The following is a 61,933-nucleotide window of genomic DNA, read 5'->3' on the forward strand; positions in this document are numbered from 1 at the left end:
CAGATGACATGGGAAACTCATTTTAAAACTAAGTCCCTGCACTATGATAAATAGATTCATTTGTCTCAGGAGGCCAAGTGTTGGTTTCAATAATAATAATAAAAAAAACCCAAACTATCACCACTTATATATGCTATTAAGAGGAATGGCATTTGAATGATTGCTGAGAGCCTTAGAATTCCAGAAAACTCAGGGATTTCTGAGTAATACATGAATAAGAGGTGAAAAACCTACCAGCTCCTTGCTTGATATTCTTTAATAATAAAAAGCCTAGAAGATTCACATTCTCTAGTTCCCTTTTCCTGGATGATTCTTATAATTCTAGTAAGATCCATGGACTGAGAAACCATGAGGACCAAATCATTTGTCATTGTTCTTTCTGCAGGGGACCTTGATAAATCCTGGGTTCCACCCAGGTTCTAACAGCTTTTTTACTCTGAAAGAACTGTAGCCATGGCTTCTGGCTTTTCTGGGGCAGGGAAGGTGACAGTATATTACCTTCCAACTCATGTAACAAGTTTCTATTAAATCTGCCCTATTATGTTGCCATATCAACAACTATTTTGTGCCTGTTTACTTGGGTCCCTGTGTTGGTTTGCTGGTCATTGGTGAATTCTATAGGACTGGGATTCAGGCTAGTCTTCTAACTTAATTTAGAGATTCGTGAATTTGCCCCAGACCCAGATCCTTGACCCATAGCCTCCTGCTAGATCTTTTAATGTCAAGTGCCTTAGAACTTCCCTCTGTGGTCTAATACTTTGGTTTTTTTTCTGACTTTCTCTTCCAACCAAATGGGATTTCCTGATCTCTGAGTCAGGCTTTCTCTGTCTGGCCTGCTCTACCATCTGCCTAGGTTCAGTTTCATTGGTGAACATATTAGGACACAAATGCTTCCTTTGTTTTAATGGTTCTTCCTAAACATTCTTTTTGCTTTACGTATCATCTTACTCCTTCCAATATTTATTTGTTCATTCAGAAACATTTATGGTTTCTATGTTGTGCCAGGCACTGAAACTGGTAGAAAGAAAAAAAAACACGGTTCTTTCTCTGGACAATATCACAATCTAAAGCAATGCTATATATAATCATATTTTACATTTATATAAGATTTTAAAGCTCACAAAGAGCTTTCCCATATATTTCTTAACCATTGTGCTTTCAGCTATAGATTAGTTAACTTTCCACATTCAAGACCACAGCTACTCCAAAGGAGTCAGGAAAACTGACTTTCCCATGATGTAATTCAGATTCCTACTGGAGAGAAACCTTATAAAAGTAATGGATGTGGGAAAGCCTTCCATCAGAATCATAGCTTTTTCAACATGCAAGAATTCTTAGAGGAGAGAATTCTATAAATGTTCCCTTGCCTGAGCAAATTAGCTTCTTGAACCATATTAGCTGTGAATTTTCTACTTAAGGAAACCTTTATTCAGGACAATTTGAGGCTTTAATACTAAATTCATCCTTTTCAAATTGAGAGAATGTGAAATTTATACTTTTGAAATATAAGTTATGTAAGTAGCTTAGTGTGATCAGCCTGTGCAAAGTTTGATGGGATCACATAATTTTATTATGATTTTTCTCTCTTGGTGAAAGCTGATACTTGGTAAACACTCACTATGATCAATGACATGTAGCTTCATTTGTGACATGAAAACAAGTGCAAAAATCCTGTTTTTATGAACTTAGTAAATTGAATTCAGTAGGACATTTTAAAAAAATCAAAATTAATTCTTGCAAAGATGCTTCAATGGTAGCAATTTATTGGGGATATTCCAGTAAATTAAACAAGGAATAGCAGGTGATTATATAAAGGAAGCTGAAAAAAGTGATCAAATATAAAATTCATTCATACAAGAAAGGCGGGGGGAAGCCTCTTAGGAACTAGAAAAATAAGGAAATTCCCTTAACTTGAAATAGGCTGTTAGCAACTGTCTTAAGCCTCTATCATATTTAATGGGGAAATTTTAGACCTAATTTTGTTTAAAACAGCAATGCCAAATTTCATGCTATTGGGCTGGGGATGTGGCTCAAGCAGTAGCGCACTCGCCAGGCATGCGTGCGTCCCGGGTTTGATCCTCAGCACCACATACAAAGATGTTGTGTGCGCCAAAAACTAAAAAAAAAAAATATATATATATATATATAAATTCTCTCTCTCTCTCTCTAAAAATAAAAATAAAAACATCTTAACTTAAAAAAAAATTCATGCTATTATAAAACATTGTCCTGATGGCCCTTGCCAACAAAATGTGGCAAAAGAAATGAAGTATAGCTACTGGAGAGGAAAAGACAGAGATGGCAGGTTGATATGATTGTCTACCTTGACAATATAATATAATCAACTCCCATTCTATTACAAGTTATTATCAAAGAACTTGAGCCTAAACTCACATATAAAAAACAAAACAATCACTTTCCCATCCACCATCAATAATCACTATATATGAGTTGATTATAGAAAGTGGTCTGATAAGGATTTTCAAGCCACGTGGCAGAAAATTACTTTGTGCTTCAATTATTTCATAAATATGCTTTATTTTTTATTACATTTCCTGTGAAGAGTAATAAAAAGAGTGGATCTTATTTATCTTTGAAGCATCTCTGGAAATTAAAGATCAAGATAGTGAATAAAATAAGCTATAGAAGGCTAAAATTTGCCAACATTTTTATTGTGTTCTGGTTAAATATTTTGAAAAGATAAATATTAAAGGCTAAAAGGAAAAAAAGAAAGGCTAATTATTTTATTCCAGTAATGCCATAGATTGCTTTGGCATAATCATCCACAATTTGCTTTCTTATTTTACTAAAACATATATCATTCTAATGTTTAGATTGAACACCAGTTTTTGTGACTGCAGGAGCGCATAAAATTCTGTTTAGTTATTAGATGTGTCAATTAATTCTTTACACAATGCATATGGTTGGAACATATTTGTTGATTGATTGGAACAATGTCTTTAGGTTAATGTATAGAATGAACACACAAAGATTATTTTACTGTCAATATGATTATGAAAGGAATGGAGATTGACACCCCTCCCCATATCCATGAGATGCCTTGCAGTAACTCTGCATCCTAAAGCGTCCTCTCAGTTGCTTATGTGGATGGCTTCACATGGTGATAGCTTGGTTGAAAACTTCTAAAGTTCTATTTCACATTTACCTCATTTGTTCCATACAGGTATTTTTCAGATACTCTGAAATACAGATGTCTTAAATACTTAACTACTAAATTGAACATGAACAAATACTGAAATACACCTAGCAACAGGATGGCTTTAAAAATTTCAAGAGCGCTTCTCAGTATTAAATGGAAAGTAATCCTGTAACCCACATGCTGTGAATCTTCTAGTTTGTTTTCTTGAGATCATACACACAGGGAGTATTTGTTTTCAAATATCTTTCTCCATTCTTGCCTTCAAGCTATCCAATAGCTTGGGTTATTTCCTCAGCAATTTATCAGCTCCTCAGAACCCTAGCAAACCCCTCCCCAGTTCTCATCTTAAAGTGATAGAAAAAGCTAATTTTTACCACATGTATTTTCTGCCTTAATCACTGGATAGCTTGTTTTTCAGCAAACAGGTTTTGTAGCCCTTTTGTTATATAGAATCCTGTGGGACACATTTGCGGTACAGAGCATAGCTCTGCCAACTCAGGCTTCTAGGAATCTTACTGCTTTCCTTTCAGTCCTCTACTACAAAGTATTTTCCAACATAGTGCATAAGGGACCACTCTTGCAATTTCCACTTAAATTTTCAACAAACATTTAAAATAAGAAATCCCAAAACAGAGTTCTTGATTTACATCCTCACCAATATCCTAGCAGTCATCCTTGATTCCTCTCTGTCTTTTAAGCCATATTCAGTCACCAGGAAATCTTGTCCCCAAAATATACATATGACCTGGCCTCTTCTCACCAACTCTACTGCTGGGCCAGCCTCTGCTGTAACCTGGGCCCTATTCCTACTGGCCTCATGTCCATAGTCTTTCAAAAATGTAAATTTGGCATGCTGCATTGCCTACTCAAAACCCTCTTATGGCTTTCCATCCAACACAGAACAAAATTCAAAGCCTCATTTTGGAAACCTAGCCTTTATTTTGTCTCTTTTCCCTGGATTCCTTCTTTTCTGCTTTCTCCTTACTTATTCTGTTTCAATGCCACTCTTTGCCTAGATTCCAACTGAGGGAATACAACAACATACTTATGTGTCCCTGGGCCTCTGTTCTTGCTATTCCTTGTCTGCAGTTCTCTTCTTCCAAATATCCACATGGCTCATTTCCTTATTCAAATATCACTTCTTCTAAGAGAATTCTCTTGGGCTCCCTATCTAAAATGGAACAACCTATTATTATTATCTTATTTTTCCTACCCCTAGGTCACGACTTTATCTATTAATCATTCTTCCTCCTCACTAGACTGGAAGCTTTCTGAAACTAGAGATCTCGTCTATCATATTCACCAAAATATCCCCAGTACTTAGGACTTGAAACTTGGCAGCATTCAATAATGCTAGTTAAAAATGAATGAGTCACACACTTAAAATGAGTAAGTTTATGTTATATAAATCCTACGTAAATAAAGCTTTCTTTTTTAAAAAATTCAGAACCCTACTTTTAAAAATTGTGGGGAAAATGCATTAATTTAGTGGACGAATGAATTATAACATTACTAGGTTATACTCCAGAAAACAAAATTTACAACTAGCCTTCATTTTGATGTGCAGAAAACAATGCTTCTGGTTGTGTTTTACTCAGATTTTTTCGCTGCTGTAACTAAAAAACCTGACCAAACAATTGTAAAGGAGGAAAAGTTTCTTTGGGAGCTCATGGTTTCAGAGGTCTCCATCCATAGACATCTGGCTCTATTCCTCAGGGCTCAAGGTGAGGCAGAACATCATGGCAGAAGAGTGTGGCAGAGGGAAGCAGCTCACATGATGATCAAAAGTAGTAAGAGAAAGACTCCGCTCATCAAATACAAAATACATACACAAAAGGCACACCCCCAATGACCCACCTTCTCCAGCCATGCCCTACCTGCCTTCAGCCACCATTCAGTTAATACCATCACAGGATTAATTGACTGATTGGATTAAGACTGTTAGAATTTGATCATCTCTCCCGAAACCTTCTTGCATTGTCTCACACATGAGCTTGTGGACGACACCTCACATCCAAACTTGTTATAACAAGTTGCAATGTCTAAAATCATCCATGGATGACTGTCCATTGAATTTCAGTGGTATGTTGGGAAGTGTGAGATGTATATTTAATAAAAGTCATATATTTTACTTTTTCCTCTGTGTTAGAGACTGTGCTAATTTGTATGTAACTGTTCTGAGGAAGGTGCCATTACAGTCTCATAATGAAACACATGTGGTTTTGAGAGTTTGTTTCTAGGCCAAAGTCACAGTTGTCAACTTGTAGCTCTTAATTTAAACCCAGGAGGACCCCAGCACTAATCCTTGTCATTACCTGGCAAAATAATAAAAAGACAATGAAGTTGATGACAAACTGCCATATTTTTGTAAGTGCTCAAGAATCCCATGATGTTCTTTAACTCATCTTATCTCCTCTTGCATCCTTCAGTCCTTGTACTCAAAGGAGTAGGACATTATGCCAATCAAGGTCCCAATCACCCTTTTCTAGCTGTGCTATCTTCACAGTGACATGCTACTTTCTCTTATTCTGATGGGATCCCAGCTCTTCTTTAATCAATTCTTTCTTCATCTCTACTAGAGTATATACTTTCATTTGCAAGTCTCTAAATACAACATGTTTTACAAGGTAATCCCAAGTAATCCAAGATTTACATCTTTTTTCTACATTGGCTGATCCACTTTATTATGGATAGCATCAATTCTTTTGGCCAATCTGGCTTGTGCTCAGGTATCTTTCTAGAAGAAATTCAGAGAAGTAGAAAAATATTCTAATACAACTGCTATGATTTGGTGAGTATCCTCCTAATGTCCACATATGAAGGCTTGGTCCTCAGGGTCATGGTACTGGGAGTGCTATGAACCTTTAAGACATGAAGCCTAGTAGGGGTCATTAGGTCATTGGCAGCATGCCTCTAAGGAATGCAGGTCTCACAGTCTATCTCTGCTTCATGCCTTGAAATGTGAGTGATCACTCTGGCACATGTTTCTGCCATGATAGGCAACCTTCACCAGAGGCCAAACTAATGCCTACCACCTCATAAATGCTGAACTTGTATCCCCAGAACTATAAGCCAAAATAACCTTCTCTTTACTTCATAAGTGGCCTGTGCCAAGTATTTTATTATAATGATGTTGTTTTAGTCAAGTATTTCATCGCTGTGACCAAAAGACCTGACAAGAACAATTAGAGGAGGAAAAGTTTATTTGACACTCACAATTTCAAAGGTTTCAGTCCATAAGTGACCAACTCTATTGCCCTGGGCCTGAGGTGAGACAGAACATAATGGCAGAAGAGTGTGGTGAAGGACAGCAGGCCAGGACATGACAACCAAGAAGCAGAGAGAGAGACTCCCCTCACCACAAAGTGTATGTGTGTATGTGTGTATGTGTGTGTGTGTGTGTGTGTATCCATCCCCCAAAGGCATGCCTCCAGTGGCCCAACTTCTCCAGCCACACCTACCTGCCTACAGCTAACACCCAATTAATCCATTTCAGAGGATTAATGTGCTGATTAGGTTAAGCTTAATATAACCAATTATTTCAAATCTAATCTATCTTGCATTGTCTCACACATGGCATATTTTTGGGGGGACACCTCATATCTAAAAAATAACAGATGTGAATGTGACTAATGTAACAACTTGATGCATTTCCTGTCTACACCACTCAGAATCAATATCATCCCCTACTCCTTTCATCATGAGTAATTCTCAACCCCCCAAACTCCTTCTCAAAATTCATCCACCATGCCTTCTTTGCCACTACCTTTTACCATGTGCCTTGGCTTTCTTATCATACCCCATTCTACTCTACCTTTGTTGGCATTTGCTTTTTAGTTAGTCCCCTTTATTTTCAATTTCTTTTATCTGGCATCACTCATTTCCCCTGTGCCCGTAGTTATATATTCTCGGACATCACTATATTCTGTACTGAGTCAAAATCATCTTGCAACACTGGAGTACCCCTTATGATACCTTGTATTTATAGCATTTTATGGATAAGAAAGGTGTTTATTTATTTTAACACAGTTTTCTGAACAATACTATGAATAGATAGATGTTGCCATCTCAACTTGAGAGGAAAAAAAATGTTGCTTCCCCCAGGGCACAGAAGATATTCTTTATCACAATTCCTTTATTTTATGGTTGCAGAAATTGAAGTCTGAAGAGGATAAAAATGACTCTTCTGAAGCTCTCTAATTAGTGGCAAGTTAAGAATAAAATATAAATTTCCAGATTCCTTGCCCAGTGCTCTCTTCTGTAAACTGTGCTATTTTATTGAGCATGTGTAATCTCCCTAATCCTACACTAAATAATCATTAGGAAGAAATTTAGAGAAAAGCCTTTTCCTTCCTCTACTCATGCTGTTTCTTCTTCAACCTTTAATAATGAAAAGGGTGTTTTTCTAGGCTAGGCCAAAGAGGAGCAGCCATTGGAGTCTACCAAGACAGCTGTCCAACAGGATTAGACAGCCTCGCCTTGGATAATGAGGCTGTCTCCTGCCATACCTCACCCCCTTAACTTCTTCCAGAATGTGTGTCTGCTGAGAACACCTGCCACCTCACCCTTCCTCCATCAGCCCCTGCTCACTGCAGTTCTAAATAAGTCAGTGTTGGGTAGCTGGAGAAGTCACCACAACTTTTTGCCTACTAAGTCATAAAGCAACAGCTGGGTGTGAAAATATAACTCCTGTCACTTATCCAAGCAGCGTGAAACCTGGCCTGAAGGGGCCTGAGTAAGTTCTGGGGCATGTTGTAATTCGCAGCTGCTGCTTGAAGTGACATTTTTCCTCCCTGAGGTTTTGGGTGGCAGAGAGTTGCGATCATTTTCCAGTGTTGGTTTTCTTCTTGTGACCCCTTTGTCCATGCGCTAGTGGGTATTCGCTCCCTCTAGTCTTAAATGTTTGCATGTGGCTGGGTGTGAAGTTCTCTGACTTTGGGGGCATATCCTAAAGCCACTTTTTTTGTTACTCCTAGCAGGAAAGCTGACATTTATCCAGCAGAAGGCAAAGCAAGAACCAAGCCTCAGGGTTGACATTCTTTTTTTTGCTGGAGACATCAACTTGCTAAATTTGATTCTGTACTGAGTCAAAATCATCTTTCAACATTGGAGTACCCCTTTTCTCCTTTTAGGGATACAATACAAAAATCTGGATTTCTCATGTAGAGAAACAGCATTAAACAAATGTGATACGTGTTTTAATTTAGTTTCCTAGTGTCCACTCTCTTTTGCCACCTCTGATTTTCTCACTTACAAAGAATAATTATGGAGTAAAATGGTTTATGTAGTTCCTTAATGTGAAGTAGAATTGAATAGTTAGTAGCAAAGAAAAAAAAAAGGGGAAGAAAAAAAATTCAATGCTGCCTATGTTCATTTGTATCCTAAGAATCTGATGAACAGAAACAGGAATGAATATGTTTTAAGTAAACAGCCCATGTTCAGAAGGGACCTTGATTCAGGGAATGAAATAGAGCCTTGGTCCAACTGAGTGCTATAATCAGCAAAGCTGCCACCATCTGTCGGGGTTGGTCTTCTCTCCCTAAGGCTCTGGCTCCCGGGGCCCAGCTGACAGACTGGCATCATTAACAGGCTCATGGATGAGGTCACCCCACTGAGACAGGTCACCTTGTGTCTTTGGGGTGTTTTATTCCCCCCCACACACACACACACACTCCTAATTCTGATCCTGAGAAAGGAAAATTGAATTTTAGTCTTAAGATTAAATGATGACAGTATGCAATCTGTCAACTCCTTACTGGTAGCCAAGTAGGCTTGTTAAATTAAAAAAAGAAGGAAGAAATAGAATCCAGAGTCCTCTTCTTCAGTCCTGCAGGATCAGAAGCAAGGGAACCCTTTCTGTGGATAGTTTATTTAAATGTAAATACCTCAAGGATGCTTCCTGCCTTTACAGTACCCTGTGCATTCAAGAGCGGGCGGCAGGCAGATGTTGAGGATTTTGGCTATAGTGCACTGGAAATGAGAGAAACTGGTATTCATGGAGAATAAAAGGAAGAGACTCCACATGCTGGTGAGTTGTGGCAGGGTCCATTTAGGGGACCACTTAATGCATAAAGGAAATGGAAGTTAGATGTACACATGCTGCTTCCATCCCTCCAATTTTTAAAGATCAGTCTTTTGTTTTAGCACTTCAAACTGTTGCATAGATTTTATTTTACAAATTTCTATCCTCCGGCGCCCTGAAATCTAACATACCCAATATTGTGAGCCCTGAATATTTTGCCCTCTGTCTAGAGACAACTGTGGGTACTAATCCCTGCTACTGAAAGATGCCCCTGATGTAGGCTTCTCCGCTCATGTGCTGAACTTATCTCTATCTCTTTTCAACTTGAGTTTCTGAGGGCTTTCTTGTGAGTAGCAGTGACCTAGTTCTAGACCTTACTTAAGGAAAGTTCTGATGAGAATGTTTTACTAGTTAAAACTCAGTGTAATCAACATTGTCTTCTGAGATATTTCATATCTCTTAATAAGGGAATACAAGTTTTGAAGAGAATCTAATTATAAATTCAGCAGCATTTTAATCTGAAAGAAGAGAGATAATTGTGAGGAATCCAAAGATAAAAGATGGAGAGTCAGATAAATTTCATTTCTGTAAAGAATAGGATCAAATTACAATGAGGACTTCACCTTTTCTGCTGATCATTCAAATAATGCTCACTCAATTTCCTCTTTCTAGTACTTCTCAACCATAGTGGAGGAAATTATGTAGCAATGCAGAAGTCTGGGCCATAATCACAAAAGACAATTTCAAAAGTCTTCATCCTGAATTTTGAAACCTTTAAAAGACAAAATCCCTAAAATCTAGAATCTTTAAAGTTTAAAATTATGAAAGATCAAAATCCCAAAAATATAGTCTAGAAAAATTAATTTAAAAAATATTTAAAGACCTTTATTCACATTTTTAAAATGTTTATTTGAGAAACATAAAAACACAATAGAAAACATCATAGACAACTATACACAATAAAATAGGCAATAATAACCTACCTATTTTGAAAGCATAAACAGGTATACTAATGACAGCATATAACAGTTATGAGTAGACCAACTATACTTATAAAGAAGAATGTCAAGAAGTGAAATGGCAATCCCAAATACCTAAAAAAAAAAATCATATAATTGTACATCACCATGGTTGGTACTTGTGTGCACCAGTCTTATAACTGTGATCATCTGAAATACCATGAAAGATAAACCTAAGTCTTTCAACAAGGTCAATCAAATACCATGGTGGATCACCCAAGGAGCCAAAACCTTAAGAAATTTTATCTTCCACAAATATAGATGTACAAAAAATCCATCTCTTCATTTACTGAGGAAATTTGAACACTTTAATATATTTACACAAATAAAACACACAAAGTCAACCTTGTGATAATGCATCTTCATGGAACCAACTTTGCAGAAATCGCATAAAGCTAATTAGAAGTCTCTAAAAGCCTTTACACAATTTATACCTCAAATATTGGAAATGACAAAATACATAGCATAGTGAATCGTACAAAATAATGCTCACAATTTTAAACAGTGGTGGGGGAGGATTAAAGACAAAAAAGAATAACAGAAGAAAAAGAGCTAAAAAGAAAATTCAACATGTGATAGTGTATTTATTGTAGGGATACATTGTGGCCAATTGCATGCAGGTAGTATATAAGGGCTGGCCAGCTTTCCTGATCATTAACCATATTTTGAAGTCTTGCATCATGATGAATAGCTGATATTTTTTGTTTTGTTTTTCTCTCTTTCCCTTAAGGCACGGGTCTCCTCAGATAATACAGAAACATTCATTTTTCTATGTGGTGCTGATCTTTTAGAAATTCTTCTACGATTTGATATGCAGTGACACGAGGTTTCCATAGTCAATTTCTCCATCTTCTGTTATGCTTCTATGTTGTTTTGGGTGTGTGGAAACCCATTCTGCATGCACTCATATATACAGGCCATGAATTGGGTGGAAATAATACTGATGACTGAACAGCAACACAGTTGTGTATCTTCTTACCCTTCCATGCACATAATTATTTCTGAACCATTAGTAGATTTACTGGCTGTTTCAGGCAAATGAGGCTTTAATTCATTAAAAACTCCTGGAATTTCATCAGCTAGAAGAAATGCCAATGAAGACAAATCACACATTTTTAAACTAAATTTTTTATATTGCTATATTGTGTGGCCAATCCACTCCTCTGAATTTTCTGCCAAACACATTGGGCTGAGTGGAAAAAACAAACTTTTTTTTTATAATACCTTGAAATTCACTTTAGGAAATCTTGATCTTAATTAATTCCAAGTCTGTTATTATGGTTTGGGGGATTCAATGAAAATATATTTTCTTCTGCAAATTTTCAAATAAGCATAAAGTGCTTTGCTTTTCCTGATAATTAATATGTAAATGACCAGATAAGTTCCAACATATATATATATATATATATATATATATATATATATGTGTGTGTGTGTGTGTGTGTGTGTGTGTGTGTGTGTATGATTTAAAAAAAAACCTAGCAAGGACAGTTTTAAAAGTGCCATTGCTATACTTTGGGTCTTGAATGTTCCCCAAAGACACATGTGTTAAAGGCCTGGTTCCAAGCCTGTGGTGCTATAAGGAATTAGAGGAACCTTTAATAGGTGTGGCTTAGTGGAAAGAAGTTAGGTAGTGGGGCATGCCTTTGAAAGGGACATGAGGACCCCATACTTTCTGTCTCTCTTTGCTTCCTGGCTCCCATGAGGTGACTATGTCTCTCTACCATGAATTCCTATCCTGATGTATTGTGCTGCCAAAGGCCCAACCAAGCAACAGACCAAGTGACTCTACTGTGGATTAGAACCTCTGAAACCATGAGCCAAAATAAACCTTTCTTCCTTTTAGGTTTATTATCTCAGAAAACTGACTAACACAGCCATTCCTAGCCAAAGTGAAGCCCTACACCTGTTTTCCATGTTAGATTTAATGGTAAGTATAAGTAGTCCAACTTTTTGACAATCAAGTCCTTCACAAAGAATAGCTCACCATATAATGTGTTTCATAGCATTAGAGATACATCTCTATCAGTTAATGTAGCCTGCTGAACTTTTGAATCTCTGAATGAAGGGCAATTTTTTTTAAGGCAATCATGTGCAGAAGTAAGACATGATTGAATAATTTGGCAACTTTCCTGCTTAGAACTGAAAACGCTGTAATCCCTTCCCCAGAATTTTTTTTTTTTAACCCCTCATATAGCCTTTGACATTTCAATGGGAGTTGTGGGTTTTGGGATTTTGGCTTTCAGGATTTCAACATTCAGAATTTTGATCTTTAAGGATCTTACACTTTGGAAATTTTGATCTTTGGTGATTGCAACATTTGTGTTATGGTCTTTATGATTGTAATCTTTTGGAACTAGGAGAAGCATAGGCAATACAGATTAAAATGTCTTAAAACTCAGTCTTCAAATCTCAGCTTTTACAACCTTCTCTACATTCTGGTTCAATTTCTTCTTAATTACCTCCCAATAGATGCTTCATAGCTTTAGCAATGCACTGATATTTTCTGCTCTGCCCCTACTTCTCTCCATTATAACAAATAGCCTCACCCTTGACTTGTCTAAGGAACTGGAGGGTTTTAGACTTTTTCTTCTTTCAAATCCCAGCTCAGACATGCAAGTTACTTGGGCCCTGTCCCCAGCCCTTCTCAGCCTGTGGAGGAAGAGTTGACCCTTCTTTCTTTTTCTACTCTTGTCTAACCCTCCTTCCTTCAGGACTGGACCTACTTTGTATCTCTGCTAATCGTATCTAGTAAGACATAGACATGTGTTTGTAATTTACTATCTTATATTTAACTAGTTATCTTAGAGCTCCTATTTTACTCGAAGTTGTACATGAGATAAAATACAAGCTCCTGTATTGAATAGGTATTTCCTCATGAATGTCCCTAAACACAAACATGTTCAATTGGATCTCTATATCTGTGGATTCTGCATCTGCAGATTTAACCAGCTATAGATTGAAAATATTCAGGGGAAAATTGTGACTGTACTGAACACATACAAGTTTTTTTTCTTGTCATTAAGAAAAATATAATAGTTATAAATAGTGCACTATATTAAGTAATATAGTGCACCAACTATTTATATAGCATTTGCATTGTCTTAGGTATTATAAGTAATCTATACAAGTATACAAGAAGAATTGCACATATTGTGTGCAATAGTACATGACCATGTATATATAAGGGACTTGAGCATCTTTTGAGTTTGGTATCTAGTGGGGGAAAGGATTAGGTTTCTGAAACCAATCCATTTGTTACTAAAGGATTACCATAGTGTGTTCCAAACTGTAAACATTACTTTTCCCTACTCTTTTATGATTCGCTGTCTTTGTTAATGAACCAAATCCCCCTCTCCAGATCCTTGAGTCCATCTAGATTTCTTTTTCTTCCTGCTCCTCCACATCCTCCTGATACCAACTCCTCCCCTCCTACCTCCTCCATGGAAGTAGTTTCCCATATCAGAGTTCTCCCTATTCCTAAAGCTCATCCTGCAGCTTGGGAGGTAATTGTATTACCTCCCTCTTACTATTGTGATGATTTCCCAATGGCTGCTCTGGCTATGGGTCTTTCATTGCTCTATTTACCCTCTACTCTGCTTCTAGAAGAGTTTTCTAAAATACAAATAGGATCATGTCCTTATTAATTATCCCCAGAAATCTTGTAGGTTAGTCATAGGTGGCTTAAGTAACCCAACTCTGATGTTAGAGTCAGAGACTGACTTCACGTCCAGAGGGTGTGGATCAAGAGTCTGTGCTCTGAGCCATTTCATTAGCCAAGTTTTCCAGAGAATAAAAAGGTAATTCCACCTAGCTCTGCTCACTGCCTGCTCTCTCTGTCAAGGACCCCCTCAAAACTCTGTTGGGGTGTTTTGCCTCTACCCAATTTTGCTTCCCAGTCAGTTAGAATAAGACAATCTCAAAATAACACATCAAAACCACCAGTTTTATTGAGCTCTTTCCTGCCCCAGTCTCTCTCCATAAACACCCAGGAACACTCAATTCAGAATCAGAGTGGCAATTTTTTCAAAACTCCTTAATTTGTCAAACCTAAGAGACTCAATGCTACTTTTGAAGGAAAAAGTGTTGAAAACATAGGCACTTTAATAAGATCAATATCTGACAATTTTCTTCTATTGCAGGTATCACAGATCATTTATTAATCTTTTTTAAAACATACAATAAGAAAAAATGCATTTGTCAATCTCATACTGAGGATCAGAGAGATTAAGTGAGTTACCCAGGGTCGCACAGATTGTGAGTGAGATGACTGGGATTTGTCCAGGCAGACCAGCACCTGTGTCTACCTTTTAAACTATGATATGCCACTGTTTCTTCATTATTTATGTAGAACTGTCTTAGAATTTAGCATTGCATACATTTTCAAGATGACTGAATTTATAATAATTTAACCCTTTCTGCTTGAACTATTTCTTTTTAAAAATGTTTTTATTAGTGCATTAGAGTTATACATTATATTAGGATTTATTTTGACATAATCATACATTCACGAAATATAATTTGCTCCATTTCATTCCCCAGTACTTCCTCTCTTTCTCCCTGCCTTTGTTCCCCTTCCTTCTTCTATTTATTTATTATTTTTTTGATCAGTGCTTTGTGACATACATAATGATGAAATTCACTGTGGCATATTCATATACATAAATAGTATAATTTGGTCAATTTCATTCCGTAGTTCCTCCTTTTCCTGTACCTCTTCCCTCCTCCTTGAACCTCCCTCCTCTATTCTAGTGATGTCCCTTCTATTTTCATAGTGTCTCCCTGCTTTTCTTCTGTTGGAACTATTTTTTAAAATACATCATTTGTCTTCCTAACACAGATCTCATACTCCCTGATATCAGAGAGTTAATTAATCTTGTGTTTTGCTTATGTATTTTTAGTTTATCCTACCCACAGTAACTCTACATTGATAAGTGGTGACGATTTATTTTTTCCTGTGTTTTAGGTTTAGGCACTTCTTTTGTCATCATTGCCGGCTTCTTCCTGGTTTCCATTGCCTGACTTGGACTACATCCTTTTTCTTTCTTAGCAATCAACTACTTCCAGTTTCTATTTGAAGTCCAAATAGAAGTCAAGTGATTTGGAGGAGTGCTCCAGGGTTGTCTCTGTGAACAGGAGAGTGCACGACTTGTGCCGTTTGTTTATTTCAGTTGCTCACACATTGTTTAGCATCTTTGCTCATTTTCCTGGCTTGACTGCTCATCCTGGAGCTCACTTCTGGATAAGTGACCATCATATCATGTGTCGAACACAATGTCTTAATAAGATAGATAGGGACTTACCACTGGCTCTTCTCTGTCTTCTATCACATTACTAAAATGCATGCCATTTGTGGCCCCCAAATAAATAAATCAATAAATGGTTCTTCATCTCCTAAAAAAATGTAATTTATGATATCATTTAAATGTCCATTCCCATCATCTGGGAATTGGGCACACACTGTTTTAATGTAGAATTTCTCCCTTCTGGTGAATATCCTTGACTGTGTCTGATATAAGAAGGCTCAGGGTGAGATGTGGGTTGTTTCTCAGCAAGCATTTTGTTCCCCAGGTGACTTGTGAAGGTGGTGACTAATGTCATTCCCTGTCCTTACATCTAAATCCTTATCTGTGTAACCACTGGATTGTTTTCTTTTTGTCTTCTTCAAGGCTAAAATTATCCCAAGCACATTTAGATGGAGGGAGTTTTTGTTCCTGGCTTGTCCTAATGGAAACAGAGGAGTCCTCCGTCTGGGCAGAGTGAGGGCCAAATTGAGCAAGAAGCTCAGCTGCTATTTCAGAACCAGCCAAATTTGGGAGATGGTGGCTGGATGTAAACCAAGGTGCTTGTTTTTAATTGTCATGTCTTTCATGGTATTGGTTGCCTCTGTGACATCCCAAAGGGATATCAACCTCATCAGGGAGAAGTCCCAACCCTGTTCCACAGGGACACAGTTTCCATTGCTTAGATTTTTTTCCATATGAGCACTTGACAAACCTGAACCAGGTTGCTCAGAGTTCAGGGTGGGAGACTGTTGAGTGATGGAAAGTGACATGGTTCTTGGGTTGTAAATACAAAACTCAGAAATTATCATTTATCGATCTCAGGCCTGGTGACTATTTGATCCTGCTATCCATAGAACTGAAGAGCTCTCAAGTAGTCTTAGCATATCAATAATATGTATCCCTTTTAATTTTGTGGTTAGTGAACTTTCAGTTTGAGGCTTCATCAGAGTTTATCAATGACCAAATATTACATAGAACTTTAAAAAGAATTCACATTTCAGTTTTTCAAAACTACCTATTGTGTATCCTTTAATACCTAACTTTCTCCCATAATGAATAAATAAGTTATCAGATGCATTTTCTAACCAAATATGACAAATTTACTTTCAACCCCATCACCATAATCTTGAAAATCATACAATCCAAAACAGATTTTTATAGTTTCCTAGTAGATGAATTATTAATAGTCAAGGTAAACTGGGTTACCAGGCAACTTTCTGAGCATGACTTTTTAAAGCAACAACAAATGTAACCTGGGCTTTCCAGAAATGGCATTGTCATCCAACCTATTACCCATTAACTGTCTCTGGTTTTATGTGTGATAGAACACAGCCATGAAATCTGGACTCTATTTTTGAGGCAGTTATCCAAACACCAGTAATTTCTAAGAATAGCAGTGAACATATATTAATGGCCAATTAAGGCATTCATCTCTGCTCACTGCCTGCTTAAAACCTATTCCTCAGTCACCCTGGAGAGATGAGTGGTATTTGAACAACAGGAACTAAAGGTACTTCTGGGTTTAAAAATATATATATTTTATGTTTTATAGCAGTTGATATTAAATAACATTTTTTTCCTCACAAGGCTCTGAAATATATATCTGCCAAATTTCTTCTTTTGTGGTAATATCTGTAAAAGGAATATGTTTGGTTTATTTCTCAGAATGTGGTGATTTTATACGAGCACTTGGCTGAAGAAAGTCTCATTGTCTAGTTAATAAAGAGTAAATGTTTAAAATATTGCTTTACAATTTGTCCGTCTGTACTTTCTCTTCTTCCTGTCTTTGAGAGTTCTTCTTCTTATTCTTTTACTAACATCCATTCATTTCTCACCTTTCCTCTCATTCCAAAGGAGATTTGTCTCATCCTCAGATATTTTATTCTGCTGCTCATCATCTAAGGTAGCCATCATAATGCCTGGTTTGTCCATCCCTCTCTGGCAGAGAGAGAAGCCACATAGTCAGTAAATTACACCTAAATCTTAGCAGAGGGTGAAGAGAAGCAAGAATTTCTCCATATTGAGCTTTCATGGGCTGCACTGGATCATGGTCCTTCCTGAAAGAGAGACTAAGGAGATGAAGGAAGAAAGAAGAAGTGAAAGATCGATAAGAGCGATGAGGATATTTAATGGAGGGCTAATTAGTCCTCCATTTTACAGGACTTTCTTACCCAGTAGCTCATGCAATTCCCACAGCCACAGAGTCGAAACAACTTGTCCAGTTGGCATGTTGTAGACCCAGTAGTCATAAACGTCACTTAAGCTACTTTTCATGGTGCCCAGAGATAAAAGAACGAATGGAGCCCTTGGAGTACCCTCACTTGCTCTTTCCTTACCATGGTCTCAGTGATGGAGGTGGAGTCAGCCACTCTCTGTATCCCTGAGGATGAAACCAGGATGCAGAGGTCACTGAAGACATCAGGTTCCCAACTGCTCCTTTTTCTGGGGCAGCAAAACACTGTCCTTCCAGGCAGGCCAGTATCCCCATTCCTGGAAGGCATAAACACTCATCTGTGAAGATGGCTTCATCACTCACTGCCAACCAGACATGTTTGATAAGCACTTTTGGGAAAAAAGCCATAGTTAATCAGAGTTAATCTGGCTATAATTTTGATGCTTGTGTGTGAGATGGCTGATAATGGTAATAATTACAATGAAAGCAAAAATAGCTACCATTCATGGAGTACAGACCACGATCCAGAAACTCAAATGTCATTCTAATGACTCTTAACAACACGGGGAGGGAGATATTGGATCTCCATTTTACAGAAGGAAAAATCAAGTGTCAGAGGAGTTAAGGAAATGCCCAAAGTCAAACTGCAAGGGAGTAGCTGAGACATCATTGAAAGCCCCTTTTGTGTGCACCCAGACCACCCGCCCTCCATTGTGTCCCAGCTGCTCCTTCCCTCTGCCTGCCAGGTTGGAGCATAGCCTGGCAAATCTGCCTTGCGTGCCCACTGCCTGCAAGCAATCAAGCTCCCGTCCATGATTACATTGAATAGTTGAAAATCCTCTGTTTGATTCCCGTGCTGTATTTGATTGCAAACTATCTTGCCCTCATTGTTGAATATTAATAAACTTTCAGTGGCTACCCATTATCCGGAAAATAGACACCCAAATGGTTTGATTGGAAATTTAAAGGCCTCCACAATCTGACTTCAGCCAGTTTTCCAGGCTCATCCCTCACTACCCTTTAACTAAACCTCTGCTGGAACAGAACAGCTCACTTTCATTATGAAACATACCAGGTGCCCAACTTTTGCTCAGTTCATCCCACCTGTCTTAAAATCTGCTACTTACTTTCCTATTGAATCCAGCTTAGATTTCCCTTCCAAAATCATCTGGAAAATCCAGATGGAAGTATTTGCTTTCACCCTCTACTTTTACAGTAATAGAATCATTTGCCCATTAATTTATAGGACTGAAAAGCAAGTCTTCAGAGGCTCAATGCACAACTCAAATCATAGCATGTTATTTAACTTTTATAAATTTGATCCTAATTAGAGAAGAATCTCCTCTACCCCTTTATATCATCTGTGCCATACAAAATAGTTTGCCTGGAATAATGCAGTCACTGAGGACCTTTAGCCAACTTTCCTTACCAACACTGTCTTGTGGCAAAGCCATTAAAGTCCAGTTCTGTAATAATGCAAAGTTATTAGCTGAGATGAATTCCTGCTGCCCCTTTGATCAGGTTGAAGCCCATAGTTATTTTATTTCATTGATTTGGTACTAATTTCTAGCTATTTGAAAGGATAAAAAATGGAAAGAAAGATAAGGAGACGTGATGTCACCCTGAAGAATGAAATTTGACTAGGAAAGAAAAGATCCTTTTGTTCATTTCATGAATTTACATCACATCATTTTCATATTGGTCCATTTTTCTTTACGTATGCAACTAAAAGGGAGGGGATCAAATGTTGGACTAAAGGAATTCCTCTTAACTTCACTAATTCTAATGAATTTCTTCCCTGAAAAAAATATCGTGCATTCAAGAGCAGAAAGGGGCAACTGGAGCCCATGAGGATGAGTGTACACAGGCCTGCTTAACACATCCTGGAGAGTTGTTTCCTCATCTGCTTGTGAATCAGAGGTGGAAAGAGTGATTCCAGTGCTGGATGGTGCTCATCTTATTTGCCTGGGCCTGTCTTTAATGGTGACTCTGTGATCCAAAAGTTTCTTTCATCTTGTATAAATAATCACAGTAAGGGGAAGAGCAAACCCATTCAAGAAAAAGGTGCAAAATATGTCCTTTCCAAAAGCTATTTGTACACATCATATTGCTTTCAGCCTCCCCTTCTAGAAAACAAGAGAATAAGAACCTTTATGGACAAGAATGCTAATTATCATCATTACCCAAAGTAACAAATCTTTCATGACTTGGGCCAAAGTTGTCAGATAATGAAGACTAAAATTCTATGTTTCATTTTAGTACAAATTACTTTCCTGTCCCCTTTGACAAATGCCTCAATTTTGATCTTAGAGTGCTTTTAGAATGAACATGTAATTATCTGGTCTTGTTTACAGCAACAAGGGTCAGGTTCTTTACCAGATATTAATAACTACTGTGCTAAGAGCATTCTTCTAGCTCATCCCGCATGCTGAGCTTTGCCCTGATTTCAACCTTGTGAAATTTTCATGGTGCCCAGTCTGTCTCCTACCAACTTTTTATGACTGCATATTCATGGTGATAATCATTCTCAAACAAGCTTCCTTTTATTAAACCAAATCATTATGCATTAGAAAGACATCACCTTGCTCTGCTAGGGTTAAGAGGGTCTATCAGAATAATATTGAAAAAATGTGTTAGATTTATTGGGCCTCCCAAAGTTTGACAACTCTGAAAGGGCAAGGCAAAGAGGTCACAGTGCTTCAAGAAGATTATGGCATTGGTGACAGTGTCACTTCCGAGGCCAGAAGTGAATAAAATGGAAAATTGACTTCATTCTGAAAAGAAAGCACAGTCTAAGCACCAAAATAATTTCCCCTCAACTACTTGTCTATTTTAGATACAAGATAGGGCTAGTTTTTACTTCAACATTGTCTCCACCTCGATATTTATAAACCTGCCATCTTAGCTAACATTTACCATGTCATATTCTAGACAGTGTTCAATGTATTAATAATGTAATGTTCCTTCCAATCTTAGGAGGTAGCTACTACTGTTGTCCCCATTTAAAAAATAGACAACTGAGGCACTGAGTGTTCAACAACTCCCCAGGACAGACAGCTGCCACATGGTGGAAAGGGATTTGAATCCAGGCAGTCTGGATCTAGATGCTAAGGGCTTAACTGCTATGTGTGTCCAACTTTCCAACCCAGTCTATTGCCAATGTCTAAACCAGGGGATTCTTAACAAGGAGAAATTTGTAGTCAAGTTTTACTTCCTTTTGAGCTCAGCTTCCCTATATAGGAACATAGGTTTTAATTGGTCCAGTGTCCCAGAGCCAGAATCTGTACAGTGGCAAATCTAAGATTTCTGTTCTGACCCCACCTTTGAAGAGGCAAAGTTAATTCTCCAAGGAAAGGGGAATGAAAGTTGTTATTTGCTGTTCACCTCACAGTAGCCCTATATGATAGAATTTACCATAGCAATTCCTCTTTTTTTACATAGCAACTCCAAAAATGTAAATTAAATTACCTAAAACCACATAGTTAGGAGGACACAAAGGAGAGGGTGAAGCTCACTTCACTTTATCATTTTCCCTAAAGCAGTAGTGCCTAAAATGTTCTCATATGTATTATATGAAACAAGAACCAAAAAAAAAAAAAAATGGAAGGAATGAGAGAGGCAGGTGGGAATTTACTTTCAAAAATACTTGAGAAATACTTAACCAAAATTTTAAAGATTTTATAATTACAGGATTTCTCAGAGCTTTTAATATATTAATGTACATTATAAGGATGCAATATAAAGAATTTATTTCATTCCAAATTTGCTTTGTTGTTGTTGTTGTTGCAAGACATCTCAATCTCATGGAACAATATTCTATAAATATGTATTTTGAGAAATGCTACTCTGTAAATTTTTTTTTTTTTTTTTTTATATTTTATTTTGAGACAGGGTCTTGCTCAGTTGCCAGGGCTGGCTACAAACTTGGGATCATCAGCCTCCAGGGTAGCTGGGATTACAGGCATACTCCACAGATTACCTTTATTTATAAGATGAGGTGCTCGAAGGTTGTAAACTTAGGGTCAGAGATCATTAGTGATGTCATATTCTCACTCTGCCATTCTCTAGTGCATTTCTAAGACAAATTTCTTGGGAGCTCATAACACCTGCTCTTATAGGGTTATAGTGAGAATTAAAATGTGAAAAAAGTTTTCCTTTAAGATTTCATTTAAATCTCAAAAATAAAGAACTGCTGAACTGGCATTTTATATAACATGGTATATTCTTCATGGTGTACCTTCTAATTAAAGGAACATATTAATAGTAATGTCAGATTTTTTTTTTTTAAATTTTTTATTGTGGGTTGTTCAAAACATTACAAATTTCTTGACATATCATATTCCACACTTTGATTCAAGTGGGTTATGAACTCCCACCTTCACCCCATACACAGATTGCAGAATCACATCAGTTACACATCCATTGATTTACAAATTGCCATCCTAGTGTCTGTTGTGCTCCGCTGCCTTTCCCATCCTCCACCCTCCACCCTCCCCACCTCTCCCCTCCCCTCCCCTCCTCTCTCTCTACCTCCTCCACTGTATAACCCTGAGGGTCTCCTTCTATTACCATGCAATTTCCCTTCTCTCTCCCTTTCCCTCCCACCTCTCATCCCTGTTAAATGTTAATCTTCTTCTCCTGCTCTTCGTCCCTACTCTGTTCTTAGTTACTCTCCTTATATCAAAGAAGACATTTGGCATTTGTTTTTTAGGGATTGGCTAGCTTCACTTAGCATAATCTGCTCTAATGCCATCCATTTCCCTGTAAATTCTATGATTTTGTCATTTTTTAATGCAGAGTAATACTCCATTGTGTATAAATGCCACATTTTTTTTATCCATTCGTCTATTGAAGGGCATCTAGGTTGGTTCCACAGTCTTGCTATTGTGAACTGTGCTGCTATGAACATCGATGTAGCAGTGTCCCTGTAGCATGCTCTTTTTAGGTCTTTAGGGAATAGACCAAGAAGGGGAATAGCTGGGTCAAATGGTGGCTCCATTCCCAGCTTTCCAAGAAATCTCCATACTGCTTTCCAAATTGGCTGCACCAATCTGCAGTCCCACCAGCAATGTACAAGTGTACCCTTTTCCCCACATCCTCGCCAGCACTTGTTGTTGTTTGACTTCCTAATGGCTGCCAATCTTACTGGAGTGAGATGGTATCTTAGGGTGGTTTTGATTTGCATTTCTCTGACAGCTAGAGATGGTGAGCATTTTTTCATGTACTTGTTGATTGACTGTATGTCCTCCTCTGAGAAGTGTCTGTTCAGGTCCTTGGCCCATTTGTTGATTGGGTTGTTTGTTCTCTTATTGTCTAATTTTTTGAGTTCTTTGTATACTCTGGATATTAGGGCTCTATCTGAAGTGTGAGGAGTAAAGATTTGTTCCCAGGGTGTAGGCTCCCTATTTACCTCTCTTATTGTTTCTTTTGCTGAGAAAAAACTTTTTAGTTTGAGTAAGTCCCATTTGTTGATTCTAGTTATTAACTTTTGTGCTATGGATGTCCTATTGAGGAATTTGGAGCCCGACCCCACAGTATGTAGATCGTAGCCAACTTTTTCTTCTATCAGACGGCGCGTCTCTGATTTGATATCAAGCTCCTTGATCCATTTTGAATTAACTTTTGTGCATGGCGAGAGAAAGGGGTTCAGTTTCATTTTGTTGCATATGGATTTCCAGTTTTCCCAGCACCATTTGTTGAAGATGCTATCCTTCCTCCATTGCATGCTTTTAGCCCCTTTATCAAATATAAGATAGTTGTAGTTTTGTGGATTGGTTTCTGTGTCCTCTATTCTGTACCATTGGTCCACCTGCCTGTTTTGGTACCAGTACCATGCTGTGTTTGTTACTATTGCTCTGTAGTATAGTTTGAAGTCTGGTATCGCTATACCGCCTGATTCACACTTCCTGCTTAGCATTGTTTTTGCTATTCTGGGTCTTTTATTTTTCCATATGAATCTCATGATTGCTTTCTCTATTTCTACAAGAAATGCCGTTGGGATTTTGATTGGCATTGCATTAAACCTATAGAGAACTTTTGGTAATATCGCCATTTTGATGATGTTAGTTCTGCCAATCCATGAACAGGGTATATTTTTCCATCTTCTAAGATCTTCTTCGCCTGCTACTCTGTAAATTTGAAGAACTTCTAGGCAAAATACATGGTCCAGGAAATACTTCTATTTAATTATAGTCTTTAGGACAAGAGTATACAGAATGGGAGACTCAACTTAATTGACTTCACAGTTTCATCATAAGGATTGGGTCAGAACCACAAAAAACATATGGAGCAAGGGTTGTCTGAAGCAAAGGACAGCTTTAGGACAGACAGATATTTAAACTTTACTTAGTTTGTACCTAACATTGTGAACTTGACATTTCTTTCTCACTCTTATTAATTATTTGCATATGTGTATGTGTGGGGGACTTTAGACACAAATATTCAACTATATTTTTGACTATTCAATGACATAAATTGTGTCCTATTTTATTTTCTGGTATGTGTTTACCACATTGCTTCTCTGTCCAGAGTAAACATTTGTATGTGTGAGTGTGTGTGTGTGTGTGTGTGTATAATTTATATATAAAACTGTATATACAATTTCACCCAGGCATTTACTTTTTAAATAAATGAATCCGTAGAATAATAAAACTGTAGCAATTTACTATCTTTTGCATTTTTATGAGTAAATAAGATGATACATGTATATGTTTATTGCCATTATTATTATTTATACCATAAGTATGCTAACGTGCATCCAAGTTATTTCAAATTTAAGATTATAGGCAGTTTCTATCACCAATCATAATTCAGAAGCACCCATTAAAGTTCCTTGAGAACTCTTTGGTCACCAAGCCCTGTTGAAACTCTCCACAACATGGAATGGATCTGATACTTGCACGTGGCTTCTCCATACCAGTTGGGAACCCTGAGCCAGTCTAGATCAACATTTAGCTCATCACTAGGCTTCTTGGTCTGTTTTTTTCCCTTCATCCACTGCTTTGTTCTTCTTATGGGCACGTCTGGTCTTCCCATTTTGATTCCAAGCTCCTCTGAATACAAAGAACATGAAATATTATCTTGGTATCTCTCTTTTCTAGTTATTTATTGCTGTGTAACAACTTGAGCCCCAATTTAGCGGTTTAAAACAGCAGTCATTGGGTCAATCACCATAGCCTCTGTAATTTGGGGAGAGCTTGGAGGAGAAACTCTTAGGGTCTGGCCTGTGGCTGCAGTCAGATGGGGGCTGGAGCTAGGACTGTGGGGGGTGAGAACTGGAGTAGCTGAGGGCTACTGAAATCTACCAATATTCGTGGAGTCCCAGGGCTTCTTTTGTACTCTCTCCACAGGGTAATTTGGGCTGCATCTCGAAGCAGGGCAGCCTTAGTGCCACAAAACTGATTGATCCAATGGCAGCTAAAAATTGCAAGAGAGAACACAGGGAAACAAGGTATACCCTATCATGGCCTAGCCTCAGAAGCTTCAGTGCGCTACTTCTACCCAACTCTGTTGATCACTAGAGTCACAAAAGTGACCCAATTTGAAGGAGGAGGGAATACAGACCATTCTTCTCAGTAGTAATGTTAAATCTGGATTTTAAGAAGAGCATGTGGGATGGGAGTTAATTTTATGGTTGATTGGAAAATGCAATCTGCTATGCCATCAGAATTTTTGACATGATGCTTTGTAAAAGGTACAAAGTTCCATCAAACATTTACCTGCACAGTAAATGTTTGCCAAATAAGCAAAATAAAAGCAATCTGCTTTAAAAGTGTCCATGTTAAAGACCAACACAGAGAACTTAAAAATTGTAAAAAGGTAACAGTAAAAAAGGCCTTACTACAGCCTCTGATCCATCTCCTGATACTTGCCTACTCTATGAGTACTCATGTGATTTCAAAAGAATCAGGAGAGATATCATTAACTCCGATCTGCCTTGTTAACCCCATCTCTGTAGGCTGGCACTAGGGAGTGTTATTTGCATTATTTATAGGGAAATCTGTGTGTCTTTTTCTACTTGATCTGTTTGCGGTAGATGTTGAGAATAAGCTCCCCTCTATCCTTAATCAGCTCCTCAAACATTTCCAAAGTCCTGCAGACCATGTTAATAGATAGCTCACATGTGTAAATCGTGACATTCACCAGTTCTGGAAATAAGGAGAACCAAATACTTCTGCTGAGATGAAGTGATTTATTACTGCAGTGCATTCCCACTTTGAGGAAGAGATAGACAGCAGTGCTGTCTATGCAACTAGATGGAAGAAAGCACTCAAAGAAATCTTTAAACAAAAGCCTCCCACTCAAAACAGAATAGAGTTACAAGATAGAGTCACTAGAGTCATGAGATATATATTTTTTTCAATAGAAGAGTCTTAGATTTCCTCAGCAAACCATCTCAGATAAAGAAAAGGAAGTTAAGTCATTTGATGTGACTAAATTTTCATTGTAAATTAGTGCTGCTTTGTTTAATGTTGTCTATCAGATCTATTGATAAGCAAAACAATTTAAGGTTAAAAAAAAAAGCCAAAAATCAAAAAAGAAAATTTTGTGAAAATTGTGTCAAAATTTTTTCCTTGATTTTTTTTCAGCTAGTTTTGTTTCAAATAGATCCCAATGTTATTCTAAACTAATATTTTGAAACTTGTCTATGGAAATAAGCATTAAATAAGAAATGGGCTCTGTGAACTATGCTGAGATAAAAATAAATATTAACAGGTGTTTTTACCATGACACTTCTCAGTGCCTTTAATAAGCTCACATTTACTGTGACTATTTAAAGGAAGCATTTCTCAGTTGTGCCCTGCCAGGGTTTGACTGGTTTGTCCCCCAACACAAGGGTGCTTAACCACTGAATCGGTCTTCAGTGCAGCAATATAAGAGGTGGTAGAACTTTTAAGAGGTGGGGCCTCATGAGAGGTGGTAACATTTTGGGGGGCACTCCTCTCAGGAGGGATTAAAATAGTTTGGGTGGGGCCCTAATTAGTTCATACAAGAGTGGGCTTTATAAATTACTCTGTGGCTTCCTTTCTTATCTTGTAATCTCTACTTCTTATATATGCTCTCATCATGTTGCCATCTATGATGAGGCCCTGATCAGAGGCCAAACACATGTGTCTGCTTCCTTTGGGATTTTTACCCTCCAAAATTATAAGCAAAAGAAACCAATTCTCTTTGTAATGTATGCCTTAAGTATTGTGTAACAGTAATGAAAAATGGACTGAAAACAGAAAATTGGTGGCAAGGAGAATGTTGCTATAATAATACCTGAAATTGTAGAAGCAACTTTGGAACTATGTTATTAGCAGAGGTTGGAATTTTTGGAGGACCAGGGCTAGAAGAAAATCAGCATGATGTAAGCAGTGTTTTGGGTGGTTCTGTCAGGGTGTAGAAGATGAAGAGATGATAAAAATGGGGATCCTATTGGAGATTGAAGAAAAGGCTTTCCCTGTTTTAAGTAGCAAAGAATTTGGTTGCATTTAGGTCCAACCAAATTTAAAAGTGGTGACCTAGGATATTTGAGAAAGAAATTCTAAGCAGTGAAAATTCAGCTGTCCCTTGGCCATTATTGACCAATTTCAGTGAGATTTACAGTAAGACTTGGGTGTAAAAGGAAACAGCACACGATTTGTAAAAATCTCAACCTGGCCACGGAACAGGTGAGGGGCAAAAAAGCACATAGAGTGTGGCCAAAGGATTACTCCTTGAATAGGTCAACATGAATGCTGATCATTAGAATGACTGGAAAAATTCTTTGGCCATCCTTCCCATCATAGACCCAGAGGCCTAGAAAGAGACTTGTTTCAGAGAATAGCCCCTAGGCATTCTCCACGGGTTAGGTTCCCAGAGCTGCCTCTGGATTCTGTTCCTAGCCTTCTGGCAAAGTGGCCACTGCAACTGTGGGAAAAGCAGGCCCAGGCCCAGCTCATGCCAGTGACAAACCTTGGTGACATTCATGTGGTACTGATTCTGCAGGTGTGCAGAGCTATGGGTCCATGGAAGGGAAGCTTCCACCAAAATTTCAAAGGAAAGTCTGGAAACTCAAATGGAGCTTGACTACAGGGCTGGAGTTGGAACAGATAACACTGCAGTAGGGTGATACCTGGAGGAACTGTGTGAGTAGATCTGTACCTGGGCCACCAGAAAGGTAGAGCAACCAACAGCATGCAACACCAGCCTTAGAAAGCTATAGACATCAGCTGGGTGCTGTGGTGCATGCTCGAAATACCAGAGGCTCAGTAGGCTGAGGTAGGAGGACCACAAGTTAGAGACCATCTTCAGCAATTTAATGTGACCCTGTCTCAAAACTAAAAGTAAAGAGAGCTTGGAATATAGCTCAGTGGTAAAGCACACCTGTATTCCATCCCCGGTACCAAAACTAAAAGGGAGAGAGAGAGAGAGAGAGAGAGAGAGAGAGAAGGGGATGGGGGAGAATGGGAGGGAAGGAAGAAGAGGGAGAGAAGAAAGAAAGAAAGTGAGCTACAGATGTCAGCATGCCATCTGAAACAGCAGTCAGGAGGGCTGCAACCATAAAAGCTATGGGCAGGGCTGCCCAAGGCCTTGGGGGCCCAAGTGTGCTACACGGTGTACAGGATGCTGAACTCTGCCTTGCTAAGTCTTAGTCTTGCCTTAGGGCTGGTTATTCCTTTCTATTTCCCATTTCTCTTTTTTCGGATTGGAAATTTTTATCCTATTCCTGTGCTTCCATTGTATCTTAGATATTGATAACTTGTTTATTTTATTTTATTTATTTATTTTTTATTCTACAGCCTCACAATAGGAAAGAGGTTGCCATGAGACTTTAGACTTGGACTTCTGAGTGATAGTGTAATGAGGTAAGACCTCAGGACTATTGGGGGTGGGATGATTGTTTTTGTCTGTGAGAAGGACATGAATCTTGGGGCCCAGGGGAAGAACCATGACTTGTATGTGTTTTTCCCCACAAGGGTTCATGAGTTGGAATCTTGGTCCCCAGTGGGGCAATGTTAAGAGGTGGTAGAACTTCAAAGAGGTGGAGCCTAGGGGGAGGTGTTTAGGTCATTGGAGGCATCACCCTCAGAAAGGGACTAATGTAGTTCCCTGGAACCCCGGTTAGTGCCATAGAGTGTGTTGTTATAAAAGAATAAGTCTGACCCCTGGAATCACTCTCTGGCCTCCTGTTTCATCATGTGATCCTTCTCCTATGTACTGCACTGTGAGATCATCCAAGGCCCTCACCAGAGCAGAGCAGAGGCTGGTATCACATTCTTGAACCTTCAGAACTCTGAAGTAGATAACTTTCTTTTCTTATACATTTTTGCAGCCACAGATATTTTGTCATTAGTAGAAAACTGAGTAATACACACCCCTTTGTTCAAAAGCATTTCTCAAGTCTGGTATACTCTAGATGTTGCTTCAAGAAACGCTGAAATATTCCTCCTCAGAAGGCTATCATCTAGAAATGTTTCAGTTTTTAGGAGTGCCTTTGACAAAAAGGCAGACCAACAGCTGTGTGAGGGATTTCCAGGTCCCAAAGGGATGCTTGAGCAGCCATTGGTCCACATATCTTTCAGATGGTATTTTGCCTATTTTTTCTTTATGAATATGATAAATGAAATAGTCAACTAAAACTGTAATCTTTCGGGGGCCTGAACAGGAGCTGAGCACGCCCCCTTAGCCTTGAGTAATGGGGGTGTGTGGAACTGGCATCACACGCAGTGCCAAGCAGGGCTGGGCAAGGAAGTGCAGCTCTGGGATTGGGTGTCACTCAGTGGGACTGGGCTACACCCCGCTGTTTGTTATAACACAATCTCTTGCCTTACTTGGGTGGAATATTCTATCGAATGTCTTCCCCTAATAAGTTCTGGGGTCTGGGTGCGCTTGCTCTCTTGCCTCTTGCCTCCCTTGCTCCTCTTTCCCTCCAGCATGGGAGCTGACACCTGAGGTCTCAGAGCCACCCCTGACCCTCCAAAAAGGTATTTTGTGTTTGTGTGGTCTTTTGGTTGCCAGCCCAATTCACGCGGAGTGACCCTGAATCCGTCACCTGTGCAGGACATGGGCGATAGAAATCCTGAATTAGGTGAGGGTTATTTGGTAAAATACACATATTCTAGAGCTTAGTGTTGTAATAACTGGAGAATTTTTTCATAAACCATTTAGAGGAGTTTCAACCACGGAGTTTAAATTCCTCTTGTGTTTCTGAGTTGCAACAGTTAGTAACTTCACTCAAGCAAAATGGAGACTCTTAGCCAAACAAGATTTACATTCAAAATAAGTACAGAGATCTGCATGTAGAAACTTAGCATTTTGCTATAAAGCAAATATGAACCTCCAAAGCTGTGAGACTGCAGCATGAGCAGATTACATAACTAGAGGATAAGCTTGGTTAACCCTCAGGCATTTGCAAATCAACATAGGCCTTTAATTGTTATTAATTTTACATATAACTTGTATGTATTTTGTAGGAATAAATAAATCAGCTATGGTTGCATTCAACAGTAAGTAGCAAAGATCTTCACAATCACGGATTAGTTAAATACAATTGTTATATTTGCTCACATAACAGAGTCTGGAGGTAGCAATTTGGCGCCAACATCATGCTTTAAGGATTCCATTGAGGAATCTAGTTTCTTTTCTTGTCATAACATATCTCTGCCTCTACTTTGGGTTAAGTAGTTTCCCTTGGTTACAAGATGGCTGCCGGACCTATGGACATCATAACTAGGCAAGCCAACAGAGAAAGAACAAAGGCACATGCCATTTAAATTTATGTCTTTTTTCAATTCAGAAAATCTATATTTTTCTTTAAAAAAATTTTTTAAATTTTTTTTTAGTTGTAGGTGGACACACAATATCTTTATTTCATTTTTATGTGGTGCTGAGGATCGAACCCATGGCCTCACATGTGCACTCTACCACTGAGCCACAACCCTAACCCTAAAATCTGTATTTTTCTTAAAAGTCCTATTTTAGATTTCATTTTTCATCTTAACGCTCAGTTATGTAACCACTGCTGTCTATAAGATAACATAAAACATCAGGTATCTTATTTTTTAAAGCTGGGGACATTGCTGTGACCAATAATAAAAATAATAATAGGTGTGTGGCAGAATCTCTTTCTGGTTTGATGGAAGGCTGTGATTGCTCAGACCTTCCTTCAACATTCACAGTAACTCTCATGTGATCACTGTTCCCATGAGACAGTGGAGAGCATCTCCATGTGCACACCTCATGTGTTCCCAGCATGATGCTCTCACTTGCACCTATACTTTCTGTTGTGGTTGATCAGACCCCTTCTAACAATGTGTATTTTGTAAAGCTTGGGGCCAGGACTTACAGGGATGCTCTTTTCAGCATGTTTCCCTGGTAATTCTAAAAGTAGATTCTCAGGAAGTCTTTCTGTGTGTTTCCACGAACCCAAATAATTAGCTTGCAATCATTTAAAACCTGCCTTGCTTGTCAGTGCTGTGCTAGAGACTATATTGAGGTTAAAAAGGAAATGGAATAACAGCCAGCACTTCCTCCCTCCTCCCACCCTTCTGTTGCCACCCCACGACTCCTGATGCTTCTGTGCTCTCAATTCTGGCTCTGCAGCTGTTTCTCCAGGGACAAGAATATTAAGGAAAATGCCAGAGGTGTATGGTGGGAAGGATAAGGAGGGGGTGGGCAAAAGTTACTGTTTCCTTCTTTAATCATCACCGAACATCTCAAAAGATACTGCCATTTTTTTCTCTATCTTGAAATCCTAGCACGATGTCATCAATGTTTAGTGTGATTGACATTTCTCTTTGATGTGCTTTTAAGAAGAAGAACACGTAAGTTATCTTTCATTTTTAAGTGTCTTTCCTGCTTTTAACACTTCCTTTATCCACTCTTTTGGAAAAGGGAGGGAGACAAGTGCATGGGAAATCATGGAAGGAAATAATGTGAATTCTAGAAAGAGCTCAACACTAACTTACTAGGGGAAGGTACTTGGGAAAATTACACATAAACTCTCTAGTTTCTTTTACTAGTTATCTATGTAACAAAATTACCCTGAAGCTTAGTGGCTTAAATAGGAAACATAAAGAGGGTTTCTGTGGGTCAAGAATCAAGGTGAGACTCAGCTAGGTATCTCTGGCTCAAGGCCTTTCTTGAAGATATATTCAAGGTATTGGCCCCGGGCTGTGGTCTCACCTGAAGGCTTGCCTGGGGAAGATCTGCTTCCAAGCTCTCTCCCGTGTTTGATGTCAGGATTCAGTTTCTTGGGACCTGTTGGTATAAGGGTCTTAGTGATTTTATGACTTTCCTCCCTCATTCTCCTTCCTGGAACCCTGTCTGTGGGCACCAACATGGGAGCTTGTTGTCCCCCAGAACAAAGGTTCAGAGAGATACAGAGTGACAGTGAGAAAAATGAGCCACAGTTTTTCTGTAAACTGGTCTTGGAAGTGGCATCCCAGTATCTTTATCCTGTTCTGTCTGTTAGAAGGCAGTCAGTAGGTCTAGCTTATACCCAAGGGGAAGGGATTTCACACAAGCATGAACTCCAGGAGCAGGGATCTTGGGGAGACATCTTAGGAGTGGCTCCCTTCGACCTCAGTCCCCTTTGATCCTACCAGCTCTGGAAACTAGTAATTCATGGTTCCAAGAATACACTTCAAGTCAGCCCTGGACTATGAGTTTATGAAGCCAGGAACTGTTTCTTTACCCATACATCCTCAGCACCAGCACAGGACCTGGTCCACAGTAGGTGCTTATGGATTTCATTCATTTAACAAACACTTATTAATCACCTAATATGTGTCATGTCATGAACTGGGTGATAGGGACATGCCATCTATGACCTGCACAGACATCTAAACTAGAGGTCGCTCCAGTGAAATTCCCAAGGCATTAGAATAAAACGCAGACACACAATTTACCTTTAAATCAAGCCCCTGGGTGGCTCCTTTGCCCTGGGCCTCAAGCTCCCAAAATGGGAGAGTGAGGAATCTCATGAGAGGCTGGCGAGAGATCAAGCACATTTCGGAGTGGACTTTTATAGGGGGGACTCTAGATTCTTTAGAAATTTCCATCCAATGAAGGTCAAGGGGGGCAGAGTTACAAGGACAGGTGAGGTAACTTGATCCCTGGGGATATAGGAAGGCACACCCATGCATGAAGACACATTGCATTTTTTCAACCCTAAAGATTGGGGCTACTGTCTTTGGTTACCTAAGCAACCAGATCACAGGGTGACCGACTGACTGTGCCACACTGATCAAAAGGGGAGGCAAACGCAGGTCACATGCTATGTCGGCCTCCCACAGGGACATACTGTAATCAAGATAGACGTTAAGTTTCATTCTGGCAAGGAAAGACATTCAACAAATGAACAAACCAGTAGATGAATAAGATATTATCACACAGAGAGAAGAAATCAATGTTTCAAACTGGGAAAAAGTGCTTACCACCTATATTATACACATTGTTTTAACAATCTTCCTTGAGGAGTTTTAACAAATCAGTTATCACAAATCAGCTAAATATGCCAACATATTTGTTTGCAGTAAAAATTTGAAAGGAACAAAATAGGTTCAGTGTCACAAGTTGTCTATGATCTGGAGATTAAAACACAATTAAAGCACAACTTAATTATTCTTTTAAAATTGCTGTTGTCATTTTTTAATAATACTAGCCAGAGTTATTTGGGGAAACTGGGTTTTCTCACAGACCCTTGGAGGAAGCAAATGTTGCTTTTGCTTTTCTGGAGGGCCCTGTGACAAGATGTGTCCACATCCTAGAATGAGGGCATAGCTTTCTTGTATCCATATGACCACAGCATAAGAGTGTGGTGGTGGAATGAGCCTGCCTGGGTGCAGGGTGGGTCAGCCAAGTTCTCCAAGAGGAGAGGACTTCTGAGCTGAGCAGGAATTAATATGGCCCTATAGGGTCTGGGATGTGAAGTGCTGAAGGCAAAAAATGAAAAGGTAGTATCTTTCAGGATAAAGAAGCATCCTGCACTAAGGCATAGGGTCTAGGGATGTGAGAAAGTGTGGGAGTCAACGAGAGGGAGGATCTGGACAATGCCCCATATTCTTTTTGTCAGCTGGTTGGCGACAAAGTCATTACCAAGAGATGAAAACAGGAAACACTCCTGCCTTGCTCATGTAGGAGAATCAGATGGCTCCAAGCCCTTTTGTGGCCACCGAATGAAGTAAATAACCGGGAGATTCATCTCTCCCACCCATTCCTCTTCAGTGCATTTTTTTAAATCAGAGCCTCAGATATTGGAAGAGATCCTGGTGTCTATCCTCCATCTTCTGAATTATATTGAAAAATCAGTGCCAAAATAGGACCATGAAAATAGCTATGGTTTTTGCATGTTAACACTTAACAAATTAGTACTTTTATTGTATGCACACACGTATATGCATATTTTGATGACTTGTACAACATGTTTGAGGTCATGAGAGTCAGACCCCAGCAAAGGGCTCACCTGCCCGCTTCCTCCAGAGCCTGGCAACCCATGTCACCTCCAGGCCAGCTTCTGCTCTCAAGGGCAAGTTTCCTTCATTTCCCTGTTAGGAAAGAGTGTTTCCTTGGTGGCATTAAGAAAAGAGCAGCAGGTGGCCTCTTTGTTCCTTCCTCCTTCTCCCATGCATGTGCTGAGAGATTCAAGTGTCATCAGGCAGGTAGAGAAGTACTTCTAATGTCATCTTTTAAAGAAATGAAATGAATTTAGAGTAGCTGCATACTGGCTAGAGTCTGTTATTTTTTCCCGGATCTTGACCCGTGGCAGTTTTGTAATGTTTTATAGGACAATTTGGACTCCTTGAAGATTTTTGTAGATGATATATATATATATGTATATATATATATATTGGTACCAGGGATTGAATTAAGGGGTGCTTAACCACTGAACCATATCCCCATCCCTTTTTATTTTTTATTTTGTGAGAGGGCCTTCCTAAGCTGCTGAGGCTGGCCTCAAACTTACCATCCTCCTACCTCAGCCTCCTGAGCCACTGGGATTAAAAGTGTGCACCACCACACCCAACTGAGAAAGTATGTCTGTTTATTGGTTTATTTGTTTTTTTTTAAAATTGGTAAATCTGACTAAACATGGAATTATCTTTGTTCTAGATTAAACTCATTTATTTTAGAACTGAAACTTCATTTATTTTAGTGCTATGTTTTGAATGTATTCTCCCAAATTTCTATGCTGAAACTTAATCCCAATGACATGATGTTAAGAGGTGAGGTCATGAAGAGATGCTTAAGCCCCTTACTGGAATTAGGGTCCTCATAAAAGAACTTGAGAGGGTGGGTTTACTTCCTTATTCTTACACCTTGTGAGAACACAATGATCCTCCCCTCTGGAGGATGCAGTAACAAGGTGCCATCTTGGAAGCAGAAGAGCAGCCCTCACCAGCTGTGCAGCCTATTGTCACCATGACTGTGAACTTCTCAGCCTCCAGAACCGTGAGAAATAAATCCCCATTGTCCGTAAGTTACTAAGTCTGTAGAATTTTTTATGGCTGCACAAGTGGACGAAGACAAATAGTAATATGAGTTCTCAGGCTTTCTACTTATTCTTGTGTCAGTATTGGTAAGTTGTATTTTTCTACAAATATGTACACATTTCATCTAAATTTTCAACTTTTTGGCATAATATTATGTACAATATTCTTATTACCTTTTAAACAACTGCCTGTTCTATAGCAATCGTTGATTTTTGCTTCTTAGTATCAACTACTTATCATTTTTTGCTCTTTTTCTTGATCAGTCTCACCAAACAACAAACTTCTTATTTTACTGTCATTTCTAGTATATATTTATTTTCTACTTATTTTACTTACCCTTATCCTACTTTCTTTCTTTCTTTTATTCTATTATTACTTGAGAAGGATGGTTAACTCATTTCTTGTGGTTTTTTTTTTTATTTTCCTATAATGTCATTTTAGGCTATGTGGTTTTTATTAATTACTGCTTTAACTGCATTCCACAAATTTTTGTACATAATATTCTATTATTTGGATCAAAATATTTTCTAATTCTTATCATGATTTACTTTTTACTTATAGGCTGTTTATAACTGCATTTCTTAATTTCCAAACATAAAATAAATTTATATTTTTTAATTGATTCTTCAGCACAACTTTACTAACTCTACTCATTTCAATCTTGTAATATAAAGTATGAAATCAATTTTGTCAATCATCTATGTGTTCAGCAGTTGTTTAAATATGTCCAATAGGTTAAGTTTGTTAATAATGTCTTCAAATCTGCACTTCACAAATTTTGTTTATTTTATATACACATATATATATACATATATATATATATATATACACACACACACACACACACATGCACATACATACACACACGTGTTTGTGTGTGTGTGTGTGTGTGTGTGTATGAAATAAAAAAGTATATTTCAAATCTCTCACTATGACTGGGAATTTGTTGACTTTTCCCGATACTTGTGTTAATTTTTGAAATGGGTATTAAGTATGTACAAATAAGAAAATTCTCATATCTTTTGGGTGAATTGAACTTTTAACTACTGTAAACTGAGCCTCCTTTTCTTTAGTAATCTTATGTAATGGTCCAACAGCTTTCTTTTAATTAATGCTTTTATGATAGAACTTTTACCTTGTTACTTTCAGTTTTTTCACATGTCCATGTTTTAGATATGTCTTTGGCAAGTAACCTATATTTAAGCATTATGCTATTTTAAATCTTTTCTGAGAATTTTTTTCTTTTGACTAGAACATTTAGTCTGTTTACATTTAATGCAATTATTAATAATTTGGTTTCAGTTATGCAATCTCTAAATTTGCCAACTATTCTGTATTACTTTTCCTCCTCTTTCTTGCCTACTTCTGGATTTTTAATTTTTTTGTGATTGTATTTTTCCCTCTAAATTTGACAGTTTTATACTTTTTGTCTTAAATAATTATTGTAGAAACTACAGCATCCTTCTGTGACCTGCCAAAGTCGAATGTCAAATTTCATGCTTACTTACTCTCCTCTTAGATAATACCAAGCTGTTAGAACTCTGTTTTTAACCTAATTCACTCTCTCACTTATATGCAATATATAGTATTCTCTCTCTATGTACTATTTTGCAATTTCCACAAGACATTATTATTAGTGTTTTACATGTTCAACTTTCATTTAGATTGATCTACATATTTATCACTTTCATTGCCCTTCATTCCTTACACTTCTCTAAATTTGCATCAGGCATTAATTTTCTTTCTGTCCAAATCTCCTTTCGTATAGATTATTTTGTGGCATAATCTTTCAGTATCTGATTGTCTGAAAATATCTTTATTTAGTTTCACCTTCTTTCTTGAAGAATATTTTCAAGGGATAAAAGTTCTAAGTTGGTAGTTACACCAATATGTCACTTAACAACCAGGACATATTGTGAGAAATGCTTCATAATGTGATTTTTCTCATTATACAAACACCAGAGAGTACTTACCAAACTAAGATGGCTGTGACATCACCAGGCAATATAATCTTATGGGGCAGTATCAAATACACAGTCCCTTGCTGACGGAAGTGTTGCTATGCCACATGTGACTACATTTCCTTTTCAGTACACTGAAGTTATTTTGCTAGCTTCCAACTTCCATGGTTCTTATTGAGAAGTCAGCTGTTAGTCTAGCTGTTGTTCCTCCAAAGAAAATCTGTCTCTCTTTTTTCTGGTTGCTTTTCAGCTTTATTTTTCCACAATTCACTATGTGAATTTGGGTTTCTTTTTTCTTTTTCTTTTTAAAATCCTACTTGAGATGTTCAACTTCTTAGAGTGAATTGATGTCTTTCACCAGTTCTGGGTTACTTTGAATCATTATCTCTAAGTTGCCCCTGCCAAGTTTCTAGCTTCTCTCTTCCAGTTAAAAATATATTAAATCTGTTCACATATCCTAGGTCTCTTACTTTCTTTCTACATTTTTCCATCTTTTGTGGCTTTATGCTTCTTTCTGACTAAATTCTTCTCACCTATTTTTTTTCTCTTCAGCTGTGTTTAATTTGCTTCTAAACCTGTCCACTTAGTTTTTAATTTTTATTTTTGTCATTTTTAGTTCTAGAATTCCATTTTTTGTCTTATTGCAGGTTATAGCTTCTGTTCCTTAAAACTTTATGCCCTTCCTTTTGCTCCTTGAATACACCAAACACTTTTGTTTCATATTCTGTGTCTGATAATTATAATACCAGGGTCCCTCAGGGTTTCATTTTCTGGTCTTTTTGATGGACTCTTGCTTATGGTTTCTTTACTGCAATGTACTTTTACTTCTTGTGTATTTGGAAACTTATTTGTAGAAACAATTTGAGGCATAAATTAAAGTTACCTTCTTCCAGAGAGGATTTTTACTTTTCTCAGCCAGGTTCAGAGAGTGCTAGTTGTGCACTGCAATTTTAATTTAGTTGCAAAGTTTGAAGTTCCCATGTTGTTCTGTGATGCAAAGCTGGGATTCGGTCATTGTGAGGACATGCAGATTCTTTTTAGCTTATGGTGGGCTACACCTTGATAAGCCTGTCACCAGTAAAATATTGCAATTGGAAAATGCAATTAAGATACCTAACTTTCTGAATATCATAGCTTAGCAACACAGTATACTGTAAAGCATCAGTTGTTTAACCTGTGTGAGAAAAAAAAATCATATATATTATTGAGCCAGTTATTATGACAGAAATTTCAATTTCCCTACTTCCATGTTACCTAAATTATAAGCTCTGTAATTTCTACCTCTTATACTCTTCTCTTCCTCTCTATAAAATGCTCATCCTTGTGAATAAAAAGGTATCAAGCAGTTATTTTTTTTATCCTATAACTTCTGTAGCAGGAGTGCCAGATTATGATTGCTTTATATGTAGTTTGTAACCCCTTTGGAGAGGATAATATAATATGTCATTGTAATTGCTCTGTCTGTTTCCATAATTCACCCACTTCTGTCAATATTTGCTAAGCATTTACTACATAACCAGACATTTTTCTAGGCACTGAGGATATGGGGTGAATAGGGCAAATATGCTTACTGTCCTCATGGGGTTTGCAGACTCAGATAAAATAACAGTCCTTCCAGAATATATTTCCAGACTAATTCACTAAAAGTACATAGCTTAAAGATTGACGGAACAGTCACCCTAATCAGAGTTCTTAAAGCTAAGCCATGGAAACCAATTCTTTCTGACTTAAGGAGAAAGTGAATTTTTTGAAATGGCATCAGTTAGCTCGCAGAATCATCAGGAAAGCTGGAGAACCAGACTCAAAATTGGCAGGAACAAGGGCGGCCAGGCAACAGATAGGACCATATTTCATGCCATAAATCAGGTTCAGAGTGGACTTGTTGCCCCCACCACCCTACCCTGTTTATCACAGCTAACAGTTCCCCTGCCAGAGATGACTCTGGAAGCCTCATGCATGGCTGCCCCACAGAATTCATGAGCTGTCACAGTGGCCACTCTAGCTAGGATACATTGTCCTATCCTGCTCCTTTGTGACTGTAACTCCTGACTCAGATTCAGAGTATGAGTGACTGGTTGGCTAAGCCTAGGGTCACATGATTATTCTAGTCACATGGGAGGCTGGAAAAGGGAGGATCTGGTATTTTATGGAAGGTTCCATAGTAACACACTGGCTCTACATCCCTATTAAACCTAAAACATAAGGAATTTCCCAAAATAGTAAGATAGTGAAGTTAATGAACAGCTAGTTTCACTGTCATTTATTGCACATAAGTTCCTACCATGCACTATGCTTAGAAATCTTTTTTTTTTTAATTTTAGCTGCAGATGGACACAGTATCTTCATTTATTCCTTTATTTTTTTCCATGGCGAACCCAGTACTTCACAGGTGTGAGGCCCAGCCCCAGCTCCTAGAAGACTTGATACATATCACTTCACATAATCTTTCTTTTTCTTTGGCTTTTTTTTTTTATTATACCAGGAATTGATCCCAGGGGCACTTAACCAATGAGGCACGTCCCCACATCCCCAAATCTTTTTATTTTTTCATTTTGAGTCAGGGTCCTACTAAGTTGCTTAGGGCTTCCCTAAGTTGCTGAGACTGGCTTTGAACTTGAGATTTTTCTGCCTTGGTCTCCTGAACTTCTAGGATTACAGGCATGCACCAGAGACACACCCAGAGACATAATATTTCTTAGAGAAATTAAATAACTTTACCAGGGTCCCATAGGCCTATTCCAGAGCTGGGTTTTTAAACCAGATCACCACGACCACAGAGCTCATGCCTAACTACCTTGTAACACTGCCTTCTCCTCACATGCCTATTTTTTGTTCTTAGGTTTAGGCTTAGGATCTTTTCCTGATTACAACTGAGACATTGGGGTCATCATTAGAATAAAACTTCCATTGCATATGGTATTTAAAATGATCATTAAAATTCAGAAAATCTTCCAAACAATTCATCAACATAATTCACTAATGTGCTAACTGTTGATTAATGCAGGCTGGTTGCTGTACATTACTGGCATCATAAATACTGTGTGATTTACTCATTAACAATCTTTTAAGATGCCATCTTCTTGGCTTGCTTAATGCCTATTAGAAATGAATTTCCAAAAATGGCATTTTTAACCCACAATGTCTTTCCTTCATTCTCATCAGAAGGAAGTAGAAAAAGAGAAAAAAAAAACAAAACAAAGTGTAGCTCAAGATAAAACATGTATATGCAAAAGCCCAAATGCAATACATTAAAGTATACTCCAGGTCTTTACCTAGCTAACCCTTTTTATGTGTGTGAGACAGTCATAAAAAACATTTCATCAGAATAAGGATCAAGAAAAGGACTATCTTCCATCTAGGTTGCAACTATGAATAAATCATCTCAAGTTTTGAGGATAGTGAAGGTGTCTTTGTCAGACTGGGAACTTGGACAATCAAAATGGAAAAATAAAGCCAGTTTGGAAAGCTGTATCAAAAAAGAACAATACTGCAGAAACAAAGGTAGCAAGAAGAGAGATCTCTGAGGGACAGGACACACTGGCAGCCACATGCTGAGCATACGACTTGTATCCAAGCACCGAAAGAACTTAACGGTTGCTTTTCAGTTACGTGGTTCTGATACACAAAGGACTATGTGTCCTGTAACTCAGATGGACACAGGGAAAATATGAAGTGGAAAACAAAATGAAGAGGAAGAATGTGAAGTGGCAAAGGAAAATGATAGATTTGTGAAAAGAGAAACTAGCAAAACAAAGTTCTCTTCTATATGTCCACACATGGAAACGTTTGAGGAATCACAATCCTAGACAGTGTTACCATTGGTACAGTACGTGATTTTAGTGTATGGATACTTTAATTCACTTCATTATATAGTATGTAATATGAAAATACGAACAAAAATGAATTTACTTTGCTACAAGAATTTTGGTTTAGGTGTTTCCTCAGTGTTGGGAACGTGGTTTCTCTCAATGCTACCGTAAGGATATTTGGGTTTCTAATTTTCCTGAGTAGGTAATTTGATTTCTTTGTCTTAGTTTTTAAATAGCTTTCGGTTTGGTTCCAGAGCACTGAAGGATGGCCAAATGGAGCCACTGCCACATAACCCTGGCAGAAATGAATGTCTTTGACAACAGAATCCACTATCTTTGCCCAAAGAAAACCTCTTAAATGCATATTGTACAAGAACACTTCTGGGCTCTGCTTCAAATTAAATTGGCCTAGATATTCATGGGGATGCACTAACAAGTGTTTAAGGCTAGATAATAAATCAGAAGCTTATATCACTAGAGCAGCTATTCCACACAATGAAGATAGTCCTCCTATCCCACCCCAGAGAGACATTTTTTCCAAACATATGCTGTTTACTTTTGAAATAGGTCACCTATTGAAACTGGAAGTCAATAACATGAAAATTGGCCCTTCTTTTTAGCACTAACTCTCCAATATCACAACCTATATGACATAATAAAGCAAGACCATCCTGCAACCGTGCATGAAGTTTCTTTCCAATGGATTAATGTAGCTTTGCTCTTAGCTTCCATAGCACAGAAAACATTTAGGTATTTCTTATCACATTACACCGGATGTACCCCGAATGTCTCCAGACTCCATCAAACAGGGAATACAAACGAAGTTATTATAATGCTCACAAAATGAATTTTATGTTCTTGTCCCCAACTGCTTTTACATACAAATTAAATCCACCCTCCACTGTTCTTCCTCCTGTCTGCCAACATGCATCCTTTGAGTTCCCAAGTATTTCGTGTGTTCTGTGAACAAGTTGGTTCTTCTGGTGTGATTTTTTTTCCTTCCTTTTCGTTTTCAGATCCCTCTTGTCCTGTTTCCAGTAAGTCAATTAAAAACACTCTGCTGGCAGGATTAATGGTACCCATAATGCCCAATAACACTCAGGACAAGGGAATGATTTCTTGCAGCTCCCAAAGTCAACAATCCAAATTTTCCAGTGTTGGTTTTATCCCCACCGTCCCCCATACACACATTGGGGATTTACTGAGTGCTCACTATTTTTCAGACACTGTGTGAACACTGTGGCACCTTCTTCATCATTGGGCTCTATTTTGCTACTTGGGTCCGTAAGTGGTATTGCTTGGGCTAAATATTTTGGTTAGGTCTTTATGAAACCAGTTTCTAAAATGTTGACTTATAACTCACTGGGCAGAGACTCTAAACCTGACCAGTGGCCACAGTAGAGGAGAAAAGCATTCCAGCCCCTTCAAAGGTCACATTCCCTTTTTCTCCATCAAGAGGTCTTCCAGGGAGACCAAGAAGATGGAAAAAATCCTTATTCTCTTCCTAGAAAATGCAAATCAGTTCACATTCATTCATACAAACTGATGGTCAGAAAGGGCATCATCCCTCCAGGTTTAGAAACAGCTGAACTCTCAATGCTAGTCTTCATTTAGCTGTGACATTCTGCCATGACATTCTACTGATATTCTGATAAACAAAGCTGAATATATTTTTTAGCCTTCCTGTTAGATTATCGATAACTTCATGAGTTAACAACCTTATGCCATTGCTTTTTCTGTGCTGAATGTAAAATGGCATCTTCCATATCATTAATTGTTCTTGTGATGACTCTTCATGTGTCACTCTAGTAACTCTCAAAGGACAAGGCACAATGTCCTCAGAGTCACCATCACAGGAAGCACAAGTCAGCCTGCACAACTTGAGAAATATTTTTGTTTTCACTGTTAATAAATTATTAAGAGTTTGGTATCATACATTCACTACCCATAAGTTTCCCATAGCTCTTGTCTGGCTATCATTCTTTCCCATCAAATTTCTACACTCATAGCAAGCAGAAAAATCAAACAAACACACACGGAAACAAATCCTCTCCCACTTCTTAAATGTATTTCTCTTCCATTAGCCCTGAGAGCCACATTCCCACCTTGATACGGTGTTCTCTGTCCATCTTCCTGCCAGTTCCTCCAGTTTCTCACTATAAAAAGCCACATGCGAAGAATAGTTTGACCTCTCATTTTGGTCACTTGTTGAATGAGAGTTATCAACATAGGCCAAGAAAAGGATAATTTAGGAGCTGACCTAAGTCTATGACAATGATAAAGGGAAAATTTTTGCTTGGTAAACACACTTACTGTTTATTATTTCTAAAAGTTAAAAGCAAAATTGGTGCTTAAAATCTATTTTTTGATAATGTTAGAAGTTGTCTCTAAAGAAGACAGCTTCTGACAGAGAATATGAATAGTTACAGAAGATATTTTTCTGCTGTATTTCAACAAGCTATTTTTGTGATCCTTTTGCCCTTTTAAGATATTGCTAATTCAATCATCAAAAATTACCCAAGGGAACCATATAACAAACTTTAAGTGCATCCAACTAGTTTTTGGGAAGCAAACTGAAATGAAGAGCAACCTATCTGGATGCTTTCCTGCATACTTGTCCACTGTAACCTTTTGTTCAGTCACCCATTTCTGTGTAGCAAACTATTGCAAGATTTAGTGGCTTCAAACAACAACCACTTTATTTATCCATCATGATTCTGTGAATTGACTGGCTTCAGCTGGGCAGCTCTTCTGATCCACATGATGTGTTTGGAGCTACAGTCTTCCTAGGACTCAATCAGTCTGCCATGTCCAGGGGGCTCAGGCACAGGTCTAGGACTTGGCTGGGGAAGGTGAAGAGGCTGAAGCTTCTGTCTGTCTTCTGCCTATCTGAGTGGGATGCTCAGAAAGCTGGACCGGCTTCTCAGTCTCTCATCAGGGTCTTTCCTACACCAATGTGACTTCTAACAGATCTTTCACAGTGGCTCAGGGGTACCCAAAGCACAAATGCAGAAGCTGCCAGACCTTCTTAGGACCTGGGTGTGGACCTTCCACATTCTCCTAGTTAAAGCAATGCCTGGCCAGGGCCAACACAGATTTAATGTGGAAGGGAGTGAACACTAGACTATGTGATTCATTGAGAACCTTTTTTGGAGGTTGATGGTGACTCTATCCCATCCTCACCACATTCACAACATGTTCCTTTAAATAGTAAGTATTTTCTTCTAGTCAGATAATTAATTTAATTTGATTTTTTTATTTGAATTTTTACTCAAAGTATCCAGCATAGTTTTTCCTTGAAATAATTAAAACATATGTATTTTCACATAAAAACACCTATACTCACAGATTTAGACAACTAGAAGCTTGAAGTTAAGGTACAATTAGGAATCAATAGAAGCACCATCCATGATAAATTAAAATTATATATTCTTAAACCTAAAGACACAAAGCACAGCTTCCCAAAGAATGTTCCATAATCCATTGATGCTATATAGATTATAAATACTATTAAGGGGACAAGGAGTTTGGAGAAACTCTGAGTTAAGTAAAATAAAAGAGATTTTTTTAAATATAGAATTGAGTAGAACTCTAATTATGCAGAGTGGTATATAATATATTTTTTTAAATTTATTTGAATATGAAACTTTTCATCTCAAAACATTCCGGAAACTAAATTCCTATCCAACACTTTATGAGAGAATGATTCCTTAAAACATCATATGCTGTAAAAAATCACATTACTACCAAGGGCCTTTATTCTCCAAGCTTTTGCAAAATATTTATGGGTATGAAACATATCCCTGAAGCATGGGAGTTACAATAATTATAGTAATAGCGGATAACATTTATTGAATATTCACTATGTGCCATATAATGTGCTAAGAACTTTATGTACATTCCATAGTGCATTGAAGTATTTACACACATTATCCCTAATCTTCTTAATAATTTCCATTGTAGAGATTATCATGATCCCCATTTTGCAGACAAGGAAACTGAATCAAGAAGATGTGCAACTAAGAAGTAAGGCTATGGCTTGAGTCTGGTTTGTATGGCTCATGTTCTGTAGCTGAACTACAGCGCTCTTCAGCCTTCTCTTTGCATATCAAATCCAGTTTTCAGTTTCTACATTAATGCTTCAGTTTGGTTTGAAATTCTATAATTCTAGAGGAAACTGATATTGATCAAGCACCTACAGTGTGCCAATCCTTATGCTTTTATATGTATTTATTAGGTGATTTAGTTCTTACAGTAATCATAGAAGTATTGAATATTGTGTAAAAAAATAAACTCTTTCAATACTGAATGTTTTTAAACATAGAATAAGCATCTCATAAGCCACTTTAGAACAATTTCTTAAGCACTCACTCAATTCCGAAGTGCAAACTATCAGATTCTTCTAAAGAATTGCTTCATTGAAGGACTCAGAACATTCAAACTGATTTTAGTTTAACCATACCCCTTTTCCAGCCAATTACATGTCTAGTTGGAATCCTGGTGAAAATCATACAGAATAATCTGTTTTGAATTTACGTCTTTTAAATCCTACGTTCACATGGTAATGTATATCTTTCCTAATTATATATACACATGAAATAAATAAATGGAAATCAATAGTACAGCTTGAATTTTTAGCACAATTCCTTTTCGATACAGCAAAAATACCCATAAAACATATTTATTCTGGAAGTTATCTCAAGGCGGCAACCTGTAAAGGTGAGCACACATTTACAACCAGTCTTTCTGAGGTTCCCCTAAATACGGAAGTTAAATTCCATGTATGAAGTTAAATACGGAAGTTAAGTTCCATGTATGAAGACCATTCTTAAATTTCCTCCTCTGCTCTTGGAGAGCAATCGACCTAGCAATATAACCTAGAGGTTAAAAGAATGGACTAGGGAGCAAAAACATGCTCGGTTCAAAGCCTGCTTCTGACAATTACTAGATATGTCACTTTGGGCAAAATATTTAACTTCTTGGTGCCTCTGTGTATATAAAGGAAGATTTAATTGTACCTAACTTCTAGGATTTTTTGAGTAGTACATGAATTTATACGTGTGCTAAAGACAGGACTTAGTATACCCCCCCCCTCCATATGTGTGACAATCTCAAGGTAAAATATTCCTCCAGACTTTGGTGGACTAGTCCCTAACTGCTACTCCTTACCCATTTATCCTAAAGCAATCCTACTGGTGAACTGCTCCCCCTGATGACATAGGACTGCAGCCCACTTAGACTTTTCCCTGAGGGAGAGGAAATGTATCAGGAAACAGATCTCAAACAAAAGAATAAAGAAAATCCCTCTGAACGACTTAGGCATTTGTTTTAAATATGAGTGAAAAACCAAGGGTCATTAGTAGAATTTAGTAGCATCTCTAAAGAGAAAATTGGTATAAACACATTGCAGAAACTGATCTCAGAGGAATTGAAAATACCTCAGGAGGAGAAGGGAAGTAAAACAAAAACAAACCCCCAAAACCTCCAATTAGAATTTTCAGAGAGATTTAAAGCAATATTGTGCCTACTCCCTAATACATACGTGCGTGTGCAAACACACACACACACACACTCATCATTTGAAAAAGAAATTAAGAGCAACGAAAAAGAACTCTTGGAGATTAAAAAATATGATTTCTGAAAATTAAAAAAAAATTTAAGAGAATGTTAGAAGTTAAAAAATTCAAGGATGGTTTCCGTGATATAAAGCTTAGTGACAGATGAAAAATTAAAGCAGAGAGAGGGAAAGAAAGGAGAGAGCTTTAGAGGGAAAATTCATAAGTGTTCTACACACAACTAATGGGGTTCTAGAAAAAAGGAGAAAAACATTGATGGCAATGTATTACCAAGAATTAGATGAGAATATATGTTTCATGGCTAAGGAAAGATTTAATGATTCTCATGAAATAGTCCCTGAATGCCGAGCAGGAGGAAGGAAGCCTACACTGTTGACATCCTTAGGGAATTTCGGGATACTAAAGACCAATAGAATATCCTAATATATATAAAAAAAAAAAAAACCCAGTGAGAATAGTTAGGTCAACACAAAGTAATGAGAACCAGATTGGAATAGGTGATGTGAGATGCCGAAAGACAATCGAGTAATGCCTTCCAAGTACCATCCATTTACCCTTTGTAATATGTGGGGATGCAAGTCTCTGTTTGCTAAACCACACCAGCCCAGACACAAGAAGATCCCAAAGATAATGAAAACTAATTATTTTTCTGATTTGGTGTTGTTCAGGAGAAGAGCTGTCAAAGAGCTGGGTCTGAAAGGCCTTTAGGTTGGGCTTCAAGGAACACACAGCAACTGGGTTCACTGATGACTAAAGACCCCAAAGGAACCGAAACACATTATAGTGGGGGACCAAAGACTAGGTGCCACCTCCTCAGCCAGTCTTTCTGAGGTTCCCCTGAAATAGAAAACATTCCTGCTATCTTGCAAATTCCTCCCATATAGTTTAGGATCTTCCCAGTGCAACTTGCAAATTAGTCATCTTGGTCCCCAGAGGAAGCCACACATTCCACCTTTCCTGCGCACGCCCCTTTGGCAAGATCTCTTATTCCTGCCAATGCTGTCTTCTAGAAGGTCTGCCCTTGATAACTGTCCGAGTGGGGCAGGATGTCATAGCTCCTAACCCCACAGGCTGTATAATATGGTGCCTGGACTTAAGTTTTAGTCCCAATTTCTCTCATTTATTATTTCTCCCATTGGAGAAAATAATTGTATTTACCCCACAGTGTTTTTGTGATGACAAGATGTGATAATCCCATTTAAGAATTCAGCACAGTCCCCAGCACATAGTTAGCATTCAATAAAATTCCGGGTATATAAGCAGAAACACCATCGCCCTGATCCCTGCCAGTGTACACACTCAACGGGCCGCAGCCTGCTCAGGGCACCATCTCTCATCAATGCTGAAACTGCAGTTGCCTCGGGCAACATTTCACTCAAGTGATAAGTCAGTGTAATTCTCTTGATTTATGACTCCACTTAAGTTCTACTTTAAGTACCCATTCTGAGTGGTGTTTGAAGTTTAGTGAATTTAGAACCGTGCTCCCCCTTCTCAGGCAGCTTGAACATTGCCAGGGCATTACAAACCATCTCTGTGTTGGGGTGGGGGGTGGGCAAGAGGAGGTGGCACCTAGTCTTTGATCCTCCCACTGTAACATGATTCGGTTCCTTTGGGGTCTTTAGTTGTCAGTGAACCCAGTTGCTGTGTGTTCCTTGAAGCCTGACCTAAGGCCTTTCAGACCCAGCTCTCTGACAGCTTCCTGCAAGCTGAGCCAGGGCTGGGTCTTGCCTGCCCTTCACTATCACTGGTTCCACACTCAGTGCGGGAAAATCACTGTGAAGATGGCCTGGCTTGCCCGGGCATGTCTCCTGGCTCTTGCTTGTTTCTCAAATCTGAATGAATGCAGAAAGCACTCTATTTCTAGATTTTCCAGAATAATCTGGATTTTTTCTGTCCACTTTTTCTCCACCTGGGGATTCTGGCTGAGGGTGAAGAGAAAAATGCTGCCCCCTCTTGGAGCAGTGCACACCAGCATTGTCATTCCTGTGTCCTGGTCCTTCTCCGGGGAGGAGGGCTATCTTGCTTTGGAGGAGGGAAAAGGAGGAGCCCTATTCAGAAATCAGTATTCTCTTTGCCTGGAGGCCCTTGAGGACCTATGGCTTTTGGCTCCTCTGCTGATATCCCTGGCGACAAGGAAATACAAGGGTACAAAACAATAGTTAGGAAAGTCCAATTGTTAACTGCCCAAATCTGATGAATCTTAGAATAGCACCAGATAACATTTATCAAGAACTAACTAGACGCCACGGCTTTCTTCTGTGTATCTACTATTTAATCATCGGAACATTTTTGCTTTGGGTAGAATTATTTACTTGGTGAATCCTTCTCAATAGTAAGTGACTATTTCCATTATCATCAGAAAAGGTAGTATTTTATTCCCACTTGCCAAATGAAAACCTGGACTCTTAGGACAAGTTACAGTAACTCATCCAAAGTCAGTGAGTATGTCCAGTGGAGAGCTGGAAGTCAAGCCCAGAGAGTGGTTCCAGGGCCTAGGCCTCCACTCACCTCTCACCTGCCTTTCCTAGACTGTGAACCAAACAGCTGCTGTGGTTTCCATCTCTCTTACTGAAGCACTTGACATGAGACTGCCCATCTGGGTCGATTGGGGGTCAGTCAGAATTATCTCCTGTACCTCTCTCTTGCTTTGAGTGGAGTTATCTCACTTAGATGTTAAGTGACTCTCTCCTGCCATCTAGACATCCCTTTCAGAGTAGGCCCTGATGTCTGTTTAGAAAAGCAAAATATCACCTAGTAAGGAATATAAGCCCAGCCAGGTGTGTGGTGGTACATGCCTGTAATCCCAGCAGCTCAGGAGAGTGAGGCAGGAGAATGATGAGTTCAAAGCCATCCTCAGCAACTTAGTGAGGCTCTAAGCAACTCAATGACACCCTGTCTCTAAATAAAAATATAAAAAGAGCTAGGTATGTGGCTCAGTGGTTAAGCATCCCTGGATTCAATTCCCAAAACAAACTCATGTAAGAGAATATAAACCCAGATTAAACCACCATTCCACCATTACAGAGGAGAGACTTGGGTGAAGATTTTTATTGTTTCCAAGCCTTAGTTATTTCATTTCTAAAATAGGAATAATACCTATATAATAGGGCTATTCTATATGTGAAGTGCTTAGCAGAGTGTCTGATACGTAGAGGGCACAAAGTGGTCATTTATTTGGCTTTTTCTTTCATCTAAGTTTGTGATAAGCATGCAGGTGCATTCAAATCTGTGGTGGCTTAAAGTTATTTAGAATGAGCTGGGCAAGGCTCTCTGCTTGAGGTCTCTTGTCCTTGCATCAGTTTCATTGCTTTTATTATTATAATACAAATTGCATTAAGTGCATGTCAGTCACAACCATGTACTAAAAGAATCACTCTTAGCAAAGGTGTTTGTGTGTGTGTGTGTGTGTGTTTTCTTAACAAACAATAACTACTCTATTTAGGCTTGTATCTATTGGATTATAATCAGAGTTAAGTCAATCTATTTTTCCCTGAAATAACTGAATTTATAATCTTAAATTAATGTGCTTAATAATAGTATTGATAGCTACCATTTATACACTACTTACTTTGGGTTACTTTGCTAAAGTTGAGTTTATTGTCACGGCCAGGGATTAAAGAGTTCTTGCATTCATCTTACAGAACAGGTTAGCAAGGTGTAGAGGCTAAGTATCTTGCTCATGGTCATAAAGCTAGTACCTGGCAGAACTGGACTCGGAGTCCATCTAAATCCAAAGCCTATAATCTCTATCACTAATTTAAAATAAATAGAAATAACAATAGAAAATAATGAAAAACTTAACTCTTTTGCTTTCTAACACATCGCATATTTCACCAATCATATGATTCTTAAGTCTTTTAATACACAGGCAATGTAAATAAAATAGAACTAGTCTTAATAGACCATTTTCAAGATCAAGGAAGAGAAAGTCCCATGAGAATTTTTCTATTATTTAAACATGTACAGTATCCTTTGGAGAAGGACATTTTAAGAAAGTTATTGAAATCTGGTGGGCTGGCTTTATTTAAGTCTTCCATGAATATATTCCCTAGGCTTTTTCTGCATAGTGAAAAGGAATAGTCCCCGGTTGACACCTAAATTAAAAAGTCAAATTTTCTAATTTGAATATTTCATGTTGATTTATTTCATCATTGGTATTTGTTATTGTACCTAGTAGCTGCATTCATTTGGCCAATTTCCTGGGGGCTTTAGTTAGCAAACTTCCTGTGGGGGAGTGCCTTTGCAAATTAAAAAATAACAAATAAAGCAGACTCAACAGATAAATGATGCATCACTGTACAAAAAATTTTATGGCTTCAACAGAGAATAGAATCCCACACCCACATTTTTTTTATAGACCTGATTAACAAGAAATTTTCTTCAAGCAGATGGAGCATGAAAATTGCTGCCCCTTAGAATCAGTTGTCTAACTGAGTTTAATATTTGCATTTAGTTTTCCACTATTATTATTATTATTATTATTATTATTGCCATTTTTTAGCTTATGCATTCCAGCCATAGCATATGCCTCTAGGTACAAGAGGAAGGAAAAATTCAATTTTAGTGTTTGTCTTATTTGCACTTTACTTGAAGCAATTTGGTTTACCACATGGAGTGAATAAAGCTGTCATTTTTCCCCCCAAAAGAACACAATAACTATAATGGACTATGCATTCATTACCAAGTAGATTAATTTTTTTCTTTTGTTGAAGGACATAAAAGAGGGGATAATTTAAAATTGAATTGTGCCTTGTGAATCACGATGCACATTTTCAACCTAGGCGTCAAACAAGTCCCAGCTTTTCTGCCAGTGTTTTCCAAACCCATAATGTCTTTCAGAGAATATTACTCAGAATTCAATAGAAGCATGTTTTTTGGCACATATGTACTAATTTTCTGCAGGAAAATATAAATTAAAATATAACCTTTGACTTCCAGAAAGAATTCTCTGTGTTGTATTCTTGGCTTTCCTTCTTTCTTGGGGGACTTGAATTCTCTCTCTCTCTCATTTGTTTTTGTTTTTATTTCCCCCCTTTTACCTCATCTTTCAAAAAATTTCATTTAACATCTAGCCTCTGCTAAATCCTTCCTTATACATTAGAGATCTCAGCTGTGTTCATACCCAGATTCTGCCTGGCCCTGTCTGAAGTTTCAGAGCTCTAGTTCCTAAAAGCAGTGAGAGTTAGAGAGGATGTTCAAGACAGTGGGACAGGGTTAAAGGAGAGGGTCATCTCAGGAAGAATGTGATCATTCACTTCCCATTTAATCCTTTTGGTAGTGAGGACTGTGAATAAAAATTTTTAAGAGCTATTTTCATAAAAATATCTTTAGATACTGAAAACATGAAGAAACATTTTTTTGTAGCCTAGGTAACAGATATTAATAATAATAATTAACTTACTGAGCCCTTCCTAATCACTAAACTTTCAGCATTAAGTATCTGATCCAATCATGGCAATGTGCCTAACATACAGTCCTTATTTTCTCTATCTTACAGATGAGGAAACTGAAGTTTAGAGGGGACATGTAATTTACCTGTGGACACACATCTGAAAAAATGGCAGATCCAGGATTCTAATACACATCTCTCTGAATTTATAATCCAGCAGGGTCTTCCATTAAGACACTGGAGTGCGGTGAGCCATAGGGTAGAACTCCAGGCTGAGAGGTCATTCACTTCTGTAGTGCAGATAGGAGGATAAAGGACATGGATGTGCTCTTAGAATGGGAGTGCATGACTGTAGGACTTTCTCAGAGCCTCTCGTTTGCTTCTTGGCAACCATTAGCTGCTAAGCAAGAAAGAAGGAACGGGCCTCTTGGTAGATGGTAGCCAAGACATGAGTATAAATGAAATGACTTTTGGTTTTCCCAGAATAATTAGGAAAAGAATCAAAGGCAACTGAATTTATCATGGAGTCCAGTTTTATAGCCTTTTAAACCTCAGGTTGGTGAGGCCTGGGGAAACAGGTTATGCAAAGAACTCCTCAAATTAAGGTTTGGTTTGTAATGAAAGATGGAAAATGGCTCTCTGCTATCATCTTTTGATGTCCTCTAATTTTATTTTGGAATTTCTGAGAGTATGAAAACAATTCTGGATGGCTCTTTTTCTATTTCTGTTTTCTTCCCCCGGAGCTTGCTTTTTGGAACAGGACACACTTTGGCCTCTTTGGTCTCACTAACCTCATTTATTCTTCAAACACAATTGCCAAGTACAGAACCTCCACCAAATGTGCTTGCCATCAATCATATTTGGATATCTACTCTGTACAAAAGACACTGAGCAAGGTGCAGGCCATTCCAACATGACTGAGCCATGCTTCCCTGCTCTTAATGAGTTTCATTCAATAGCCACACACAAGACAAAATGAGACAGAGCTAAATAGAGGCAAAGTAAGAAAACATTTGGGTGCTTTTGGCATCAAGCACCCTGCATGTATGGGCGCTTTGCATACCTTCTCTGTCAATACTATGTGAGTAGATTTTTGTCTGAGGAAAGTGTGCTTCACACTATTCTTCCTGGTCTTTCCACTCGGTTCCTTCAGTAATTTAATCTTTCTTGGGCTCTCTCTACAGCCACTTTCTTTCTCCTTTTCCAAATAAATCCCTTCTCAAACACCCACTGAAATTACTGAAGCTTCTTCTCAGAACCACCTTCAATTCAAGCTACTAACAACATGTTCTTGCCAACTATTACTCTTAGGGCCATCTGTCTTCTTGTCTGCTCAGATGAGTCCAAAAGTATTTCTAGATCTTTAACAGTCTTTCTGCCACATGGGGAAAATGCATTTAAACTCATTAATAAGACCACAGACTAAGGGCAAAGCACTACGATCGACTTTTATGTACCCAATTACCACTTTAGATGTCAACTGTGCACCAGGGGGTTCTTAATGAGTTGTGTAAGAGTGTCTTTGGTATGGCTTTTTCTCTCCTTTATAGCCTAGTGTCCCTCCTGCTCTGATAGAATTGGAAGCTATGAAATGCAGAAGAGAATAGCAGCAATAAGGAAGAAGCTTCTTAATCGTGGGGACTTGTCGATGTTGTTCACGCTCCAGTGAACTACCTAACAAAGGTAGTTCTAAATAAAACAAAACAGGGAGAGAGACATGGACACAAACACACAGACACCAAGAGACTGAATTAGACATTGGACAGCCTGTAATAGGTGATCCCTGAGGTGCCTTCTCACTGAGATTTTATGGCCAAGTAAGAATAAAGAGAACTTAAATTTGAAAATTTACATTAAACTCATCCAGTTATACATTGTTTCCAGAGCCATCCTCTCTGTATATACAAATTGCTAAATAGTGTTAAGGCCAATACTAAGATCAAGTAAGGGAGAATAGAATCGATGCAATGGAAAGAATTTCAAAAGGCCATTTATTTTATCCCCAGTTGGCAACTAAATCATTCCATAAAAGGATGGAGGGTGATATAATGGAAAGACCATAGTCTTTGGAGTCAAACAGAGCTGGGTTTGAATTCCCATTTTGTCCCTCAATAACTGTATGACCTTGGACAATTTAGCTTCTTTAAGTCTTTGTTTCCTGTTTTCAAACATATGAAACCATAATAAAGTTTTTGTGCTCTTCATAGACTGCCACACAGAAGGACCTCGGAAAAATGTCAGTTCTGTTTATCCTCAGAAAGCTGTGTGGATACAATTAAATATTTTTAAAAGATTTGGCTTACTTTCCTTTAGATATCAACACATTTCAAATTCTTAGACTTATAAGTTTACAGATTTCATAACGCTGCTGAAATGAAACATCTTTTACTTTTTTTTCTAATGTCTTATTTACTATTGATTGGAATATCAGTTGAATAACTTCACTACTGCTAAATACCCCTTTGTTCAATAGTCTTTCATAAATGTCAAGATCTCTATCACGTCCTGGTGTGCCTATTAGAAAACCCAGCCCTCCCTTGGCCTGTTTGTCAGAGGTTTTATAATGAAAAGAGTTCCTTTAAATTCTTAGTGTCTCACTAGTTCTTAACCTGCTTGAACACAGGGCCTGTTTTCCTTCTGGCAAAATGAAATAAACATTAATAGGAATTCTAAATATGGAAGGTATATATCAAAGCTAGAGGAAAACAGAGCGTATATTATCTCCTTCTACTAAATGAAGGTTAAATTCTTTCCAAAGACTTTTAAGTTTAAATAGTTGCTATGTAGCCAATTGACTTGCAAGGTAACTATGGACAGAGAAATCTTTGCCCCTAATGGGAAGTGTCTGAAAACAAAGGCTTCTAAGGATAAACTCCTCCGGGCCAGGAACTGAGTTTTAATCCGTGATCCTCAGGGGCCAAGATTGGGTCTGGCAACCAAGACTAGCCAGAAATCTCTGTCAAGCAGAGTTGAAATAACAGTTGTCCATAAAAACAATAAGATTCTCTAGGACTACTTTTAAATAAAAAAGCAGATAATAAAAAAATTAAACCTAATAATATAAAAATTATAATTATTATTTTGAAAGTGGTCCTACTATTTCTTTAAGAAGACTCTTGTCCTTTTAAAGCAAAAAGTCTCATCTTTTTAAAGCAATTGAAAAATTATTTTAAGGGTCATTATTTCTGGGTCAGAAACTACTGTTTCTTTCCTGGCTCTGATAAAAAAACAAAACAAAACAGAACAAAACAACAACAACAACAACAACAACAAAACAAAATACCTCAATGGGAATATTTACTTTCAAAAGTTTTTTTTATTTATGTATGTGGAATACACTCATTCCCATGTGCTTCTCCCTTCAGTAATGAGGGCCAATCTAGGATATTGACTGCACTCCTGTCATTTCTTTGATGGCTGACATTTATTTATATGTACAAGGTAGCAAGGCACCAAATTTGCAAGTATATGAAGGAAGCCTAATACATAAAATAATCCAAATGTATCGAAATCCTTTGCATTGCAACTTGGTAAATGATAAACTCCTTGTGAAATTGTGCTGTAGCGTGAGCTAATGAATATAAGTCACTCAGTGTACACCGGGCATACAGAAAACAGTAGCTACCAGATTAATGTTATGAGGGTTTATAAGGGCAATATTAGTTAAGAAACAATGCCCAGCAATCAGGCACCTTTGGGTTCAAATCCCAACTAAGTCACTTTACAGCTAGTAACTCGGGGAAATTTTTTACTTTATTTTTTTTATGGTGCTGGGGATTGAGCCCAGGGCCTCATGTATGATAAACATTCTGTCATTGAGCTACACCTCTGCCAAGGCAAGTTTTTAAGTCTATGTCTAAGATTCTCCATTTGTACAATCTGGACACTTTAGCATCTACCTCAACCTTTTTTGAGAGGATTAAATGAGACTATCCATGTAGTGAATTTAGTGCAACATATGTTGCTTGGCATATGTCTGTTATCATCATTAGTTATTAATTATACACTCATCAGTTATTATCAGTAAATGCCTATTATCATCATCATCATCATTAATAACAACTATTAATTAATTTTGTTGGTACTTTATTCTAGAGGAAAATGCCAAACAACTTAGATATCAAAAAAAAAAAAAAAAGTACTCAATAAAACACTGCTTAACCTTCTGCCTCTGAATACTTTGGCTATCTCATTCTTATTCCTTAACAATGTATTTATTAATTCAATGTGAGATTCAAATGAACCTCAACTTGTGAACTGGGAGAAATTATTGATTTAGGATAGTATTTAAAATTATAATAGAGCTAGAAATGTGAATATTGGAGGTTATTGGGGGCTTTCTCAAAATATAAATCTTTCTCTTCCCTACAACTTTGATGCATTCTATGTAAGTTTGAAGAAGCAGGAATAAGAATTTGAAAAATATCTACATTTTTTGATTATGATATGCTCTCCCTTCCATTTTGAGAATCATTTATTTATAAAATTGATAATTAAAATGTGGAGGATTTTTAGCAAAGTATAAAAGGTTTTAAAATTGTTTATAAAGTTAAACAAAAACAAAAAATAGAGAGTTTCAAAGGACATTTATTTCCCTTTTGTTTTGAAGATGAAGATAACTGCCCAGCAATTGCCCGTGGGTAGGTGGGGGCTGGGCTCGGATTCATTTTTTCTCTACTATACCACTCTGTTACAACTCTACAAGAAATAAAATCATGGGATATCCTAGCCAAGCCTGAGTCCATATCAGCTACAGAAATTGGAATATTTTGCTGTAATTCACTAGTGTGTCTTTCAGTCCATGAAAACCCCATTTTGTTCTACTTGAACGAGGTTCATCTTTGGAACACAACATCAATAACCATTTACTGATTTGGTTAAACAAAAGTGTTAAAATTAGCTTAATTAATTATATAATGAATAGTGTATCCCTTAGCCCCATGAAAACTTCGTTCCCCAAGACTATAATTCATGTACGGGACCAATGATGGAACTTGGCTCCACAGCCCTTGAATGCTCTTGAGTTTTCCCATCCTGTATTTCATCCTTGGAGCTTCAAACATTCTACAAAATAATTCGCATCCATCTTCTCAGATTTCGAATTGATTATTATAGGACATAAATGATATTTTTAGGGTTCCAGATTCTACTTTCTCCTAGAGTTGTGAAAAGCTACTTTTAAACTACAGTTGTTCCATTTGCAGAAAGGTGTCCCCTGAGAAAAAGATGCCTGCAACAGCCTCAGAATGGGCATCCCCTCATGTTTAGATATAACCCCCTAAACAAATCAGTCTCTTTCAGAAGTTATGGGAATAGTTCATGGAATCTTTGGAGAGTGTGAGGCTCTGTGTGGCCAAGCATGAACCAGACAACATCCTCAGCCAGGGCTACACTAGGATCACAGACATGAAAGTCGCAGGTGATGGACCTCCATTTAACAATTGGAAGTGAATGCAGTTTGATTAGCCAAAACCAGACAAATGTCTTCTATTCCAGGGAAGGTCAAGGAGCCAAGGGATGACAGAATGAAAAAACCAAGACCCTTTAGTTAGGAAAGATGGAGGCTGAGAAACCACCTAAGGAAACCTTTAAAATCGTAAACATTTTATATAAGTGAACATCAAATCCTCAATCTGTGAGAATACCACACTCAAAACTTTGAAAGCTATTTTAGTAATGATAATTGCTACTTCTCACAAAAGGCAGTATCTTTGTATAATTCTCTACCACCAAAAGAATGTATTTCTAAAAATTATACTTAATTCTAAAGATTTGAGGGAGGAGATGACACCCCAAAACTGAAGGTAGAGGCACTTTAGGAACCAAATCAAAATATTCCCTTTTGATCATTTGACATCTCTGCTAAAGATTTTATTTTGATTTTTATATTTTTATTTTTATTTATTTATTTTTATACGGTGCTAAGGATTGAACCTAGGACCTCATGCATAAGAGAAAAGCACTCTGCCACTGAGCTACAACCCCAGTCCTAAAGATTTTCTTGATAGGTAGTTTCTGAAACCAAATGACCAAATACTGGCTGAAGGCAGCACAAGAAAGTGTTTGATTAACATATTAAAAAATTCAAAGCTGAATATCATGACAGTGGCTCTATCTAAAATTCAACTAAAGTAGCTCAGTGGGTGATTGAGCAGCCATGCACAGTAGCAATGGTTTTTGGATGCATTGGGATAGATATATCTGGGGAATCCTGAAGAGAAAAGCTGCTGGAGCCCATATGGATACTCATTGCCATGAGCAGAATGAGAAGCCTACAGGAAGTTGTGCTGCATGCATCACCGAAGGCAAGAGGTCCTGTACACTTAATCATCTTGCTGCCATTTGTTATTAAAAGGAAAAACATCTTGATCTGGAAAATAACTGGATTTTAATAGAACAAACCAAGAGGTGTTTTTTTTTTAATACACTAAGATTTTTTCTTTCACTTTCCCAAGATTCAATATGAAAACTGACCAAGCTTCTGAAAACAGCAGGATTTTCACTTTGAATCCGTCTGCATCCTTTATTACCCAGTTCTATGAGGAATCATTGATGAAAATCATGCTTTATGTTGACATACTGTTTGGAAATGAAACACAAGGTGCTACTTTGGCTAGAGGGCAAGGCTTTGGGACCAAAGACATTAACGAGAGCTAGAAAGATATAAACCCTGTGAAATATGACCTCATAGAGGCAGTGAATCATGATCTTTATCCAAGGGAGAGATGATAGTATTGTTAATGGTGACAGAAAGTGAAGTTGCTGCATTTGCTATCTTGAATCAAGACTGGAAAGAAATCATTGACACCAACAGAGCCGGAGATACATCTACTGGAAGTTTTGTCTTTGCGGGTCTCTGACAAACCTCTGACTGAATGCATCTATAAAGGCCACTAAGCAGCAAGCATTGTAACTAAGTGGCCAGGTAGCATCTTTCCTAAGAAGCCAGATTTCCACTGAGGGTAAAGCATAAAACCCAAGCTCAGGAGTACAGATACTGCCCTGATTGCTTTCTGAAAACTCTTCTTATGAAGAAGAAAATTATCTGCCATCTTTCTCTATTATAATACTGTTTGTTCTTAATTTAAATGGTTCAGGAATGCTTGATGACTCTTTAGCTTCTCCACAACTTAAAATATGATGCTTATTTCCATAGTTTTTAGTGCTTCTTGAATGTCAATGAAACAGCAATATAACATTCCCATAAAATTTTTTATTTATTTCGTTTTCAATTACTTTGTAAATTCATGTGTGTTTAGTAAATGGATTGGTTTTTCTACATTTCTCCTTTGAATGTAGATGCATCTTAATAAAAAGATTTTTGTAGAAGAAATTAATCCTAACACATGTATCTTTTTGTAGAGAAATATTTAATTTAGGGGTGTGTGTGTTCATCTACACATGCATAAATGTACCACCTGCATACATAATAAGTGGTCAGATTAGTCCAGAAATATTTATCTTGATAAGTTATTCCAATCATCCCTTCAATGTACATTCAGACATAGAACAAACTTATAATGAAATAATTTGCCAAATTTAAATTTATATTAAATCATAGCCTTCTTCTTATTTGTGTTACTCTATAATGTGACACAGATAAAAACTCTAGGGAAAAAATGGTTTAGGGGAAAAACCTAAATTAGCACTAAAGAGATGAGACAAAACACCAAAATGTGTGTTTGACTCCATAAATCTAGCTCCACTCAACAAGCATGATGGAGATGTTCTACATGCAGTTTTAAATCCATTTAAGAGTTTATCAATTAAGCAGAGCAGAGACATGCAACCAGACTGTGTAGGAAAAGCAGTGTTTCCTGTAACCGCCTGAGTAAATCAAAGAGTGAGAAAATCAGGTTTTAAAATTCAAAGTTTGCTTGAGATTAAAAAACAAACCAACGGTAGGCAGACCTGCGACCTGGAGAACAGGCCCAGCAGCCCGCCGGCGTGGTAGACAGATCACCCCAATTGGAGGAGGGGCCCAGCTGCTGCCTGCGCCTGCACAGTAGGCAGACCTCCCCAGTTGGAGGAGCCCAGCTCCTGCTGGTGTGGTAGACAGACCACTCCAACTGGAGGAGGGGCCCTGCCGCCCGCACGTGCGGTCACTTGACCGAGCTCTTGACAAACATAAGGTTTCCCCAACACCCCCACCTCATCAAACACCTTATGAGAAAAACTGATGGAACTCATCTTGGAAATCCCCACCAACCCTTAAAACCCACCAACCAGTTGGCTGGCGTGGCTACCAGTGCGGTTCTGCAGCGGATCAGGTACCTGGTTTACATCTCAGAGAATAAGAGAAGAGAGGCCACAGGTGGAAGCTCAAGTCCTCTCACACTGACTACCACTACCATCCTGAACCCAGAGACTCAAGCTAGGAATAGACAATGCCACCAACTGGAAGAAATGAAAACAGAGTTCTGAGAGACTTTTTTTTCTTTTCTTCTTTCTTTTTTTCTCTTCTCTCTCTCTTTTCATCCATTCACCCAGTCTCCTCTACCCTTCCCCCTCGGGTCTTCGCAACCTCAACATATGTGAAACCAAAAATTGTACACAAAAAACGTCTTTAACAACTGAATCACCAGAATAATATACTATAGAGGAATTGCATAAGTCCCACCTCCCTTCCTCCTTTTTATTTCTTTTATTTTTTCTCGTATTTTCTTTTTCCCGCTCTCTTTTTTCTCTTCCTTTCGTTGTTATTTGTTTTCCTCCCTCTTACTCCCTCTATCCCACTTGCAACCCCCTAAATTTTACTATTCATAAGTAGGGTAATCTTATAAATACAGATAGGAATTTGAATCTAGAAATTACCCATCTATTGGTTAGAGCTCTCCAAAGTTACTAAGTTAGATTAACCCCATACCCTCACTCCTTTCCCCATAAACATAACATCCTACACCTGAAATTCAGTTTTCTTCAAGCTACCAGAAAAGGTATGCCTTCCATGAAATTAATGACTATATTTGTAAATGATAATCGAAACCAACATTTGTAGACATAGAGTCTAGCTATAAATGTAGTAATAAGGAAAACGTGAGCTTAGATGATGTACTATTGATATTGAGAACTGTTAACATTGTCTTTCTCCACAAAAGGGAGACTTTGCAACAATACAAGAGCAATATAAATATATAGGGGGAAAATTAAATAACAACAGTTTCACCAAGCAGTAAGAAACGCGAGCAGTATGAAAAGACAAGGTAAGAAAGGACCACAAGCAATGCAGGTCAACTCAACTTTAGAAGAGGTAATATCCACAGCAGATGGAATGTCAGATAAAGAATTCAGGATATACATGCTTCAGATGATCTGGAGTCTCAAGGAAGACATTAGACAGCAAAATCAGACAATGAAAGATCACTTCGACAATGAATTACATAAACAAATCCAAGAAGCAAAAGATCAACTATACAGGGAGATAGAGGTTATAAAAAACAAACAAACAGAAATCCTAGAAATGCAGGAAGCAATAGACCAAATTAAAAACTCAAATGAGAGTACTACCAGCAGAGTAGAACACTTAGAAGATAGAACATCAGACAATGAAGACAAAGTATTTCAACTTGAAAAGAACATAGACAGCTCAGTGAGACTCTTAAGAAACCATGAGCAGAACATCCAAGAAATTTGGGATAACATGAAGAGACCAAACTTAAGAGTCATTGGGATACAGGAAGGTATAGAGGTCCAAACCAAAGGAATGAGCAATCTGTTCAACGAAATAATATGAGAAAACTTCCCACACTTGAAGAATGAGACAGAATCCCAAATCCTAGAAGCCTACAGGATGCCGAATGTGCAAAATCATAAGAGATCCACACCTAGACACATTATAATGAAGATGCCCAACATACAGAATAAGGAGAGAATTTTAAAAGCTACAAGAGAAAGGAAGCAGATTACATTTAGGGGTAAGCCAATCAGGATAACAGCTGATCTTTCAACACAGACTCTGAAAGCTAGAAGATCCTGGAATAACATATTTCAAACACTGAAAGAAAATGGGTTCCAACCAAGAATTGTGTATCCAGCGAAATTAAGCTTCAGGATGGAAGATGAAATTAAAACCTTCCACGA

At 37.9% G+C, this 61,933-nt stretch overlaps 1 long non-coding RNA gene and 1 pseudogene across 1 annotated transcript; one reads left to right on the top strand and one right to left on the bottom strand.

The window, feature by feature from the left end:
• Positions 1 to 24,366: 24,366 nt before the first annotated feature.
• On the bottom strand, positions 24,367 to 33,103 carry LOC125616174. The gene is made up of 2 exons (XR_007346821.1): positions 31,811 to 33,103; positions 24,367 to 24,711 (listed from the first exon to the last, which is right to left on the bottom strand). It is a non-coding gene; the product is annotated as an uncharacterized LOC125616174 (long non-coding RNA).
• A 24,069-nt stretch (positions 33,104 to 57,172) lies between these two features.
• On the top strand, positions 57,173 to 58,750 carry LOC107139731 (annotated as a pseudogene).
• The last annotated feature ends 3,183 nt before the right edge of the window (positions 58,751 to 61,933 follow it).

Source organism: Marmota marmota, unplaced genomic scaffold (assembly GCF_001458135.2).
Source record: "Marmota marmota marmota unplaced genomic scaffold, marMar, whole genome shotgun sequence".
NCBI classification, from domain to species: Eukaryota; Metazoa; Chordata; class Mammalia; order Rodentia; family Sciuridae; genus Marmota; species Marmota marmota.